This window comes from Nicrophorus vespilloides, unplaced genomic scaffold, assembly GCF_001412225.1.
Source record: "Nicrophorus vespilloides isolate i.1.1-1 unplaced genomic scaffold, Nicve_v1.0, whole genome shotgun sequence".
In the NCBI taxonomy this organism is placed as follows: domain Eukaryota; kingdom Metazoa; phylum Arthropoda; class Insecta; order Coleoptera; family Silphidae; genus Nicrophorus; species Nicrophorus vespilloides.
The window spans coordinates 320,565-371,228 of NW_017100106.1; the positions used below are offsets into that span (position 1 = coordinate 320,565).

At 29.9% G+C, this 50,664-nt stretch overlaps 1 protein-coding gene and 1 non-coding gene across 2 annotated transcripts; one reads left to right on the forward strand and one right to left on the reverse strand.

Annotated features, from left to right (window-relative positions):
* Window positions 1–20,933: 20,933 nt before the first annotated feature.
* Trnat-agu lies at window positions 20,934–21,007 on the reverse strand. Its single transcript has one exon. It is a non-coding gene; the product is annotated as a tRNA-Thr (tRNA).
* A 456-nt stretch (window positions 21,008–21,463) lies between these two features.
* Window positions 21,464–29,155, forward strand: LOC108568252 (insulin-like growth factor 2 mRNA-binding protein 3-A). The gene is made up of 4 exons (XM_017929226.1): window positions 21,464–21,638; window positions 23,241–23,301; window positions 29,053–29,109; window positions 29,152–29,155. The coding sequence occupies exons 1-4, from the start codon at window positions 21,464–21,466 to the stop codon at window positions 29,153–29,155; spliced, it is 297 nt and encodes a 98-aa protein (XP_017784715.1).
* Window positions 29,156–50,664: the final 21,509 nt, after the last annotated feature.

The following is a 50,664-nucleotide window of genomic DNA, read 5'->3' on the forward strand; positions in this document are numbered from 1 at the left end:
TTCGTATTTTATTCTTCCCATTTAGCGGCGGGGTCAAATATGCGGAACAGGAACACGAAGATCGACAATGGGTTCCACCGAAAAAATCAAGAACAAGTTTCCGAATCTTCGGCCTCTGGTCACATTATGCCCGTGTAATTCGTCTTCTTCCAATACTCACCCTCCTCACTCACTTTGCCCATTTCGTCACAAAGGTCAAATTTCTTCTTATTCGCGGATTACGGAGAGGAGGCCATTGTAGTTTGGTCCTGTTGTCGTCGTTGTAATGCGTCGTTCGCGTTAATAAACGTTAGAAACGCATTATTCGGTGCGGTATAATAATGGCGGTTTCCCTTTTGCGGATTCGGCGGTAACATTAGGATTTTAAGGGAGCAGCAGATGTCTTCCTTGTTGCCCATTGTCGACCACAATGGCCGTTTGTGACAAATTTTCAAATTGGTTTTGATAGACGTGGAATCCGCCACCTATGGCATGGGGTGACCGGAGCCATTCTTTATCAATTCGTGGATCATTAATGCCCTTATTGTTGCCGGCGATTTATTCTAACGCCCGAGATTATACTCGACCTTCTTTTGTTCGCCCGACTTCAAGGAAACACTTTTTCTTTCTAACAAGTTCTCATGCTTATTTCTAATTGTGCTCGCAATTCATTATTCGTCTTTTCCTGGACGTCTTTCCGTTGATGTCGTTTGCGTTTGGTCATAACGTTCTGTTCCCACATGGGTTGATAGGATGGGACGGGACGAACGGGGATGATCAACCTTTCGCCCCCGGTTCACGGCGTGTCCCGTTACGGGACGCTCATATGCTCACCCCTTGGCTCGTGAGAACACCAGGATTTATCACATTAGATTATACCTATCACCCCATGGGATAAAAACGCACTTACACTTTAATTCTGTACATCAATCAATCAAGATTAACGAATTTTCATTAGAGATTCCTGCTCGGATTTATTTCGTTGTTCGATTTATCGACGCATTGGTAAATGTATAAATCACCTTTCGTCCATTCGGACGTTTAATATCTATGGCACACCGCACATTAAGATAGGTACAATTTATTTGATTTTTCTCCAATATCCTATATATCATTTCTTTTTGATTAATTGTTATTTGTTGTGATTTCTGAACAGACTATGTGCGTGTAAGTGTTACTATATATTTTAAAACAATTTCAAAGCAGTTTACATCTGTATTCAATACAATTTTGTAGATTTCCGAAGAGATAAGAAATTCCTAAAAAGTAATTGTGTGTAAGTCGCAATAAGTTTACAGCAAATTTTAAAATAATTTGGATTGAATCGAGACTACAAAACATTAATATACTAAGTTAATACTGCGCAAACAATATATTATATGATACTTGACAAATAGTAACAGATTAAGATTAATACTATATTTATAAACACTAAACAATAATGTCAAGTGCAAAACTAAATATTTTAAATAAATTATATTTATTTACAAAAATATTATTATTAATTTTATTGTTTATTCATACTGATTTCCACATCCATTCAATTCTAATTAGTACAGTCAACGATGTCAAAAGTTTAGATAAACTTTTATTGTTTTTCTATGGTTATTATACATACATTTCAGTTTAATTGTTGAGAATAATTTTATTTTCTAGTGTTATAAATGCTATAAATCAACAAGAAATAACACGTTCTTTGTCATAAGTTTATTAGAATCATAATTACAAATATATTATTATTATTTATTAAGTTTAAGGTTCATGTCAATCAATTATATGCTATTGTTTCTAATTTTGCTGTATTCATACTCAAGTTTATTAAGTAATATTTATAATTTTAATAGTTTTCACAATTGATATTATTTAATGTAATAATGTGTAAATATATATAATTAGAATAAGTATAGAGATTTTTTATTATTCACTGGATATTCGTTACATAAAATTATCATATTTCAAAACGACTCGCATAAAAATACGAAATAAAATAGAAATATTCATTTACAGCGCCAACCTTGATATGAAATATAATACGCAGCTTTTCAGCTGGGGTGAAAATCCAATAGCACTTAACAATGTAGTAAAATTCTGTATTCTGTAACACGGTAATCTCATCATAGTGTAAGAAAATATTTCCTAAGTGCTTATAATTACGTTCATTTTACATTAAAGAAAATATAATATTATCATTACGTTTAAAAAGATATATTTTTTTTATATATCCAAGAAATTAAATTAATAAAAAAACTGTTCAAAGAAAAGTATTGTAATAATATTTATTATATTCTAGTATTGAAAATATTCTTATTTGTATGATTTTTTATAATGTAAATGTTTGTAATCAAAATAATCCACAAAAAATTGTTTATTATCTAAAATACAATAATAACTACAATAATAAATAAATTAAACAACATTAATTAAACAACATTAAGCTAAAGTATACTTTCGTTTAATGTCACCAAAATTTGTGGATTAATCTAAACCTAAAGCTTTTGCCTTATTTTCAAATAAAATTTTAGCTATTTCAGTTTTATTCATTGGCTTTGTTAATATTTATACTACTGTTATTGAAATAGTTTTATTCTCATAAGCGTGTTGTTATATTTTATACCTACTCTTATATATTTATTTTGTTCAATAGAATGATTAAACTTTGAATATTTTTTTTATAAATTTTATAATTATTAAGGAAAAATATAATTATTTATCAGATTTTCATATACTGTATTTATATTTAATTCATTTATACGCAAATTGGTGTAATTATTTCGCATTTCATAATTGTAGGAAGGTATGAAAACCTTCTTCATTTTATGACATATCAATCATATAATGAAGAAGGTTTTAAAAAAGGTTGATCCATAAGTTTGAAACATTTCAGTTCTTGAGTTATTAAGTAGTTAAGTATCCATAAATATTTCTTTTAATATTCTTTCTATTGATATTAATGAGTTGTTTACTAATATTAGTAAGTATTTTTTCTTTATTAAGTGTCATTTATCTAAATAGGTTTATTTTTATGATCACAGTTTGTTTTCTTTGAAATTTTAAGAGTTTTCCCTAGTGTTATTAAAGTTTCCTTAATTCAATTTCAGGTAGATTCTACTAACTCATCTATTTAACATCTACTTAAATATTTGAATTTGCAGATTAACTACAAATGTTAAGATTTTATGATATATATATGTCACATAAGATTATACTTTTGAATGTACTGGTTAGTTTTAAATGCAATGATAACTAGTTATTTACTTGTTCTTTTTATTACAAATAACTTTATTAAAATAATTATGATATATTATTACTTATTATTTTGTATATTTAATTTTTTTTTTTTTAATTGTCTCTAAATTTTGAGATGTGTTGTTAGTCTGTGTGGGGCAATTATGACTTAAAGTTAACAATTGTTACATGAACATGATCTTTGTAAATATGGTATGAACAGAAAAATAGTTTTGTTCCCATGAACTTATTTTTTGGAACAAAAATCCCTTGGTGAGTCAGGTAACCGGAGCGGATATGTCAAAGGTTGCGATCATGGGGATTCCCATACGGGACGTTACCCAAATGCAGATGCATACATTTGCCACCATAATTTCTCACGTAACTTTAAATATTATACCCTCTCCACTAAGGATATTTTTCTAGGGTTGTGAGTATACATTAGATTGCCATTCAAGACATAATTTCAAGCATATTTCATGTTTATATTGTGTAAAAATTGATCGATTTTCAATTATTAATTTTGATATGACAGTTTTCTTATGACGTAATGAATATTAGACTACAAAAATAAAACATATTAATATTATGTCTTGTATGTCATGAGAAATATCAGTTCATAAAATGTGTTTGTATATGTAAATTTAAATATATAAATGAGTGCGTGTCCGTAGTATGTATTTAAGGTATGTAGAAAGCAAGTACATAGTATGCATGTGCATCGAGGGCGATCGTTGATTGGCCGGTATTCGCGAGTGCAACTTGCAGATTCGCAGCGCCAATCGCGCCGTTTTACATGCGAAGCGACTGCACTCATTGTACATAGGCCGTGTACATATGTATATATGCACGCACGTATGTATACATAATGTGCGTGTGCGTGCAAATGCATTTTGCATTTGAAAAGGGAGACGCAGGGAAATGGCCCTCGCTGATACGTCACGCCGCCACCTCTCGCTTGCATGGGATACGCTGCAACTGAACAATGCTAATTATCATTTATATTCTCTTTTTTTTAAGTTCATTTCCCCCTTTCTGTGTGCACCATAAATCAAACATTATGTACAAGAGACCCATACAGACGTATCCAACACAAAACTATTAGGATTTTATAATTATAGTTTATGTCTTCTCTACACAAAAATGTCTAATATTTTATATAATATAATAATAATAATAATTATTATTAATTGTTGTTACTTATTTTTCTCTCTTATTTTCATGTCTCCTTTTGTTACAGTCTTTGATCACTTGTTCTAATTATGTTTGTATTATTTTCAATATTTATAATTTGTTTATAATTTATAAATATATTATATTTGGCCAATAAATATATCATTATAATTACTATTATTGATATAGCAGTTAACAATTATGGATGTACCTTGCATAGTGTAACTTTCATCAATTCCTATTCTTTATAGTTTGGTTTGAAAATTTAAAATTTTGTTTATACATAAATGATCATTTTTGTTACGGTATTCAGTTCCTCGAATAGTCCAGTTTCAAACGATCAGGAATTTCCTAGGTATCAGACATAACACCATAACTTTATATATTATATATCTAAATATCTTTTAGATTATCTAACTAAAGAAAATAATGCTATTTATTTTAAGAAAAAAAATAATAACCATTTTTTCATTATATTTTAAAATTCATATATTTTATTTTATACGTAATTATTTCTATAAATGTAATACATACTTAAAGGAAATCATAATATCAGATATAATGGTTAAAACTGAATAATTTGTTTTAATGAAGCTCGGCTTCTATATATACATATATACAAGTATATATAGAAAGTATTTAATTATAAGCAAACTCTGTAACGTTATATCGCTTATGGTTTAAGTAAAATCTAACTAAATATAAAAAGAAAATTTACTTCTTCCTTATAAATTTATATCTCTTAAAATATAAAATTCTATACTTTTTTTTATTTATTTAATATTTTTAAAGCAATCTATCATCTGACATTGATATCAAGCCTTATGAATATGGTAAAAGTAAATTATAAAAAAAGGACACTATAATCATAATTAATGAAGAGATGATCCAGCAACTCCACTTCACATATACGATAATTATTTATGCACTTGCACACATTAATAATGAATAATTAAAATCGGTTTGGTAAATCTTGTGGTTTAAACCTCTTCAGTCTTCGACGATGATCTGCAGTATGCATCAGCTCCGTAGCCAGTTGGTTTGGGTGATTCACTAGCCGATTATGGTATCTTGTGCTAGCCTTTGCTATTTCTTCCTTGACGAAACTGATGTTAACTTGCTTATGGATGTCATCGTTTGTGAAAAACCATAGAGCATTGGTAATTTTCCTCAGCGTTTTGGACTGGAATCTCTGTATTATATCAATACTGGTGTTACAGGCAGATCCCCAAAGCTGAATGCTGTAGGTCCATATCGGTTTTAGAATTGCTTTATAGAGGAGCACTTTGTTTTCTGTTGATATGCAACAGTGTCTTCCTATTAGCTATAAGGACACATAAAATGCTATATAAAAATTATTATCATTAACAGATATGTTTCATATTGATCATTTCACACAATATTCTAATTTAAGTGTGGGTCGCGAACCGAAGGGGGTATGTTTTTCTACACATATCAATTCTTCCGGGTCCATAATTTTTTTAAGTGCAATGAAAATCTGTATTTGTACATGGGTATTTTGTTTAATACTAAAAAACATCAAATTTAAAAAGTTCTAATATTTGATTCATTAGTAGTTTTGAACTTTTTGAATTTGATGTGTTTTTTTTGTTTAATTAATAGATACATTATATAATAAGCCCTTAATTAATAATTATGCTACCAGATTAATTAATTTATAAATTATTAATTGAAATAAGGAAATACATTTTGTTTATTTAATATATTACCAATTACATTTTTTTTTGCGAATTCTTTATAAGCTTATTTCATATTGATCTCGAATGTGTTTATATACATGCGACTTTTATGTTTTTGCTTTTTCTTCATTTAGTAATAGTAATTACATTTTTTCTTTGATCTTATAAATATTGACACTGATTCAGTCAGTAACTTCAGAAGGCATGAGATAAAGTCGTTAGGTAATTGAGATATGTGATCAGACCACGTACAGGAGTAATATCGAGGGTGGTGTGTTAGAGACAGCTTTTGATGAAAAACGTCGACTCAACTACAATACCTTTTCGTTTCGTCGAAATTCAGAAAGCTTTAATGACGGTATTCAGCAAAGCTGTGTAGCTATACTTTCTGCTCACATAGAGCAAATTCGTCAAATGCGAAAATATATTCTCCATTGTCCAGCACATTTTCACACAATATTTTTTAAGTCTGTAAGATTAAATATACTCATAATAAAAATATTTATTAGTAGCAATTGTAACCAAAGGGCTATCGACCTTATACTCATATTATATTGAAATGTTTGATTGAACTAGTGATAAATACACTTTGAGCAAAATAATTAACTTATTATAAGCATAATGCCTGTGGTATTTAAATTATGAATGCACATTTTTATTCTGCTGTGTACAACGTGATTGTGTCAGAAGGAAAGATGCGATGAATGCGATATGAAGGCAAGGGCATTCACATGAACATCCACCTGTATGTTATTAATCGTCAATGATCAACGCTTGAGATACGGAAACAAATCGTAATATCGGTGTCTGACATTCGATTAATAAAGCATGAAAAAGAATCGCATATCTTTCATTGCTTATTAAAAAAATTGAATCATTAAAAGGAAATATTTTTTGTTTTTGAAACATTTTTCTAATTTGTATTATTCCAATCCAGTTCCTGTTTTAAACCGGACTAATCGAGGACTTTAAATATAAATTGCACAAAAGTACTACTTTTTTTAAAATTTATATCTATTTTATTAATTAAAATTTAGTTTGTTATGAAATTTTCAAACCATACTGATCGAAGCCGGATTATACGAGGTATTGCAGTATAATTATTAAAATAGAAAATAAAAAAAAACACAATAAAATACATTTACTTGAAATTTGTTTTTTTTAATAGTTCAATAATGCGTCAATTTGACCTAAGAATGACAGTATATATATAGTAATTTATCAAACAATAGTTTAATACTTTGTTTACTACTAATTTTGATAAAAATAAATTTAAGTTTTTTTTCCTTCCAAAAAGTATGTATTATATTCAACCCGCTTTAAGTAAATTTAAAAATTATAAGTAGAATTTGTTAAGGTGTATTATAGCTTCTATTAGTTATTTTATGTTGTTATTGAGAAAGGTAGATTTAAGCATTCATTTATTAATAGGTTTTTCGTATTGTACTGATGACAGTTTGACTTTTGGAAATCTCCGGTATTGTGTGATAATTCAAGAATGGTATGATGTGAGATGACTAAATTTAAAATATGCTTTTTATTATGTATAGGTCTACATGTTTCTACATCTGATGGCGATTAAGATTGATGTTCTGTTGTGTTGACAAAACAACACTTTTGATAACAGTTCCAAGATTTTGTATTGTAGTAGCTATCAACAACTATGTGTTTGGACTACTAAAGAAAATTGCAAACTGATCTTATTTTGGTATTCATATAAACAATTTGAAGTGTGTATATATATATATATTAAACTCTTATATGACTAACAAAATACATATATGTTATTTTATGAAAGGCTGTTTAAATTAATCAATTATTGTCAAATAATGCAAATTGATATGTTTAAAGTTGATTGAAAAATCATGTAAACAGCACATTAAAATGCAGTTGAAATCTGTAAGAAAATAATTAAATTCCCATCATTTCGTTTCACCGACATAATTTACCTTCCTCGCGTCTGCATAATATATCCCATCGTACAAACACACATTAAAAATTAATCAATCTAAATTAACGAAAATCTGATTAGCACAAAGTAAAAATCGCAACAATGCACGAAGAGAATGCAATATTTAATGAGCAGCTGCATTTAAAGTATTTACTTTTAATCTCCCTGCACAATGATTTACTTCCTCTATATCAAATATAATTTGCATCACGTCCATTAAATGAATGCCTTTCGATCGTCCTAATTATAACAAAAGTAATTAAAATCATACCTCGATTAACCAATATGATACATTCCACAAAATTAGTTCATTAAGAAAATCTTTGATATCGGAGGTAAAATTACTATGGCCAAAATGAAGAAACGTTCTTTAATAAACAATATGTAAAGTTTATTTTAACAAAGTAAAGTTTTATTCAATAAACAGTCAACTTAATTTATCTTTCATTTAAAATTTCTGAAATCCTGAAACAGGATTATTTTTACTAAGAAAAGTAAAACGTTTTTTCAGTAGTAACTTCTTATGTTTAGTTTTCAGTATATTTGTATCCGTTACTAACAAAGTTTTCTAAATCTTCCACTGAAACCATTCTCTTCATCGACAAATAGATAACTTTTAATATTACATATTAATTGGTTTCGAAACAACTTCTGTCTATATTTTGCGTTGGCCTTGAATTGTAATATTTTCATGTTAAATGTTCGTTATACCAAAGCATCGTTATCAGAGGTAACATTAACCAGGTTCATCTGTATTCTTTTCATTTTTACTTAATTGAAATAAGAACATTTATTGTAAATTACATAAATAGTTACAAACAAAAAAATTTAAATAAAAAATACATGTATCATTGATAGGCCTTACCGCTCATAAATGTAAATAATAATGAAAACAATGATAATTATATATTTTAGGCAAAATTAAGTGCACGCTTCTATTTGTATTTTTCGAGTGGAAAGTTCATTTCCTTGTACCTGTTTTCTGGTGAATTCTTAAAAAATGCCTATCATTAAATTGCGGCTTTCTGTTCTGTGGTTTGCTAAATACAGGAACTAGAGTCGTTCTGCACTTTTTTGTGTGCTTATTTTTCGCCAATTTTATTTTTTTGGCAATTTGGGCATTGTGTGCGCTTCACGTAAATACCTGAATTACTACAAGAAAGAACGATCAAATGCCTCTGAGGACAGATGCGCTCTATATACGTACACACACCGAACGTGTATAAGAGAGTCCATTAGATGTTCTCTAACAATTCTATGTTTTTTTTTGTTAAACTTCTTCGTGCAAGTTATATTTTGTGGTCGGCAGTCGGCGATGGTGTGTAGATAATTGGTCAACAACAGGCCTTTGGATTGCACATGCTGTATATTATTATTTACATGTTTTGTGTGTCCGTTCTGGGCCCCATCGATCGTTACGAATTGACCATTCACTGTCCACCCACCCCTCGCGCCAAATAATAATCGTAATCCAGCAGCAGCAGAAAGAGGTGGAAAAAAATGAAATACGAATATCGATAGGAAGAGGAACAGCGAAAAAGAGAGAGAGGCAGGGTAAAAGAGAGTGAAAAAATAATCGTGTGGTTCCGTTCCGATGATTCGTTGGGAAATATAATAATTTGGCAGGCTTTTGTCGGCGAAACGCCATTGCCATGGTGATTGTTATAAATTCACATTTGCGAATGAGAAAAACCGGTGTCCGACCCACCTCTGGCACAGTCAGCAGCACGCTCTCACCCCTATGTACTTCACTTTATGTATATTATGGCTCTGCAAACACATAACAATAATAATGCCGGAATTCGCACACAATGCAATTTAGTTTTATTTTCACGACTACGTGATTGAAATCGAAATGCTTTATTGGCTTTTCGAATGTCAATTGTCCCCGTGGATCGCATTGTTGACCATTATTTCCATCGTTACCTTGACAAATGCCCACGATGTTTTTCACGTTTCACCATTTCGCAGATTACTTTAATTAATACACGTCTAGATTTATATTTGCACAGCAGGTTTATATATGAAATATTTCGACGTGCACCTCTCTACGATTTATACGGTATATAGTTTCTTGACAAAGTCGTGTAAAATAAATATTTTTAATGTACAACCGTGATAAATCGAAGGAAGCAAAAACGCATATTTTTTTTGTTTATTAATTACGTTTTTTTTTCATAAGTTACATAAATGAAACATAAATATTCAACGGCAAAAATTTGTTGATCATATTCAGTTTATTTTCAACATTTAATTTGTTTTTTTTTATCGTGTAATTGCGTGAACGTGTAAAAATGTACAGTGTAAAACGAGGGATATATTATTTTCAATATTTTTTTAACCGTGTAAAAGGGAAAAAGTAAAAAAAGGAGCATGTACTTTGAACATTTATTTGTTAATTCAATGTGTATTCAGTTGTACTATTATGTTTCTTCACTATTTTTTTTAATTTTGCAATCTGCAATTATTTTAATCTGTCCAATCAATTATTATTATTGTAATATTATTTTTATTAAATTACATAAAAAAACAAAAGTGGAATAGAATTATATAAGACTTCAAAAAATATTTAAATGAAACTGAAACGTTTTAATAATTTCATTAAGATTTATACAGATTTGTCTGGTTGGTACAAAATATAAAAGTAAAAATACTTTTTCTTAATCAATTAGATTAAATGAATTAACAAGTTTATCAAAAGATTATATCTACATTAATTTATTGTTTTTAGTTATTTTTCATACAATAATTTGAAGAGTTTTTATTGTTAACAATCTTAACAACAGTAGCATACTACATACATGAATATATTGAATACGCAGCAAATATAATATGATCATATTTGTACATAATTTCAATCAAAAGAAAATTGGATTGATGTTTTTGCTTGTAATGAAAATTAATTTTTCTTTCATAATTTTATATTTAATCATATATTGTTATAATGATTATAATTTTATTAAAATTGAGATATAAGTAAGTTTTTTATAATTATCTCTCCAAGTTCTTCCTTACAAATATGCACAATACAATGCTTTTATATACATTTAATTTAACATTACTTTGATGATCCTAGAGAGTCCTTTAGTTCTGCATCCTATATCCTCCACTTAGTTTCCATATCAACATTGCCTTTATTACAGAACTTTGCTTTTCCGTAAATGGATAGCACGCGTTTCATAAAATTCGCTCGAAGATGTAGGAGGATATCGTTGGACTATGAAGAGGATAATTTGGTAACATGGAGAGACGAGAGGGAGATATGATGATAGGGAAGAAGGAGTTTTGTATTATACTATTAATATTGGTTGAATAAAATCCCCAAATGCATTAGAAATCAACATTTTACTCATAAATCCTAGTGGTTTTGGATATTTTTTTATTTATATTTTATGATTGCTAAAAAATTCCAATAAAATCATATTTTGTAACCAAATTGTTAAAATAAATAGGATGATTACTCCTTTAATAAAATTAAAACATTCTTCAAAATTTCGATAATCAACGAATAAAACTATATTATACATTTAATTACAATTCATCAGCCAACAACGTTTTGGCTTTAATTAAATTAAACTTTACATATTTCAATCAATTTCTTTAATTGATGTAATAAGGATTTGTTTCAGTTTACGGCTCATTTTAAAGATTTGTATTGTATATACAAAAGTTATTTGATGACATCTTTCTAAATAAAATTCGATACTTTAGCATTTCGCTAAAATTAGTATATTTAAAGGAATATTTTATTATTGAAAAATCTATTTACAATTTAATAAATTCAAGTTGAAAACGAACAACACATAAAATTAATATCATTGTATGATCCTCAGCTGTTCAATTTCGAACACCATTGTAGAATATTGAATTTTGTATTTCAACTGTAGAGTAATTTTCCCCCATATACTTTTTTCAAGGTCTCTGCCTCTTTATTCGATATACATTTATACCTGGCATAAACAAATACAAGTTTTTATAAATTTCTTATATGCCATATATATAATACAAAACATGGAAAAAAACTGTGTGTGCGTAATACTTGTATTTACATTTTTTTTTTTTATAAATGAAAATCAATCATGTGCACGTATTTGATGCTTAGCAACCCCCGGAAATGACCAATGAAGTGAACACCAAATTTTTTAGAGCGTGCTCTGAACTGGTTTCATTAATGCATCACGCATGTAACCCAATAACTTCATATTTCGTGTAAAATTTTAATCAATATTAATACTATATAATTATTATCAACACTGTTAACAGTTTGTAATAGTAAATTATTTGCTACATACATTCAAGATAAAATAAATCTGTAGTTACAAATAATATATTTAAAAAATAAAAATTTACAAAAAATATCTAATTCATTTAATATTATTTACATTTAGTTAACATTTCCAAATAGAAAATATAATTTTGAATAAATCATATATCTTTATTAGATCGTAAATCATTAAGTATCATGAAATATTAAAATTTAATACTATAATATAATTAAGTTTATATCAATTAGAGAATTTAAAATTTTGAATACTAAATATTATTATCATTTATTTATTAATATGGAAATTAAGAACAAGACATTTAATATTGCTTTAAATAATTTGACAATTAGTCATTATTAGAATTAACATAATATAGAAATGCAAATTAGTTTAGAAATATTCGAGATTTATATATGATATAAGGTTTGTACTGGTATTTACAACTATATAAAAATGTTATAATTCAATTGTAAAACTTTTATAATTAATCAGAACTTACATAGAAGCAACGAGTAAGTAATTACAATAATTAGTTCTAGCTTGAAGTGCGTTAAAGATTCTGTGACTCAAAAGGTACCATGATTATCATTCACCCATAAAAAAGAAGTTGCGTTATATTAAGATTAGATAGTATTAATTTTGTATTCGTATATACTTACTGTTTATATAAAGTAGGTATGTAGGAATATCTAATCGGTTGCATCAATATCCCGTACTGTTTGAAACCGGACTAATCGCATACAATTTTGTTTGAATTAAAATTTAGTTTGATTTTAAATTGTCTAACCATTCTATTATATAATTCACATTTATCACTATGCGAGGTGTTACAATATTTAATACTTTTTCATAACAAAAAATACTTGTCTTTCTGAAAAGTTACGTTTTCAGCTTGACCATAACAAAAAGTGAGAGCTAAGAATATTCCCTCCTCAAATAAAAGTTTCACTTTCATCCAAGTTGTATGAAACAGAATGAATAGGGGATGAGAGGGTAGAAAGTAAGGGAAAACTGGCTTACATACAGCACATACGCACGGACGAGATAAAAGTTATGAAAGTTGCGTGCTTGTTTTAACAAAGCAACTTATTTCGATAATAAATACAAACAAGACTTCTGAAGTAAAATTATTATTTTAAACACTTAATATTATTAAAATATTTATTTAGTGAGAAAAATATATGTTTTATTTTAATTAACCAGAATTTAACATTCTAAAGATGATGATACTAATCAGATTCCGCATAATTTAATTTAAATCAAACTAAATTGAATTAAGGTCATACATTTTACACTTACTCGGTAGACGTACATGGTAACATTTTATTTTCTGTTAGATTTTCTTCAAGTTTGTTTGGTCACCACTCTTATTTTCCGCAGTTTGTGATTATTTGCTCACTGTTGAATTGGTTTGAGAATTGCTTTGTAAATAAGCAGTTTGTTCTGTTTTTTTTCATATGAGCTGAAATAATGTTCCAATCGCTTCTGTTTGTAAGTGGTAAATAAACTTTATTTAACAATGACAATATATTATTATCGTTTAAAAAATCTATTGAATATTTATGTTTCTTCATCATATAGATGATCATTTTTTAAATAACTATTATGCACGAACCAAATACTTACAATTATGGTTTCATTAATTACTTTTTCGAAAACTTGACTAGTTATGTTAGCAAAAAATCTGCAGTAGTCGGAAACAATGTAATTCGGAACTAAAATTTAATGCAGGATTCAAAACATAGCTACAATATTTAAGAAATGATTTATAATTAGTCAACACGATATTTTTCATTGTATTATTTTATTGATAAAAATTACTACATACTTACAAAAAAAAATAGATTTTAGCTAGTAAATTACAACTATTTCTTACAGCAAGTTTTCCAAAATAACGTTTCAGTAAATCTTAGAGACTTGTTCTTAGTTTGGCTTAGTACAAGAATCAATATCCACTGATCACAACCTTTCCAATCATAGTTATTACTCTTTGATAAATGTATAAACGTTGTATTTATAAACTTCATAAATGGGATCACATACATTGACGTTTCACAAGTAACGAAAGTTAACCACATGAAAGTAGTTGGATTTAAAAATAATATAAAATTAATAGCTTGTATCAAGTTTTTATTTTATATATTTTGTCTGTATTTGAATATCTATTTTTTTTGTTGTTGTTATTATTGGATAAAATAGTACAGTGGAATCTCGCTTAACGAGTTTAATCCGATCCAAAATTTCTGGACTTTCACTCGTATAGTGAAACATATCAAAAATCAAAAATACACATAATATGTATACACAAGTTTTAAAAATGATGCAGCAGGCGCGCAATCGTCACCCATTATGCGAAACGTCGCTTGTTAAGCGTGTCATTTTTCTTACAATTCATTTTGCTCGTTAAGCGAAATGCTCGTTATGCGAGGGGCTCGTTACGCAAGGTTTCACTGTACATGTTTATGGTGTAATAATCCTTAAATATATAATACCATTTATAAGTACATTTTGTAGTCCTTTTAATCACCATAATTGTAATATTGATTGTTCGGCGCCAGCCACAAATAATGACATTTAAAACGTCTTATTGCGTACATATACAATTTCTTATTCTGTTTCATTCTACGTCGTTTTATTAAACATATATATATAGTTTGATACAAATCCATTTGTATATAGAGATAAATGTTAATAGACAAATGTACGTTTTGTCGAGCATTACAGTATTTTTATTCAGTATTTTCCTAAAGTTAGTCATAAGTTGAGCATAAAATAATGAAGATAACAGACATCAATAATATCTACTAAAGTAATAACTCATTAATCCTTACTGTTAGAAACCGGACTAATCGAGGACTGTAAACCCGCATAAAAAGAGATACGAAATAAATATGATTTAGTTTCTTTTGAAACCATCAAACCGTACTTTAGTGAATCCGCACTGATTTAAGTCGCACTATGCAAGGTATTACTGTATACAATTTGTATATTAATTCATTTAGCCATTTTAGACATGAATTTTTAATATTGAAAATATCTTTTTTTATCATAAAATATTGTATGGTACTCATACAAAAACTATCTCACCAAGTATAGGTATGGAAACTAGGAAGTCGTGGCAAATGCCACCATCTAACAGATATTGAAAATTGAATTTTTTAAACAAATTTGAAATTTAGATAGGCATAAAATCAATTGGTAGTTTTTGCATAGAGTCCGCGAACCACAGTTTTCAAGTTTACAACGTTGTTCATCGCTACCTACCTGAACTGTGTATGATTTTTGTCGTTTATCATCTTCATTTTCTTGCTGCTCTTCATCTGACTTTTCCTAATGTCTTTATTATTTTCATGTAAATTTTTATCTTCTACATTTCAATCGGGTAGTGCTGATATAGCAACCTATGCATCTCGCAAGTTCATTTTTGTAAAATTCAATAAAACTGTATTGGGGGTATTCTATCATCATATAAGTAAAAACAAACATATATTTTGTATCGGCAAACTAGACAAAATACCCTATTGTGGAAATTGTGTACAAAAAATTTCAAAGATTCCATGCAAAGTAATGTCAAAATTATTCTTTTTATAGGAAATATTTATATTAGATAATAACCGTCACTCAGATAAAAACAAATTCTACTTTCCCAATGTGCTGTGAAATTATTTTTTTTTGACACACTGCTTTAATGCTTCCATTTTTAGATTTAGAAGTTCTTATATAATCTTTTACACTTATCGACTGAAATATTTTCAATATATATCTGACTATAGGAAAATACACATCACAAACCTTATTGTCAATAATAAATTAGCAGCATCCTATAATATTCTAACCTTGCCTAACCTAGAAATTGATATAAATGAAATTGGTTATATAAGTTTAAACGATTCAAACAAATCAACTTGCATGTTCACCTGTATATATAACTAGAACAATGGTTTGTTTGTATTATTTATGAATATCATTGTATGCGATATAATTGGTACGATTATTGTACGAGTTCGGTACAAAAGTGTATATGTCCAAATGTATAGAAAGGTACAGACTGTAAGTAGCCTATATGGGACATAACAATTGAACTGGATGAATGGTGGCCACATTTAAAAATCGATTTATCATGTTACATCTCCCGTGGAAGGAAGACAGAGAATGATAGAGGACCGAAGGGACGCAAAATTGAGAGAGAGCGACAGAGAAAGACAAAGTGGAAAAGGTGCGTGTATGTATGTGCGAGTATGTGTATGTAGGGCGTGCAAAACCAGTTCGCGTTTAGATATTTTTTATGCTCCAACTCCTCTTTTTTTATCCGCTTCTTCTTCTTCCTCCTCTCCTTCTCGCGTACTTCTCATTTTGGGGGTTGAATGGAAACAACCGCCGTTTACATCTCCTTATGCCCCTTTAATCGTCGATAATCCTTTCACATTAATCCAAATTCCAAGGAAGCCATACAAAAATGTCCAAACAATTCATGAATTACCATAACACAGTCAATTACAGCTAAATATGACATAAATTGTGTGTATGTTATGTCAATTTATAGCATATTGTATATATTTTGTTAAAGACTGTACAGATGTCAGTACAGTTCTAACTGAATCATCTGTTAATAACTCGGGTTTAGTAATAATTTGTTAAGAAACAAAATTAAGTTTAAGTTAATGAAATGTGATAGATTATTATTCCATATTTATATTTTAGGTATTAATATAACAATTATTTATTAACATAAAAAATAACATATTAAATGGCTTACAATTAATTAGCAAGACAATAGTAAAATCCCCCATAGATTAAAAGTACATAACACCCTTATAGATTATTGTTAAAATTAATATTTATTTATATTTTACAATGGTAAACTATTCCGCTCATTGTTATATTTTGTTGTATACTCAAAACTATTTATTTATTGCCAGCATATGGCAGATTGTAAATAATACATTTAGTGTAAAAAAAATTGCTTGCGTCAAACCAATATTATATATTGGGTAAAGTAAAAAGTTCTGAGCGTTTTTTGTTAGATGGTTTAGTGAGCCGTATCTCACGATATATATGTTATATCTTTTCATTCTATACTGCGACTTAAAGGCGACATAACGCTTTAAAAAAAGTTATTTGACAGTCGTGAGTTTAGTGAATCCAGTTGTGTGTTAGAGCCTTCTAAAATGGAGGTAAATAAAGGGAAAATTCGATATATTCTTCAGTACCACCGACCAAGGAGAAAAGCGGAGCAGGCCAAATTGTAATTGTATTGTTTATGGACCCAATACAGTATCGAATGCAATAGCAAAGCGTTGGTTCCAATGCTTCTGTTCTGGTAATATGAACGTCGATGATGAGATATGCTGTGGTAGGCCAATCGTTGAAAATGTTGCTAAAATCATGGAGAGCGTCGGACATGCGAGCACTTATTCCATTGCCCAGGAACTGAAGATTAGCTAGAAAACAATTTGGAACCATCTGCATAAAGCTGGTCTCAAGAAAAAGCTCGATATATGGATGCCGATATATGAATTGACACAAAATAATCTTTTGGAGCGACCCATTTTTAAAGCGGATGTTGGTGATGAATAACGAGAACAACATGCGAAAAGATCGTGGACCAACCGCGATGAGCCAACCAAGAAGAAGATATTGCTGTGTGTTTGGTCTAATTGGAAGGAATCACTCAATTCGGACCTATACTGTCAACAACTGACCAGATCGAAGCGTCTAGAATTGGCCAATACGAAGGGTGTTATGTTCCATCAAGACATCACCAGGTCGTACAAAACATTAAAGACGCGCCAGAAGCTCCGAGAATTTGTATGGAATTATCACCTTTCAAGTATTTGCAAAATTTTCTTGATGGTAAAAAACTGGCCTCGAGAGAGGCATGTGAAAACGAGCTGGTCAATTTTTTTACCAATAGAGACGAGGATTCCTTCAATCGCAAAATTATGAAATTGCCTTCAAAATTGACAAAAGTTATCGAACAAAACGGTGCATATTTGATCTAAATCTGAAAATCCTAACTTTGTTAATTTCATCGTCGAAATAAAGAGAAAAACGCTCAGAACTTTTTACTTTACCCAATATAATTTAGATCGATCGTTGATGCTATCGAATTACATATATTCTTTATATCATTAAAAGATATCGTATATTAATATTTAAAGATTTTAAACGATATTACTTTACAAAATGTAAATTATACCTAGTAAATATTAAATAAATACATTTCAATAACAATAACAACGTAATGTATTGAATATTTGTTCTTAAATACATACAAAGGACAATTGACCACAATTGTTCCGCTCTACAATTCAATTTTAATTAAATGTTAACTTATATTATTATGGAGTCTGTCCTGCTCTGTTAAATTAAAATAATTGTAATACACATTCAACAAATATTTAAAAAAATGTGCTCTTCTATGTTAATTTATTATTTAGTTAAATACAATATGTTGAAATAATAAAAGAAAATATTACGAAATTGGAAATTATTTGAATGTATGTTAATAAAATTAATCATCTATTGGTTTGTTATGTGAAAGAGTATATGAATCTACAGATACAATTCATGATTTTGCAATATTTCAAAAATTACATAAACAAAATAATTCATGGGAATCTCTAAATTGAAATGGGTATTATATATTAATATAAAAATATTTTAATCCACTGATACTAATTAATAATTAAGCAAATTATTGTCAACAAATTATTAAGAAATATCATTTCATGAACGTAATATCAAACGTTAGCATCAATGTAAACATGTGTAAACTACAGATATATATAGCTAGTAGAAAACCTGTATCCAATATTTATTGCCCTATAAACTTGGTATTAATGTAACATACCAAATGTTACATTTTGACCTTTTCCTTCATATTATTATCTCTTAATAATTATTTTTTCAAATATAAATTACTTGTTTATATTACAAAAATTGATCGACGGATTATATAATAATAATAACTGACATTCATACAAAATCGATATACATTTAAAGTATCTAAAATATTGTTCAATCAAGTATTCAAGAGTATTATTTAGCAAAACATTAAAAAAATGTTTTCCAGAAGAATCGAATAATTGTTATATATTTGTTTTTAAAATTCAAAATTAGAAAAATTTCAGACAATAACCAATTGCTATTGCTATATCTCCCGTGTCAGACAATAAAATCTAACATAATGATTATTATATACAGTAAAACCTATTTTTGTGCGGTGGATAGGGCATAAAAAAAAATACATGTGAAAGTGCATCCAAACAAAATAAATTCAAAAATGCACATACATAATTCACTGCTACTCGAATTAACCTAAAACGCGCATCTTCTCAAGCAGAATCGTTTGAGCAGGCTGTACATATGCACACTTATAGAAAACATTACAATGGTGCCACTTCATGTTAAAACTTCATAACTTTTTTCAAACTTTTAAAATCCTTCTCATCTATTATTCAACCTCTTCAAATTCATTAAAAAAATGTATTAGAAAGTTCTATGAAAAATAAATATCTTTCTGTGTAGTCAATAGACCTTTGTAGGAGTTTTTTTTTGTTTTATCATGTATGTGATTGCAAATCTATTTATTTTATATTGTTACAATAAAGATAATTATTATAGTATATAAAGACTGAATTTCAGTGGAAAACTTAAAAACGATAATAAGAACAATATTTATAGAAAGAAACATAAAATTACATTAATAATAATATAGATAATGGCATATTTCTAGTAAAAATTGTTTATACTTATCTAAAGGGAAACTGACCGCAATCTTTCCACAGATCATATTTCTATTTTTCATTTTTTTTTTCAACTAATATTGTTATATCAATAACAATTATATTTATTGCAACAATAAATTATCAGAATATAAACCCAATACAATAACAAAAATTAAATTAAACAGCCCTTTGGTCTATCTGCCCTTTTGTTACAATGTTTAAAAATTTGCTTAAAATGAATATTTAATCAATTAATTTAAATTTAAATTGTAGAAATCTGGAGTAGAAATAAAACTAATATTATAATTTATAGAGTGCATATTATATACTTAATGATATTTTTATTTTATATTTTACCATTCAAATTGATTTTTATAAAACAATTGTAAAAATAAGTGAAATTTATATTTTATAATTTTACTAGTAAATTTTAATAGCTTACATTAAAATTTTATTTAATATAATAGATATTTGATGAAGAATAGTATTAGATTCCGGGGAGATTTGACTGTATACTCCAGTTTTGCGTTTTAAGTTATTCTTAGTTAGTCCTATGCGATTATTTTCAGAATAAAATTGGAAAAATCATTATAAGAATAGGAATTAATTGTAACTGGTACTTCTATGTTAATAATCAATGATACTTTAATTAATTTTCTCATGTATAATTACAGAAAACATTAATAATAATGACAATATTTATTACAACATTTATACACAAATATACAAAAAAATTTAATTATAAAATTACAATTAGATTAAAAAAAATGTTTCTGCTCAGAAAATATAATTGTTTCTTAATTAAAATGTTATCTAATATACTTCTTCTTGTAAAGCAACTTTTTTTTTTCTGTGAATTATAATTTATTAAAAATGTATGCAAAAAATTTGCCGCTATGTGTTAACGTCTAGGCCCCGGGGAGATTCGAACTCCCGATCTCCTGTTTACTAGACAGGCGCTTTAACCAACTAAGCCACGGCGCCGTTATATAAAATTGCCAAATTTACAAATCCGGCCTGTCAAAAAATGAGCGGCAAAATTTGAATTTTCTAATACACCAAAGACGGTTTTCCAGAGGGCTCTGAGAATAGTGACGTACGAAGTGATGCGAATTGTGGTAGATGCACATCCAAAATGTCAGAACGCATTGAATAATCGTATTTTTTAATTTGTAAAGTAATTCGTGCCGTGCTGCTGTCGTTTGTATTTTTTTTGCGCATGACATTGAAGTTTGTCTTACGCGTTTTGCGAGCGTGTTCCATTCAAGAATTCCGTTTGACCAAACAAACCCGTAGTAGTAAAAAAATACAAAGCAAACACAACAGAAAACCTCGACCACAATTCGTCCCAAACATTATTGGAAAAGTAGTAGTGAGTTGTGATTCAAAAATAAATAATTGTCTATGAGTACGGCAACGGTTAAGATCACGCCGATCACGATGAGCAAGTTGTACATAGGAAATCTTCCGGCTGAGACGACGGAGACGAGTCTCCGTCAGCTCTTCGTGGAGCAGAACCTCTCGTGCACGAACATCCTCGTCAAACGGGGAGGTTACGCTTTCGTCGATTGCTCGGATCAATCGTCGGCCGACAAGGCCATCGACAAACTGAATGGTAAGTTGTTATACACACCTTCAGTCCAAACAAAAGAACTTAACTTCAAAACATAGTTGTTGACAATGCATAAAACTATCTCAAAATTCGCAACAGTTGTCGTCGAACTAAACATCATCGCTTGTTAATATCTTTGATATCATATTTATTTGAAAATAAATAACCGACCGGCAGGAGAGGTAAAGTGGCCTCTTGGCTCTCTTCTCCTCTCATTCAATCCGGAGCCGGTTTTTATTTTTCTCCTCGTTATTATTTTTTTCTTCTCTTCTCTTCTTGCCTCCGTATTATATTTCGGTGGAGCCCAGGGTGTTGTTACACATGGCCATGACCACCTCATGCACACAAAACAATTTGCTTCAAGGAGTTTTCTAAATAACACTTTGCAAATATGAAAAACCCCTGGTGCACAATTGCAATAGGTAAACACTAGGACAATTATGCACCAGTTACAACATGACTTTTTTTTAATATAAAAAAATAGAAAAATGACAAACATCTCACTATTGTTCATTAAGCAATTTTAGTCTAGAAAATAATTTTGATTTAGTCTTTTTACAACTTGATTTCACCGAATTAATAAAGTGATCATATTTTTAAAATCATGTTTGTCTAGGAGGTTCTGCATATTGTTCGACATTAATATTTTTTACTCAAAATTTTACTTTTTCTTTCTGATTTACCTAACTCAATATATTAAACATTAACTTAATCCTTAAAAGCATAATTTTATAAAATTTTATAATAAATATATAAATATTTTCAGGTATATGACAAAAGAAAACATTGAATCTAGTCTAATACTTCGTTACTATAAGGTAGCTTATTACTAAAACGGAAATAGAAAATGTGGATTTTCTCAACGGTTTGATTTTAATTGCAATGTTCTCAATATGTACTCCATATTATTATTATTTTATGCGTTTTATATATTTTTGAAACACCGTTTTGAGATTTTTTTAATTAAATAGTTCAAGAGGGATAAAAAGGCCATTATAACAATTGAACATATTTTTTTTTTTTTATTTGTTTAGATGTGATTGTTGTAATAATTATTATTGGTTCTATGGAAGTAATTGTGTTTTGTATTCATTTTAAACTTTATCGTTAGTATATTATCAATGCATTTTCAATATTTTTATCTTTGGCTGACAAAGCGTATAGATATTGCAATAACTCGCTCGTTTATAAAGTTACCAAAAATGTGCTTGTTTAGCAAAAATCTCGTAAACATAGTTACTACTAATCCAAGGTTCCACTGTATTCTACCTAGTCCTAAAGACAGCTAATTTCATGAAAATTAATGATGCAAATGACAAATTATGTCTAATTTTAACTTGTTAAGAGGTTTCTGTCATAAATATGCATCCTCAAGTATTTGATATTAGTTATTCCTTTTTTGACCAGAGTGCCATTATATTATATTTTGTGAATCATCTATGGAAGTACAATAAATTACACATCTTGCATCTTACGTATTATAAGCATATTTATTTTTTCAATTATTCAAACATATTAAAAAAAAAATCAATAAAATATTCTAGTTTATAAAATATATAAACAAAACATAAAACGTCAATAACTCATAAAAAAAATGTTTTCTAGGATTTTCTTTCAATGGAGCATCTTTGGTTGTGGAACCGTCAGTGGCTTCTGGTAAAAAGAGGTAAGTCAATCAATGTTAACTATTACTGACCTTGAAATGTTTCTATACTTTTATCATTGTCTTTTTTTTACTAAATATAAGTAATTCTATTTAAAGGAGGTAATTTTATAATTCCCAATATATTTAAATATATAGTATAAAATTATATATGTTAATATACTGAGATTTATCTGCTTTATTCATTATTTTGACGAATATTATAATCTTAAACACCTATTCATATTGTTAGTTTTTGAGTAAGTAAAATAACGAAGCTTCTTACATCAACATAGTCAGAATCAATATAAAGTATGATGCTGTTCATCAAGTTATAAATATTCTGGCCAGAATATTTGTAATATGTTCCTTGATTTATTGCTGTCCTCTCTGAGGCTATCTATTCATATTTACACTAATATACTACGAATTTGATAGTAGCTGTATAAATATGGCAATTAAACAAACTACGAGTTAACTCATAGTTATCGTCCTAGGAAATAACGCAAACTTACGAGTTATCTCGTAGTTGGCAGTCAACGTGTTAAACGAAATTTATTTATTGTTTTTTATTTCATTTTTGAAATCGTAAATATTAAAAAAATCAGAAATGTGATTGACCAATTACCATTTTGTTTGGGGTCGAGAGAGACGTCGGTCGGGCTGCCGTTGCGAAATTAAACCGCATCACATATGTGGCATCTGCTCGAAATGACATACAAGCCTACATGAACGTGATACGTACGTATGGTGACATACACACACATGTATATATATATACACACACTCACACCAGCGGTTATCTTGGTAATTGTAAATGGTTACTTTTATGGCATTCGCATGAATCAGGTGCAATGATGGGTCCAAGATTATGGGGCAGATGCGATCCGCACACGTTCGCAATATACAGGGTGATTTACACAAATTAAATACCGACAGGAGTACAAACAATAAAAAAAAACAGCTCGTCATTACAACGAAATTTCGTACATATTATTCTGGTTATTACTTTTTTTCATCTCATCGATAATGTATCCATGTCGATGAGATGAAAAAAAGTAATTATCCGAAACATTCAATTAAAATATTAATAATTACTTTTAAAATAATAAAAGAAATATAATACAGTTAATTTTAATTAACTAAATCATATTTTATTTATCAAAGAATATTAATAAAATTAAGTTATTAATTTATTCTTAATGTTAGATTATGTATTAATGTTTAAGTTTTAATTGTTGATTTGATATTTATTATTCCAAGTTATATTTTGAGCTAAACATATATTTTAATTATTTCGAAATTATTTATTTAATTATTATTGAAATTTTGCTAATGCACATATTATGTATATATAAATTAAGTTCGATATTTTACTTTCATGACAAATACTAAATTCAGTTATTATTTATCAAAGATAAATATGATCTTATAAAAAAATAATGTAAAGATTTTTTTTAATATTAATTTATTATTAACTCAATTTTTCAATTGTTACTCTTTCTTGAAAGAGAGATAAAATAATAAATCGATGGTAATAAGTCCATTGTTGACTTTTTTTATAAGTGTCTAGAAATGCATGATTCATTTAGTCTTCATCAAATCTTGAAGATAAAATATGTATCGTAATTAAATTTGGCTTATGAGAATTTTATCATATAAAACTTATTTTTTCATCAAATCTATTAAATGTCATTTTATTTTTGATTCTTAGCAACGCTACAAGCATATATAACGATAAAAGTTTGTATAATTTCTATATTTTAATTACAATAACTTCAAATTGATTATTCAAAACCAATAGATTTTCTGAAACTTAACTTAAAGATGATATATCTTTTCTTAAGATGGTTTTCCTTAAAATTTGATTTTGTTTAACATCTTCATAATGAACAATATTCAATAATTCTTATATATATTCTTATATTATTCGATATAATTCTTATTTAATTAATATTTATATAATATTAATTATTCAATAAATCGTACATTTTAACGAGAAATATATTTTAGGATAAAAACACTTCAAATGTTTAATACAGATTTATTACCTTGCAAAGTAAATAATAAACAACTTTCGAAGTTCATATATTTAAATTAGGAGTAATGCAATGAATGTATTTCTAATTTACAACACTTCGCTTAAATAATCAATAATTTTTTGAGTGGTCGCTCCATTTAATAAGATAAAAATTGTTATGGTTCTTATCACCTTACTTGGAAATATGCATTAATATGTTAATGAAATTGCTATTACAAAAAATCGATTTGGATATGTATCTTTGTCGGTGAAACAATTTGTATATTTCATAATAATTTAAGCTCTTGTCATATAATAAAAATACCGGTTGATGTAAAGGCATTTAAGGTATTACGGTTAATTGTATCCACAAGTCTCATATTAACATGTTGTTTTGCATACAAACTCTCACTCCTTGTCTTAAATACGTAGAATATATAGCGATGATTAACAATTTATATTTGTTGTACGGCTTCGATTAAAATGTTTTTGCGTAACTTGTTCTTGATCTCTACGTGTTTAAGAGGGTAAAATTAATTAATTTCATATGCCATCAATTTACATATTTCTCTATCCGAATTAAGATGATTGTCGAACCACTTTAGCGAATTGGCTGTGGTATGTGCGGACTCTGCTATTGCAGTTGTGTGTCACCCTGTATATTTGTAGCACGTGCCCATGATATTGGTACTACTTCGGTATCATGACGCAATCACCCTTTTGGCCCCCGTTTTTTCGGGCCCACTTGGCTCGCGCGCGCGTTCCTTCCTCTCTTTCTCCTGCGTTTCCCTTTGCGTATAACGGGTTTTTCTTTCTTTTTTTTCGTCTTCCTCTCCTTCACCAAGGAAGGAACCGGCAAAAATTATCACGCAAAATTCATCCGATAAATTCACACTGAAACGAAACTGGATAGGGTGGATGGTGCACCAAACGGCCGAAACACCTGCAGCCTGAAAAAAGAAAAAAAATAGGCGGAGAAGAGAATAGTCCAGAAGAATATTTTCGCCATGCTTTTGATTAGATGCGCCTATTTACCGTGGAGACGACTCCCCCTTGTTTTTTTGCTAAAGACCAGAAAGAAAAACAAAACAGAAATTTTAAAAGGGGGAGCCTCCAGTTGTGACAGGTGCGCCATCTTATTATTTATTAATGCATTTCATTTCCATCATTTTCCTGTGCTACAAATTGCCCATTCACTTATCGCGATCGGCCAATTTTATTCGGGGTGGAGGGATGTTGATGATGATGATGATGAGGAGGAACGATCGTTCGCGAAACGTGTGTCGGGGTGGAGCGAAATTTTACAAAAAATATATATATGTGGAGAAACGGCATTAATGCACGTGATTTTTGCACCGTTTCGGCTTGTTTTTATTTTTCTTTATTTTCGCCCCGAACAACTGCCGAATAATTATGGTCATTAGTTATGGGGTCGTCATTGCACAAACATTGCAACGACAGTTGGGATATTGAGGATGTGATTATACACCTAATAAATTTATAGTCAAAACAAATAAAGGAATAAACTATTAATTACTCACTAATCTATAATTAGATTTTGTTACATTATTCTTTCATAAACCTCATAAAGTCCCTAAAAAAAAAGCACGAAATTATCAATAAAGTAGTTTTTACAGATAATTTCGTGTTTAGGTAAAACATATTATTAAATTGAAGTATCAAAATATTTTTAGAATCATTAAAAAATATTTGGAGACAAATAATTAAATTAATATGATTGAATATTGTATTCCTAACTTGAATTAATCTGAAATATGTTGCCTTGTTACTCAACTAAAGCGTATTCATTCTCATAGTGATTCTATTGATCTCGAGTGGGCAATGGGCACTGAACAAGTACAATCAAAGTACCTCGACACATGTTATTTACATTTCGTAATCTCTGAAACGTAAAGTAAACGATGGACCCTAGCTGACACGATTATCGTCAATGAGTTTTAAATTCCACTCAATTAGTGTCATTTTCTTTGAATTATTATAACATTATTCACTGTAATAAGAATATTTAATGTATTTTTTTTTTATTAAAGTATGAAAATACTATTTATATTATAAACAAATATGGAAAAAATCTCAAAATTCATGTTATGTTATACACAAGAATTCATATTTAAAATAGTGACTAAAAATAATAGTATAATAGAGATGGTTTGTACGAGCAATAAGTTTTAACGCTATTGCATAATAATAATCGTAAATCAATCATATAGTTAATGAATTGCAACATGCCATAAGAATGATAGAAACAGAATTATATAATTCTCTTATATTTATCTTTCAACAAATTAAAATTAAACTGTTGAAAAATAATGATTTAATTAATATAAATCCTGACGATCTTTAACTATAAGAATTTCATTAGAGAAAATTAGGTCGAATTAGAATCTAAGATTAACAAAATAAATTGAAACTTCTGTGTAATCAAAGCATACTGATATGATATAAAACAGGAAAAAATAACATTATTTGATGTCGTGAAACAATATGTTGTAATATTCATATATAAATTTAATATATAGTAAGTTGTTGATAGTTCTAAACACACAGTGGAACCGCTTAACGAAAACACACAAAATATGTGTACACAAGTTTTAAAACTCTCTTTTCATCGTCACTCGTTATGCGAAACGTCGGTCGTTAAGCGAGTCATTTTTCTTACAATTAATTTTGCTCGTTAAGCGAAATGCTCGTTATGCGAGGTGCTCGTTAAGCAAGGTTCCACTGTATATATTTTAATTATAAAAATAAATTTATAGTTTTATTATTTTTTTATGAACAGAGTATTTTAGGAACTCAATATTATACAGAAATTACAAGTTTTTTTTTGTTATATGATTTTCAAATGACCTGAACATATTTATGATACTATAATATATTAGGTTTCTTATTTTAATCAAATTAACAAAATTAAACTATTTATGAACGTATTCAATATGTTTTAAATTAATACGAAAATGTTTTCTTTTAAAATGAATGAATAATAAAGATGTATAAAGGTGTCTCACGTGCATGTTTTACTGTAAATACAGATTCAATTGATGATAAAGTGTGTCATTATCCTGGAATCGTTTTGAACGTTTAACCTACGTAAAACGACGCATTCCATGGAAATGAAGCGGTTATATTTCATAGGGGGGGAACGGTATAGTTTGATGTAATTATTGTATAAATTTTGCAAAGCGTGGTAATCGGTAATTGCATATTGGTGAATTATCAAGTAGAAGAAGAGAGGTCGGTATAAAGTACCAGTCGTATATGGTCTGTACTCACGGCGATAATTGCGGGATTGAAATTGCAAATGAAGGCTTTAATTATTCAATCCAAATATTGGTTTTCGTCCTGGACAGAGGGGCAGATGCTCGCCGCTTGCTGCTGCTGAAGTGAGACCGGCTGAATTCTCTTCACGTGCCGAATTGGCCGCAGGAAGGCACACGTGCCCATCGATGCCTACCAAAATAAATAATAAGACCAAAAAAATATAAAAGAAGCGAAGGAACGGCAAAGAAAAAGATCTTCAATTACACCTGTTCATATAGCCTCCCATCCCATCCATCGATTCATTTTCATTCACTTATAATTACAGTCGCACGTCTTTCTTTTCTCACTATCTCAATTCGTCCGGACAACTTTTCTCTTAACGTAATTAAGTATTTATTCACTTTAACAGGCTTCCAAGTGTTTTATTATAATTGTATTAAATTGAATAATGCCATTGCTTTCTTTTGTTTTCTTAGAGGGTCAATTACTGGACTGAGCGAAACCTCTAGTGTTCAAGTTGGAAACGGATGGATGTAAGTCGTATTTTTTTATAATTATTATCTCATTTGTTGTAGATAGAGACGCTTATATTAGTTAGATGCGCTTCAATTATTAATTCATTCATTCAAGTGATTCTTGCATGACTGTTTGCACATTCATATATAGAAAGCATTGGCCCTTTGCATGGAGCTTATTGACCTGTGCGACGTCTGAATCGATAACGCAAATGTTAAAACTGTAGACATTCAACACACACATACATACATATACTCACGCATGCAACCAAACGCCCATGCTTCCGAATTATATGTACAAATGGCCCTAATTGATGGATACAGCGTATAAATTAGGTATAGTCCGTCGTCCTCAACTCTAATGCTTCCATTCGGCTCCCCAATTTCCACTTAACGAGAGGGTCTATGCAAAGCGTAGACAGCATAGGAAAGAAAACTAAAGAGATCTAATACTATTAATTAGTTCATTCGTTGACATTTCGGATGTGTGTCAGAGAAGCGGAGACGGCGTCCTTGGTACCAAAAGGGCCTTAGGGTTGTCTTCTATCCTTGTGCGTAGTCGCATTTATCGACCCCACGTTGTCGGAGAAGTTGAGCTTGGGATTCACATTCGCAACAGCGTAGGGTTTGCTCTGAGTATACATACATATTCACTCGCCCTAAATAAACTTTGATTGATATAACTATTATCGAATTACGCAAAGGGCTTTATACATTTAGCGCTCTCGAAACTTGGGATTTGATTAGTTCTAGGAAAAATTCTGTATAAATTCTATGTAAAAAGGTGCGTCTTATAGTACGAATTTAAAACCTTACACATCATATATATAAATTATATCATTTTACATTTAATATATTATATTTTTAGTGATTTCAACAGTTAACATATCCAATTCAATTTATATTATTTACTTATGAAATCTGAAAGATAAATCTAGTAATTTAAAATACTTCAATCGTTGAGTTAAGTTGTTTTTTTTTGTGTCATTCAAAGCTATCTTCTGTCGATTGCATCTTCAACTGGTTATATTTGGACGTTATATTTATACTACATTGAAGCATGAAAGGAACCATGGTATATTTAACAATCTGGTATAAATTTCCAGGTTTAAATATTTCAATATTTTAACGGATTGTTTTGTTTCAATTCTGTAAATATTTCTTCACTAAAATTTAAGTTGTTTTGCCTAAAGTTTTATTTGTCTTTAAGTTTATCTTCTAATTCACATTATTCTTATTATGAACCTACAATCCACTCAACTACTTTCCTTCTTATTATAAAATACTAGTCAAATTACGCACAGATCATCGATTTATTAGCTGTATACAATTGTTAATCAACAGAAAGTACAGTGGAACTTCGCTTAACGAGCAAGATGAATTGTATGTAAAATGACTCATGAGAATGACGATGAGAAGTCCCGCGTCTGCTAGATCATTTTTAAAATTTGTGTATACATATGAGTATTTTTGAATTTGTTTCTCTATACGAGTAAAAATCCGGAAATGTTGGAACGAATTAAACTCGTTAAGTGAGGTTCCACTGTAAATGTGAATTTTATAATTTGTTTTGAATATATTTTTTCTCAGACAGTTTCTATAGGAATCAATTTTTAATAGGTCTAAATTTTACGTCGAGAGAGGAGATACTAAGTTTTGCAACATTTATCAAGAGGGTTTTAGTGAGAAAAATATGATTTATGATTTTATAAAACATAGTGCAAGAGTTTGGTTTTATCCGTACAATAACTCAGTACAATATTAAGATTATCATCCAGTATTTTTTTATCATAATATAAGTATTTACTTCAATACATAATAAAATATATTACCAATTGACACATGAAAATTCGAAGATATAAGTGAGTTTATTTATTGCCAATTATAAAAAGTGAACAATAAATTATCTTCTTTTTTTTCTCGAGAAGATATTTTTTTATTTTTTGAAATAAATATAGTAATGAATATAATTTATTATGAAATTGCTAAAAAAAACACTAGGTTTGATGATATAGGAATGATTTTTTTAATAATATTATTTTATTTTTAACTAATTCACTTACTTAAGTTATGATCAATTTATAATATACAATATTCTAGTTGAGACTTGTAGGTTTGGGCAGAATATAAACAGCACTGCGCGTAAATCTCGTCGCCTACTGTGTCAGTCAACAACTATTTTCAAAACTAATTCCGGTTTGTTTGGCTTTAATCCATTAACTTCCACGTATAATTTAGAATAAATAATCAAGATACTTAGGATTTGTGAATTTGCATATCTCGACTTTACGCAGCCTCGGTTTCATAACAGTAGTTATGAAAACTCAAGTTAGTGTAGAATCATCAAGTTTTAGTTTAATCTAAATTGATGAATGTATATACAGTAGTTAGGTAATCCGTGATTATATATTAATATTTTTATAACAATTGTGACAATAAATCAAAAACCGGAATAATTTTATTTTAAACCCGAAGTTATAACTGAATTAATAGTTAAAAGAAAGATTATTACGTAAGTAATTTAAAATTAAATTAAAAGCAATGAAGAACATAGACACTACATAAATATCAGTTTAACCGTGAATGAAAATTGACTTGTTTTTATTTAAATTTGATTCAATCAGTGTAATTGGGCGGAAATACTGTTGTTTACATGTATGCAATAAATTATATTTTTTTATTATCAAATATAATATATTAATAATAATTATTATTTTATAACAAAATAAATATATAGTAAAGAAAATAAATAAGCATATAAACAAAATACATAATATGAATAATCTTCAACAATGGGACCAACTGGGATATTCAATGAGTTATAATTAATGTCACATACATTACACATTATTAAAATAATTACACTTGTTTATATTAAATCAAAATTCCAAAACTAAAAATAATGAGAGGTGAAGGACAATCGACACAGCTATGAATAATGTTATATAAAAAAATAATTATTAAATAAAAAAATATGTATTCTTTTGTTTATGATATTAGTAGATGCTTCTTCTATAGAGAATATCAACAGTTCTCAAGCAACATATTTTGAGTACTTTCTAGATGTATCACGACAGTTATAAACATTCACTGAAAATCGAGAAAGGGCAAATACTTAACTATACCATTGTAACAGTTACACGAAAATGTTTTGGTTATGAGTTTTGCCAAAGAAAAAAAAAATGGAACCACTGGTTTAATATGTTGATTCAGTCTGGTATTTCAAAACCTTTCTTTATAAAAAAAAAGGTCAACTTTTGGATGTAGATGCTCATTAAAAAGGTTCAAAGAAGACACAAAAACAAACATAATGGAAGTTTCTTCTTAAAGTTCTCTAACTGTTCAAATAACTTTTGTTGTATTTCAAAATCTCCAACTAATCATAAGCAACGTTTCGCTTTGACTCTTGCGATTTTATCTTCCGTTTCGAGTGCCACATATACCTGCACACCGAAATGCAGCCTTCCCATCCCCCAAGCATCAACTATTCGGAGGCGAACGGTAAAGCCTAAGGTCCGTTTCATCTCATCTCTCTGTATATATATATTTTTTTTTTTGGTTGCTCTTCTACTTCACCTCGTGCAAATGTTATCTTCACTTCTACTTCTTCTTTATTATACCCAGCGGCTTTTTGTGCCGAGAAGAATGTTCCCTGTCGTCCTCCCCATCCTCCGCTCTCTTCAATCCACTCCAAAAACGTTCAGCACCAGGGGTAAGAGAGAGACTGGAAGAGGGACGGAGCGAAATGGAACGCGCCGATTCTAAGTTCGTTACCGGGAGAAAACCGCCCGGCGGATTAGAATATAAGGGGGGTCCTTTGTCTAAACACTTCCGGTGCTTGTTAAACGCCCGTAAACGGCAAATTGCAGGTTGCACGGCAGGTGGTCATATTCCTTCTTGTCATCTTGTCTCCGACTGCTGCCAAAAAAAAAACGAATATCGATCCTACATCCTCTAACAAACACCACATGCGCTATTTCCTAGTTCTAAATCATCCGCCAAATAATATGAATCGCCAGGTTATATTTAGTTTTATATATATGTTTAAGTAGCATTACTAAAAATAAATAAACCAACCATCTTTCCATCAACTTTTAATCAATTTCCTAATTTTAAATCAACTTAGAAGTAAACTGTCACAACCAATCAAAAACACTGGACCAACTGTTTTTCCACCCCTTTTTTCTTAATTTATTTAAAGAATGTATTTATGGATTTCGACATGTAAGAATTACATATCATTCTCATTGTATTACTAAGATTATATCCTTTTTTTCACGAAGGATTTCTGCAAATTGTAGTTCTTTTTTTTATTGTATTAACATCTGTACGGAAGCGCCATCTGCGTTCGCATCGTTACATAAAACAACTTTAATTTGAAATAATATTTTTCCGATTTTTTTTGTTTATCCGCAAGTGAAAGTCTCAAGATATTTATTGAATAATAAATTGTGGGGTCTCGAAACCAAAAATTAAATAATTTCTCGGAAATTGCAGCGGAGAACAGTGCTGAAGTATTTTAAGTACGTGTGGTTTAGTTCAATTACAGATCGCACGACACGTTTGTTTGTTTATTTCGGATAATGATTGTTTGCATCGAAATACACGGAGGAACTTCTTGTTGCTTGCATATATACTTTTTTTTAAATTTTATTACAGCTAAAGTGTAATTCCCCTTTTGAAAATTCGGCGTGCCTCGATTTTTCCTAGAATTCTATAAATATGGCGTTCCAAGCAGGGGGAGAATGGGGAACGGACCCTTCGGCCCATTTGTTCCTCTACCTGCCTCAAACATACTCACACGAGCCCCTTCTTTTTTGAATGCAAACACTCACACACATGTACACGAAGACGAAAAAGAAAATACGAGAAGAATTCTATTCTTAAATAAAATTTTGCCAAATTCTTTTCTAACAGAATTTATTACCTGGGCTCGCAAACAGGCACGAAATTATTTTTCCTTTGTTTGCAAATTTTTATATGTAAATTTATGCCTATTTCGGTTACGCGGAATTTCAATAAACCACCGTATATATATGCTATATGTAAAGCTAATATTACATATCATCTTTTATTAACAAACTTCACATAAATAAGTACACAAAACTACCCTTCTTAGATTTTTATATACCACTATTTATTCAATAGAAAATTTTACAATAATATCGAGAATATAATCGACTATTTTATAGAGAATATATGCATTACATTTTATATAAAATGGATTCCGTAGGCCATTATTATTGACCCTAACCCTAAATTATAAACTTTATTTATATTCAGCATTTAAATTTTGAGATAAACTTCAATATTTTATTATTGATTTATTAATGTTGACATTTTTTAATTTATTTTAAAATATGAGTTTACCAACAGAAAGACTATGAATATATCATTTCTTTTGGTGATTACTATATTTTAGATTAGAATATCATAGATTATTTGGCATCATTTTACCGGTTAATTTCAATAGTTGCGAATCGTTAACAATTTTTCAATTTTAGTTTTATAAAATAGAGTTTAATATCAATACGCAATAAGTATTTTGTCCTGATATTGGACTATTGTATTATTAATAGTAATATTTTATAAAATAAATAGGCCAATATGTAGCTAAGAATATATACAATTGATTTAGTGGATTGTGAAATTATTATTAAATATTCTAGTTCTAAGTATTCATTGTAAATAAATAAAGATGTTGGGTTTTCAAGTGGTTATAAAGTTAATTTAGATATACATGATGGTACTTGGTATTTTGGAGTGATTGGACAAGGGGGTTCGTTGAATTGCAAAGTATCAAGAGTAAAATGTGCTGTCAGTGGCCAAGGGAATAAAACAGAGACTGCATGAAATTGATGATGGACATGGCAAATAAAGAAGCTGGATTACTGCATACGTACATACACTACATACATAACAGTATCTGTAACAATGGGGGCAGGTAGCAAAAAGCTGCGAAACCTCGCTTGGGTTAGGAAAGGTAAGGAATGAGACCAGTTCCGGACACCCACCGGGCCTCCTCCCCGCAAGCACTAGAGAACAGCACAAGGAGTAGAGGATAAAAAAAGAAAAGCAAGCACAGGGAGAGAAGGCCTACCAAACTCCGACAACAACACATCCACCCTTCTCGCTTTCTCGCCAGCATCGACAGATGCCGAGAAACAGAGATAGATTTATGACTGATTCGGATTTTTTCCTGCACGTTCTTTAGCTAGAGCTCTCCATCCAGTACGTTTTCGGGAGGCACGGCGTGGGTTTCGGTTTCCCTCCAAAACATCCCAAGGACAAAATGCAGTTATGCATAGCAACACGAAGAATGATTCAAGAATGTTTGCTGATTTCCGACCGACACGTATACTTTTTAGAGTCATTGCACCCCTAACGATGAAAAGGTGCGAGGGTGGTACCCTGTGTCGCTGTTATTTTTGCAACAGCATCAACCACACCCCTTCGCTCATGCCCATTTCGGCTGACACGAGATTTGCTGCCGTTTTTATGTTTATTTTTTCGTTAGTCGGCATCGTACGTTGGAACGCTTTTAATGGCGAATCATTTCGTTAATCTGCGACTCGTTATAATGGCGCTCAAACGATTAACCCCTGCCAATTGGGCGCCAAATCATTTACATGACGATTATTATGTCAGAGCCATGCGTCCCGTTACCTCCTCTCTCGCACATTCGCAGCCATAACAATAAAAAAACATAAATAAACATACAAACAACCGTCCAGGGGCCGAACATAAAATGCTCTCAGTCAACAACGATAAAAGCGGGAGAGGTAGACAAAATGCTGAGCCGATTATTTTTTGTTAAATCCACGATTCCAGCAAACCGATAAATATCTAATTTTCGAAATAAAAATTATAACTACCTTGCTGTATGCTAAGCGAATAATCGTTAATCTTATAGTTAATGTCCATAACATGCACATATTTATGTTGTTCATATAAAGGTACACGTTCACATCATATGAACTAACATAAATAACATAGGTAGTGTCCTGTTTTTCAAATGCGCGCCAAAAGTAAAAATAAATAAATGCTAAAGCATGTAAAAATACCAATTACAAATTTCATCATAATCTTTGTAATATTTTCAGACAATTTATAGTTTCTGGCTTGTCATTATTGTAAACTGATATGTTTTTTTTTTCGTATTTTTTATTTTGAGAATTTTGCGAAAATCTTGCATTTCGGTGAATCGTTTGAAACATAACTCTTCGAAATGCGATCCCTTTCTTGTTCTAGGTATTTTATTCATAAATATGTCGTTTTAATGATTCAAGTACAATTTTGAATTTGATGACAGTTAATTTAACATCTATGTAATTTTGAAAAAGTAACTAAGTTGGAATAAACCTAGCGCAACAAACTCAAGTATAATTTAATCAAATTAACGGGAACACTGCATATACTCATAAATTTATTATTAATGTACTATGTAATTTGCTTAACATATAAACAAGTAAGTGTTCACGCGATAAAGCTGCATCCTCTTTTGACGCAATGCAAAAATTTATTCGCTGTAAACCCGCACATTTAATAAATTACCAAGGGCACAATAAAAATAAATTACGTATACCCTCATTAAAGTTGAATAAGTGAATTAACTAATGGATACCACTCATGAATGATTGAAACGGCGATACTCTTTGTTTTGCGACAGCACATTTCCATCCACATTACAATTTACTTTCCACATTGGCACCATCCAAAAACCCGACTCAAACTTTCAATTATTTGCCTAAAATTATATCAGTGTCAATTTATTTTTAATTGAATGAAAACAAGCATCATACATATTTACACTTTTATTAATATAATTTAAGATTCGATTTTTTTTTATATGTAGAATAATTTCAAGTAGTATAAAAATATATTTTTTATTATTCTGATGATTTCCGATGATGATTTATTCAATTAGCGAAGGTAATTTGATAATTAAAATAAAGTTTCAATAATTGATACAAATAAATAATATCGTCTATTTAATATAAACATTATAAAAAAATAATAAGAATTTCTAAAATCAAATATATAGTAAATAAAATAAGTTCAACGTGACTACGAGTTATCTCATAGTTTGCCTCTAAATACATACAACGAGTAGTTCTTTACGATCTACTATACATAAAAACAACTTATTTTATTATGTAAAGGTGTTTTAAACTAAAACTATCTCCATTACACAAAACATGCTATATAACAGAGGTGGCCAACTTTTGTGCACAAAAATTCTACTTTTTATTTGAAAAATGTGTCGCGATCGACTTGTTATATTCGTAGTCTATGTGGGGGGAAATGTCTGAAATACATAATATGTTTATATATCTACCTACGTAAAAAATAACATAATTATTTGATCGACCAATATTGGCTTTGTGACCGACCGATCATATAAAATATGTTTTAGCATGATATTTCATGAAACATTATTCTGTAATGTATAAAATCCACAATTACACATGTTTCTATAACTTATAATTGAAGTATGAAGTATTAATATGTTATGTGTTTTTTTCTATTTATCGTAAATATTTGTTATTAACTGAAAGAAAATGTTGCAACCGACATATGTCGATATTCGAACATAACGCGAAATCTGTTTCTCTTTGGCAGCTGTATTTGAGGTTGCTCCCTTCGCCGATTCCGCGGAAAATTTACATACAAAACACGTAATTTATAACGAAAAAGTGCGATGAAATTCATAATTGGTGCCGTTACTGAATGTTATTATATCTTTTTCTTCTCCCGACGTGTTTAGCTTTTAAAATTCCCGTGGTAATTTTCGCTTCTGCGAGCGACTAATTATTTTAATGTATATAAATATTTCGGGGCAGGTTGCATCTTCCATTTCGCCTCTGCTCCATTCCTCCGCATAGATTAAAACACAAAGAAATGGCTTGGGCCACATTAAAATAATTGCAAATTTTCATACATTAATAATGCAATATTCAAAATTGCCAGTTTTAAATATTAATTGCGTATCGGTTCCCAAAATGCGTGCCGACATTAATCATTCGCGTGCCGGGAACGCCGACCCCTTTCCTTCAACATGTATGCATGTACCTGTTTTACTTTCCTTTCGGTATTGAGTCATCAACAAGAAAGTTGAAATAAATAGCGAAACTTGATTGAGTCGCATGTAGTTGATTCGTTTGCTTGCTAGTAGAGTAAAGTAGTGATTTATTAATGGCAACCTTTAGATTGATATTCCCCAGCAAAAATAACTATAATTTCCATTTTTTGGTGTGTTTTCTTTTTGCAGGCGCGCCGGTGCAGCACGTTAAAATTATTGGTGTAGAAATGGTGTTTCAAGGTAGCAAATTGCGCAGAAAAAAAAACAAAAAAACAATAAAAGAATGATCAAAAATAATCTCCCACACAGTAAACAGTTCGCAAAATCCGCCGACTTAATCACAATTTTCATGCTTTCACACCCACCTACTACCATCTATTAATCATTTTGTGATGTAACATAAATCCAAATAAATAAAAAAACTTTCTACCTTTTCTGCATTTATTCGTTACGCTCTCGCATGCATTGCCTCCTTTTTTTTGAACCACTCATGTAGAGTATATTTATTTTATAACCCTCCCCCAAAACCGGAAATACATTGAGGCACCATTCCCTATAACCAGAAACCCGAAATTTTAATTCGTGCTCCACCGGAGAGAATGCGCCTATCATTTATTTCATTTTTATACGTTCAACATCCAAAGAATGAAACGAAAGTCGGGAAAAGCTCCACCCTTTTTGCGGTTTCGAAGGAGGGTTATAAAAACACAATTAAATATTAAAATTTGTATACCTACTGTATCTGCACAACAGTAGGTGCATGCACATCCACCATACTGATTTCTTTTTTTTCTATTCATTATTTCTTTGTTTTAATTTTCCGACTGTTCTGTTAATGTTTAAGCAGATTTTTAATTAAAATTAAACACACGTCGTTTGAAAAGAGTTGATCTGGGCCCTTGCCTACCCTTCGCTGGAAAGCGACCACTTTCACTCGACGCGAGTATTTGCTTTGCGTATCTCCTTTTGTTGGTTTGTCGGATTAAGTTTTTCCAGAAAGAATGAAAATTAAACATTTCAACAAAATGGCGTGTAATATCCCATTCGGGTAGATTGCGGTTTCATTATTATTATTTTTTGTATTCGTTGTTTTTCGTTTCCCTTTTGTTGACTGTGAGGAATTACGAGGGATGAGGGTACACTTTTCGCTTTTCCATTTCCAATGGAAGTGAAGATTTTTTTTCAATTTTGCCGTGATTTTATTTAGATTAATGTTTGCTTTTAATTTAAATATCTCATCTCAACGGCTAGACGCTGCTGCTCTATTTAAATTCCAAACAATTACTAATATTACCTGTACAGAAAAAAATGATATCGATGAAAAAATCTTAATGAAATAAAAATCACCAAAATTTTCAATTGAAATCAAAAGCAGTCACATCTATACGAGTACACCAACAAGTTCAAATCATCATTTTTCAACAACATTTTAGATCCATCACTATCCACCACTAAACTAAAAGAACGATCACAACAACGTAATGAATACGTTTCGAAGAAGCCAAAACGATTGCATCAGCCAAAAATATGATGACAACTGTTTATTGGAATTTCCGTGGAATTATTCTCATTGACCGGTATGATTAAAAAATTGAAATAAAATTTCGCTAAAATATATGGATTTTCATTTGATATATAAAATAGCATAAATAGCACCAGCATAATTTATATATTATTATCTTAAACAATCAATAATACCACAAATGTAATTTGATTTTAATATAATTTGTATAATTTATAACAAAAATAATGTTTATTGTCGTGTAAATACACGACAATAATACCTGCTATATAATTTAGTTGATAATTTCATAGATATCTTTAAACTATTCATTCATAAACATGAATTTTAAAAAAAACTTTATTTTTCTATAGGTAGAGGTTACTTTTAAAAGTTAAAGCAAATAATATTATTTTTAAGCATTTAAGAAAGAACTTACAAAAAGACAAATAGTTTTCAAATAGAAATAAATATAGATATATTGAAAAGCCCCTAGTAATAAAAATGTTCCAAAGAAGAGCTCTTCTAACGTAAGGTGTCCTAAACCATAAAACAGGACTCTTTACTCAAGAACGATATTGTCAAGGATTCTTGCTTGAAACAAAGGAAAATAAGGGTAATTCTAAAAGCCAGGCAACAACCAACCCCTCCAGTGAATGACCATGGGAATAAAAGCAATCAACAGTTATGATCGAATATCTCCGCATATAGAGTTTGTTAATAAAGCAAATAGCATACAATAATAGCATGCAAAATTATGCTTCTGAAATATGTTGATCCATGATGGCATCAAAGAACATACAAGGATTAGAAATAATTTTATTAATTAATAGCTCGAGGATTTATTACTTTCACTTATCATACTAAATTAAGTTATATTTATGCAGACAAATGAATCCATATTCTTATTAATTGCATCATAAACGATTATCAGCTCAGACATTGAAGTTAATTAATTACGATCGACTTATAGAGGCAGTGAGTGAGTAAATTTTGATTAATTAATTAATTAATTAAATGAACTTATTCGAGTACAAAAAATATAAAAATATTATTTACATAATTTTTATTAATGATGTTATTTCACTTGCAATATTTATTTAAAATATTTTTTTATGTCTATCTTAATCTCTCAATTTATACGTAAATGTTGATGTCTTGTTTTAATTCAAATCATCAATTATACATATAAGAAAAAGTATGTTTCAAGCCAGCTGCTAGCCACTATGCTATAGTTAATTGTTTTACTAGATGTCGTTGCTACTTGTTCTAGAAATTGGCAAATAGTAAAAAAATATCAAGTATTGGCGGGAAGATTTGTTTGTCAGTACCCCTTTGTAACAATTAATTATATTTTCCATTTTTGGTTAAATTTAGGGCCACATGCCACAAAAGATGTTGTCAAGTATCAATAATTAAAAACAACTTATTCTTTGCACCGCACCCTCGATTGCTTCATTGTAATGTAAGATTTGTTAATATTAACAACAATAAATATGTTACATTTTCTATATATTTATTATCAACTAATAGATTTAGCTAATATCTACACAATTATAAGTGCAGTGAATATAATTACCACATGTATTAGAATAGTAATGGACATATATTTGTATATTCTTGGTAGCTCAGGTATTTACCGAACCTTAACTAAGGGTTCTATTTTACCGTAATTAGTTTAGTTCCCGTAATAGTTCAGACTAAGTTTTCACATTACTTCGATACTATTAGTCAATTTAATAAAGTAAATAGCATACAAAATTACAGCAATACCTCGCATAGTCTTCATAACCGGAACCTCCAAAATCCCGGACTGTTTGAAACCGAACTAAACGAGGACTTAAATACAGCATAAAAATAAACCATATAAAAAGAGATTTGACTGTATAAAAAGAAAGACCGATCATTGTACATTTTTTTTTTAATTTATTTAATTAAAAAATAGTTTGTTTTGAAATTTTCAAACCGGATAGAGAATCCGGACTAATCGAAGCCAAACTATGCGAGGAAATGCTGTATACTTAATATCTTATACTCTTGCTGTACATAACCCTCTGCATCCACTAATTCTGCTCCTATGACGTAATCTGAGTTTACAAATAATATCATGAATTCTACATTTAAATATCATCGCAGATATGGAGAAAAAATCATTTTCATTAATTATCTGGGAAACATGTAATCTTTTTTTAATTTAACACTTAACTGAAATATAATTTATTGATCCCCAGTATGTAAAATTACACAAAAGAAGCATATTTTTGTATATTTTTATGTTTTAAATATATTACTATTTCATTATTGATGTAACTCAACACACTATTAACGATAATATAACACCAATTTATCGAATAACGAACATATTTCTAGAATGTTTGGTAGATATGCGCATTCATTTTTAGATTGGGATCAATGAACATTACTAGGAATATACTTAGAACTTGTTTCGTAAGCTGTACAGGTCACATAGAGAAGGTCATGGTTTGGATTTTGTTTTTATTCACGCTTAGATGATTTGCCAGACATCACTCACTCTCTCACTCACTCAGTTCGTAACATTGCATTGAAATAATAAAGTCTAGCATTTTAATGCGGCCTGTCTTATATTATATATGTGTATAATTGGTGAATCGTTGACTCTCCTGTTAGTTTTTTTAGTCTCCACTTTAATAACATTGTATCGCATATTTTCACTAGAAACAGTCCATATATGTACATCAGAATAGAGAATAATAATTTATCACAAAAATTGACAAAAATCGATTTTATTATATATTTTTTTATGTTTAATGAAGGAAATATGCAGTTTAATTACTTCTTTAACAGTATAAACATTATGTTCTCTTTTATATATTTTTTTTATATCGAAATGTATTTGTTTTGTCTGTTTTCATATACAGGTATCCTCCGACTTACTAACTAGTTCCGTTCCAAAGGGTTGTTTGTAAGTCAAATTTGGTCGTTAGTCGGGGGAATTAAAAAAAATTCAAAATATACTTATCTTACCACACTGCATAAATTTGAAAAAATAGATTAAAATAAACAAAAAACGTACTTACAAATACTTTTCAATGTAGACAAATGCAACAAAACAGATAGTTCATCTTCCACAAATATTATATTTTATTAAAGAAATTATCAATTTTTCTTTGCACATTTATTTTTTATCGCTATATATCTTCTCGTAACAAGTTAGAATTTTTAGAATTTTGTTCGTTAGTCTGGAGATACCTGTATCTATAAAATTGCACATTATCAGCCAATATAGGTACTTAAAATTCGGAATAATTAAATGCATCTTAATTATAATACCCAGCGTTTCGAAACTAACTTGTTTAGAAGTAGTTCCTTTTCCATCTTATTAAATTAATAATGTACCCTCGTTTTGTCTTCTTGCTCCGTTAACTTTTAAATAATGTTTACAAAATTTAGTTTTTTTTTGAGAAACATATTTTTGTAAGTTATATTTATTTAATAAAATAAACTGTTATTCGATTAAATAGAGAAAACACATGTTTGTGAGTTTCTGGATATCTAAAGTATAGATAAGTTTTTAAATGTTCCAAATTATTGATACAAATATATTAAGGCATTAGTTATTATTAATGTATAAAAATGCACTAGTTTTTTTTTTATTAATAAATGCAATAACAACTTCAACTAAAATGAAATTATAAACGCATTAAACTATACATTACTTTTAATATACAATTGCAGAGGAAAACTCTATAATTCTCATTCAAATATTTACAGATAATTTACTCGGAAATTTCGAATATATATTTATATATCAGACGTGTTTGTTTAATATTTATTAAGATATGAATTACACCCTATTGTCGGCCAATCTTATAAACATTGTAAACGTTCGTAGTATTATTAAAGTTAAAATGTTTGTCTTTTAAATTATAGTAGCAACTCTAATATCGAAAGAAATATAACTTTTAAAATTTTCAAATAATAATTTATTTAATTTTAATTAACAAACATATTTCTTACAACCATAGTTAATTCAATTTATATTTTAAAACTTGATTTTTTAGCTTCTATCATTGTATTTATTTGTTTAACAATGTGTCTCAATCTTAGGGAAATGCAAAGATTTTTTTTAATATTGTAATTTAACAAAGGCCAATGTTGTTAAAAAAAAATGAATTAAATGAATGCCTTATGTACCATGAAATCCTGTCATTTGGACATTCCACTAAGCAAAATAAATTGGCGGTTATTTTTAAGAAACGTAAATATTAAATTTATAGTTTGGGCCTATGGTTTAGGGATTTTCAAAGAATTTTAGAAATAATGTAAGCCTTTTTGGTGGCAATCATGACTCTGTGGTTACTCTTCTTGGGCATCTGGACAAAGTAATAATTTGATTTAAAATTCAATGCTTTTCTGATTGAATACTACCTAACCTCTTGAGATAAGAATTAAATATAAGTTTTTTTTTAATATTTTTTCATTGCATTACTGAAGGAATAATGAAGACTACTACTTTGCTACATTTCTATTTACTTCTTTTCCTATTATTCCGAAAATTCATCATTTAGTTTAAGGACGTAAAAAAGAGTAGAAATTGATTATAATTTTCTTAAAACACATGCGTTAATACCTAATTTTTATTAATCACTGCTGGTTAAAGGTTTTCCTTGTTTACGATTTTTTTTTAAATATAACTTGAGAACTTCTGGCTATTCGTAAATAAGCTTTAAACGTCTGGAACTCGTATTTATATTTCAAAAGGTTAAATGCATTTCTATTTAGTTCTTTTCCCATCATTCCGAAAATTCATCATTTAGTTTAAGGGTAGTTGAATTTCATTCTAATTTTCTTAAAACCCAAGCGTTAATACCAGAGTTTGTAGTAAATGGCTTTATGTTTGAATCCTCTAAAATTAAATTCTTTTATAATTTCTAATTTTTATTAATCACTGCTGATTAAAGGTTTTACTCGTTTACGATTTTTTTTAAATATAAGTTTTATTATTTACTTAAAGTTATGGGGTTTTAGAATTTAGTCTTTTGCCATTTGGACTGATAAGCAAAACTCCAAAATCGTTAATGTATGCTTCAAGTTAGAAACAAAATTTTTAACACTGTATTTTGAGACAATTTTCCATGTCTTTAGTAATAAAGAAAAAATAGAAATTAAGAGAATATATCTGGACATATGTTAATTAAATTATTTTAAAAAAATCATGTCATTTCATGAACAAAATAAAATACTGAAAATTTGTATCGACCAAAGTATTTATGTCAACTGAAATACACGCAAAAAAATAAGTCTATATAGAGATTCAGGCAATATATATCTTATGGGAAATTTATTTGCTTGCCTCCAGGTGACGCCATGCGCAGAAACAGACTAGAATAAGATGACGATCGATCATTCCTTCTGGATGATTGTAGAATGAACGGCAACCTGCAATACAAAATCTTATACTCCGAAATATCGATTCAGATTTTCCATGTAATTGAGTGATTAATCACATGTTTCAGAATTTTCATAGTAAAGTTTATGAAATTTATTAACTTATTTGAGTTTCAAATTTAACCCTAGATTCATTAAAATATTTAAATCTTCAATAGTTAATTTTTATCTCAAATCAAAGTGTTACAAACTACCTTTTAATTTGAAAATATTGAGAATTTAATTAATATTCAAAAATTTAAATCTAAAATATTATTTTTCAATTTTTGTGATAACATCGTGATAACAGCTTAACTAAAGAAAGCGATTTTTTTTATCGATTAGCTGATTTGCAAGAAATCAATTTTTTGCAATTTTTTCTGAATGTCAAACAAGTGAAGTAAAATGGTTGCTTCTTTGGTGTGTGCATTTCTCGGTGCGTTTGTAGTTTGTTTGGTGGTGGATGAGAGTTTCTAAAAATTTCTACGAGGTAATTGACCCCCGTTTTGTGGATCGATCAACGGAGCCCGCGATCCTCGTGTGTTCGGGTGTGTATGTGTACAAGTATACATGTGCACATGAATGTGTGTGCGCGTTCAAGAAAGTGAAGCCCTCCTCGCTGCCGCTCTAATACCATGGGCCCATTGAAAAATGTGTCTTCCTTTTTTTGGGGATAAAAACTCCTACTCCAGGAGGAACATGCTATTTTACTTTAGCCCAGGTTTAAGCGGTCACAACTATTCGAATGAATGTTCTGTACAAATGAACGTGAAATAGAGGGTTTCTGTAAAAATGTACATTTTTAATATATTAGATTTCAACATATTTATGCAGCACCTGCATTGTATTACATCTACTGAAGCAATAATTATGAAAAACCAACCACCTGTATTTATCTACATTAGATATAATTCTTCTTTCTCTGTTAATGTTTACTGAAATTTTTCTGTACCCATTTCTGAGCAAAAACACTATTTTATATTTTTTAATATTTACATTTACATTTGAATAAATAGAAAATTTATAATTTTTATACTTGAGTTCAGTAAGTATTAAACAGAAACATAAAGATACAAACTTGATTTACAATTTTTATAATAACTTTTTAAGGGTTAATTATGTAATGGTTCAGGGACAATTCGAAATCTTTAGTTAGCTACCCCTGAGATTTTACTTCAATAATTAGATATACATTTAGTATACTTAATTCTATCTCCATAACTATAAGCTTTAAATGATTAAAAAGTATTTCAATAATCATTTTCAAAATACATTATTATTTTCGTCACTCAATATACACTTTCTTAAGCGTATTATATGAATTATTAAGTGACTTATATCAAGAATATATCTCATTAACTATACTTACTTTGAATTTGATACACATACAATTGTTAAATTAACTAAAATTCCATTGAACTACTATTTAACAGCATTGAAACTCTTGTTTCAATTTTATAAAATTTATTATTTGAATATTACTTTTATATTATGTTATTTAAACTATAGTATATAGTTTTTGACAAAATATTGTATATACATTTTGTTTTTGTTACCTTTGATAAATATTTTTAATAATTGAAATATCTTTAATAATTATTTTGGAAAAATGGATTTTACTTGTTCATATTTAGATATTTAATAAAAAGTAGTAACAAGGATATATATTTAGAAATAAAAAGGTATATTAAAATATCATCATTTTGCTAATCTAATATAATAGATGTTATTGTAGAAAATCTTTTTGAAAACAAAATATTTAATTAATTAATAAAATTAATATTTATGTAGATAAGTAAATATAATTTGTTTATATTTTTAATATTGTTTATAACTACATTAACCACGTGGTTAAATTAAATCGATGTTTTCTAATTCCAAAATAAATTATTTATGATATTCGTAAATCTTTCCCACCAAAAGAAATAATTGTATTGCACACTGGATTTTAACTAATATTTCATTCATGAAACATGTATATCCATGACTATATTTTTATTGCCATGGCCACTTCACCATCAATGGAGCGCAAGCGGTTTGGCGCCATTTTCCTATGTTCTAGGAGCGTCTCTCAATGGATCTTCGAATTTAACGAAAGTGCACTCGTGTATTGACGCACAAGAAGATATGGAAAACTATTATGAATTTAAATCGTGAATACAATTATGAACTTTAAAACTAAGAAAAGCTCTCCTCGGAAGATTTAGCACATATAATACTTGAGTCACCTAAGGTGTTTCAACTGTGAAACATGTGAAAGAATCGTTTAGTTACGGGAATGGGCGAAGGTTATTCAAAAAACGGGAAACATGTAAGAAATTCGGTGAAGAACAAGTAGAAAAGAAGAAATAAGCGTTAAGGGGGGCTTCGGTCCTTTTCTTTTCAATTCTTTTTCCTTCGCTTTTGGGGGAGTGCGGTGCGATGGGTTTGGTTTTAGCTGCGTGCACGCACTGCTTAGGATCCGGGGTTGAAGCGGGAGGGGTTTTCCGGAGGCTGGTTACGTAACCGGTACACACGGATACACGCACATGCACAAAACTCGACCGAATGTGTGTGCGTGTGTGTGGATAAGAGAGAGATCGAACATGAGTGAAGCGTAAGTGGGTGTGTGTGTGTGAGCGAGATAGGTATAGGAGAGGTAGAGAACGCACATAACTTCTTCATGGGCGGCAGTGGGGGTAACGAGCCTGGTCTCAACGTATCGGTGGTAGGGAAATAAATGGGCGTTCACCATTCTGGGTGCCGTTCTGGGCAGGCGTCGACCACCACTGCGGAGGATCCTTCTTTTAGTACGCATTTAGCTCGTATTTAGAGTGATATGTTGTGTTACGTCATTTTTCTGAAAAGGACTTTTTGGTTTCGCTTTTCCAAAGTGACCCTTTCGGCGTATCTGTATTAGTAGTTTCACGTACACACCAATCAACATCGCCTGCGGCAAATTGTTCTTATTATTTTTTTTGATTTTTCGATTTCGGTTTTTGATTTCTGCGTCCGCACAAACGCACATCGGAGAGTAGAGACCACCGATCTCTTCTGTTCTCACAATCCAAGATATAGTATTTATTTTGGTAACGCGCGCGCGCCATATCGCGGCTCCCCGGCATTTCCTACAATAAACAAATTTTTAAATCGAAAGAGAAGAGACGAGAACCATTTCGGTTTTTCAAAACCTTTTTTCATTTGGATTTGCTTGGTTCCTCCTGTTTAGTTCGCGCTTCGTTGACGTTCAGACGAACGGACGAGAGCATAAACAGTCCAAAACCAGCAACAACAAAGTAGAAGTGTCCATCGCGCCACCCCTGCGAGTGCGAGTAGTGTGTTCCCTCGAACTTCGGGTCCAGTTTATTCCTTCACCTAAGACCGGTCAATTGTTTTAGATTTTTATTAATTTATTTATTCTGTGTTTACCACTTCTCGATTGCTCGACTTACGATTCCCTTGCCACGTTTGTTTCGCTATCATTTCCAAGACTGACTAGTCTTTAAGTTCTGTGTGATTTTGAATTATTTTTACCTTGCGTTGAGTGAGAGTGCCTAAAACGGATTTACTGCCAAACAAAATTCTTAACATTTAACAAGGATTCTTGTGCTTGTGAGTGACTTCTTCTTTTGACGAGGAAAACAAACACCAGAGATGGAGAAATTCCAGGATATCGAACAGGAGGAAGATCAGGTCTTCGAGAGCGAAGAAACTCAAGATCCTAGGTGAGATGATTTTCGAACATAATTTGCTATCGGAACAGTTTAGATTTATTCCCTCCGGTTTTCATTATCTTTGCCATTGAGTCACTTCCGAAATTAAGTATACTCATTTCGAAATACCACGTTTCTTTTTCGCTCTTCTTCCTTCTTAAAATCCGTGATTCATAGCGATGTAGTGTGTGAGAGGGAGTGAGATATGCATGTACGGTTGCGACCTCTATTGTCATTTTGCTAACGCTAGGAACGCTTTGAAAACCCTATCGCTGGTGATATCTAGCGACCGCCCTAGAAACTAAACGCTCTTTCCTCCATCAGAGTATATCTACGCCATTGAAGAAAACGAAACTTTTTCAAATGAAACATAGCAATTTCAGATGTTAATTTGAAGCAAATTACCTCCAAAATAACCTGTTATTGTTATTCCTCGAATGACTCGGTAATTTTGCTTTTGTGACTTTATAAAAGTGTACTGTTAAATACAATTATATCAGTACAATTTTTATCACATTTTTAGTAAAAATACTTCAAAATAACATCAAATTTATATTTTTTTTATATATTGTGTATATTACACTTAAATAAATCGCTGTTTAAAAAGGTACAAGTCTCGGTGATACAATATTTTTTCAAACTCATGGCAAAGGAAATTGGTAATAAAGATTTACTTGCAGCAATATAGAATCAAAGGAATCCTAGAAAATAGTTAAATTACTATAATTTTGATATATTTAATTTCATGAGCAGGCAATATTAACTAAATTTTTGAGAAAGTATTTTGTTTTCTGATAATTTCATAATAAAAAACAAAGAAACACATGAAAAATGCATAATATTTACAAGTACCGATAAGATATTACAAAGTTTTGTTTATTGTTGATGTTCTAATGCAATTCATATTTTTAATTGCATCTTCGCATCGTAAATAACGAAAAGGATTTTGAGTATAAATATATAAATAGAACTTTGCTGCTGCCATTAGCCTGGGATAGTGAACTGAGAAAATTGGTCGGGATACGCTTCCTTCAAAACATAATTCTGAATGCATGCGGTGCGCTTCTTCCTTCGTATGTGATTTATTGCATGGTGTGTGTATATATATATATACCTGTGCATGTTATTGAATGGCGTTTTTGGGGTGTTGTTCTGAGGCGCGTAGAGAAAATGCAAAGGTGCAGGTATAAAGCTGCCGGTCCTTTCTTTCCTTTCTGATTTGGAAGTGGAACGGTTCTCGGAACAGATTGGGTGCCTGAGGGCGCGCGTTCCTTCGATTCTACCGGAACGCCGAAAACCCCACTCCCCCCAGAATTGGAACCCCTTGCCAACATCACGTCCTACACTTCATCCTTCATCATCATCGTCGCGCCACCACCTCATCCTGATCTTTGCGCGGAATTTCAAACAATAATGAGATCACTAAAGATCTGAGACTGCATTTTGATCGACCGGAACATTGGTTGTGCATGCAAAGAAAATCGCTTCTCGTCTCGGATCTATTAACTTGGGTTCATCGTACCCGCTATTCCTGTATATCACAATCTCATATGCATGTGCGTATTAAATTGTTTGTGAGAGGGTCGAAGGGGGACTACTGCATTGGTAGTTGACACGTGTACAAGTAGCAGGCAACTGTGATCCACGCACACTGAGAATGAATACAGTTTGGGCAGCCAACAGCGTCAGCGTCACCCACTGCACATTCGCGGACACCCCAAATTCTTTGCATGCTTTCTCACGGTCCACTCTCCTCCTCCTCCGCCATAGACATACACAATCCAAGAACTATCCATCTGCCCAGAGAGCCCAGGCCCGTCCATCCTTCTTTCAATCCTCACAAGTTTGCGTGCTCGCATCCTTTCCAGGAATCGCCGCAAAAGAACCGC

Bases quoted from the DNA above. Each gene is read 5' to 3' on its own strand.
- LOC108568252 (XM_017929226.1), top strand. From the start codon at position 21,464: ATGAGCAAGTTGTACATAGGAAATCTTCCGGCTGAGACGACGGAGACG. The intron at 21,639-23,240 runs GTAAGTTGTTAT...AATGTTTTCTAG, and splicing joins GGCCATCGACAAACTGAATG to GATTTTCTTTCAATGGAGCA. The intron at 23,302-29,052 runs GTAAGTCAATCA...TTGTTTTCTTAG, and splicing joins GTGGCTTCTGGTAAAAAGAG to AGGGTCAATTACTGGACTGA.